The sequence below is a fragment of the Schistocerca nitens genome, chromosome 3 (assembly GCF_023898315.1).
Source record: "Schistocerca nitens isolate TAMUIC-IGC-003100 chromosome 3, iqSchNite1.1, whole genome shotgun sequence".
Lineage (NCBI taxonomy): Eukaryota > Metazoa > Arthropoda > Insecta > Orthoptera > Acrididae > Schistocerca > Schistocerca nitens.
In genome coordinates this window covers 240,762,834-240,834,922 of record NC_064616.1, presented here as the reverse complement: position 1 = coordinate 240,834,922, position 72,089 = coordinate 240,762,834, and positions in this window count along the sequence as shown.

Genomic DNA, 72,089 nt, shown 5'->3' with positions numbered 1-72,089 from the left:
TATGGCTCACCCTTCATCGGGTTCTGCTAAATCTCGAGCCCAAAAGTCAGACACCAAGACTTCGAAAAAGGAGCATACTCGTGAAGATTTTTTATGTACCCCAACTTCACAACCATCGGTTCCTCCTTCATCTAAACATCATGTTTCCAAGAAGGCTAGTAAGAAACCCAGTTCATCTCCTCCTCCGCTAAGGCGTGTCTCATCTACAGAACCACCTGGCGGTAATAGCCCTCGGCCGTCTTCTGGTCGCCGAGGTGCACTGCTGGCGGCCGATCAACCGGCCGATCGCTGGTGGCAGGAGCTGCTCCTGAACAACCTATGGATCAGGATCTTCTGCCTTGGGCTGAATGCTATTCCATGCTGTCGGTCGCAAGCTCTAAGCAGTCGCTGAGTTGACGGCAACCTTGGTCACATTCCTCCATTTTATGTTCACCCAATGTCCATTATCCACTGGAATATCCGCGGCCTTCGAGCCAATCGGGATGAATTGTCGATCCTCTTACGATCCTACTCGCTGGTCATCTTCTGTCTTCAGGAAACAAAGCTGCGTCTCCATGACCGCCTTGTTCTCCCCCATTTTCAGTCCGTCCGATTTGATCTCCCCTCTGTTGAAGGCACTCCAGCACATGGGGGACTCATGATTCTTCTCCATGATACTCTCCATTATCACCCAATCCACTTAAACACTTCCTTCCAAGCTGTCGCTGTCCGTCTTTCCCTTTCTGGATATACCTTTTCTCTTTGTACTGTATAAATTCCATCGTCCACACCAATGGCACGAGCTGATCTCCTTCATCTTCTTGGTCAGCTTCCACCCCCCTATTTGCTGGTTGGGGACTTCAATGCCCACCACCCGCTTTGGGGATCTCCACATCCTTGTCCACGTGGATCACTATTGCTAGACATCTTCCACCAAGCGGATCTAATTTGCCTCAACACTGGGGTCCCTACATTTTTGTCTGCCTCCACGACAAATTTCTCTGATTGGGACCGAACCTTTCGGTCGGTACTGTTCCGGTAGCTCGGCGCTTCGAATGGTTCGTCCTTGATGATACACACTCGAGTGACCACTTTCCATGTGTCCTTAGACTGCAGCCTCAACAGCCATATATGCACCCGCGACGCTGGAAGTTTGGCGAAGCCGATTGGACACTTTTTTCGTCTCTAGCGACATTCGAAGACCGTCACTTTCCTAGCGTCGACGATGAGGTCACACATATTACAGACGTTATTCTTACAGCTGCGGAACGTTCAATACCACGCACCTCCGCATTGCCACGGCGCCCCCCATTTCCTTGGTGGGACGAGGCATGCCGTGAAGCAATACGTGAGCGGCGACATGCTCTTCGCGTTTTCCGCCACCATCCTACTTTGGACAACTGTATCCGCTATAAACAGTTCCGAGCGCGATGCAGTCGCGTCATCCGCGATAGCAAGAAGGTAAGCTGGAAATTCTTTACTAGGTCATTTAACACCTTCACTCCCTCCTCGGAAGTTTGGAGTCGAATTTGACGTTTCTCAGGCGCGCCTAGTTTCTCCCCGGTCTCTGGGCTCACTGTCGCGCATGATACGTTAGTGGACCCCGTCACAATTTCTAACTCATTGGGTCAACACTTTGCTGAGATTTCGAGCTCTTCAAATTACCCGCCAGCGTTTCTCCCGAAGAAACGTGCAGCGGAAGTGCGACCTCTTGCTTTCTCCTCTCAAAATCGCGAAAGCTACAATACTGTTTTCTCCATTCGGGAACTCCAACATGCACTCTATTCTTCTCGCTCCTCCGCCCCAGGACCGGATGGTATCCACATCCAAATGTTGCTGCATTTATCATACCATAGTCTGCGTTACCTCCTTCGCCTTTATAATCGAATTAGGACCGGTAGTACTTTTCCCAGACGATGGCGGGAAGCTATCGTCGTTCCTGTTCCGAAACCTGGAAAGGACAAACATCTCATTTTTGGCTATCGCCCCATTTCTCTCACGAGTAGTGTATGTAAGGTTTTGGAGCGTATGGTGAATTGCCGTTTAGCTTGGTGGCTGCAGTCCCGCAGTCTTTTAACACCTGCCCAATGCGGTTTCCGAAAGCATCGTTCTGCAGTTGACCATCTTGTTGCTCTCTCCACTTGTATCATGAACAATTTTCTCCGAAAACGCCAAACAGTAGCAATATTTTTTGATCTGGAGAGAGGATACGGTACCTCTTGGAGGACAGGCATCCTCCATACACTTTTCTCTTGGGGCTTTTGAGGTCGGCTGCCCCGTTTTCTTCACGAATTTATGGCAGAGCGTACATTTTGAGTGCGGTGAACACTACTCTCTCCCGTACTTTCTCCCAAGAAAACGGGGTACCCCAGGGCTCCGTGCTAAGTGTTGTACTGTTTGCCATTGCCATAAATCCTATTATGGATTGTCTCCTTCCTGATGTCTCGGGCTCCCTCTTTGTGGACGATTTTGCGATCTACTACAGCTCTCAACGGACCAGCCTTCTTGAGCGACGTCTTCAAGGATGTCTCGATCGCCTCCACTCTTGCAGCATCGAAACCGGCTTCCGTTTTTCTCCCAGTAAGACCGTTTGTGTTAATTTTAGGCGACGTAAGGAGTTTCTTCCACCCAGTCAACCTTCCGTTTTCGGACGTCGCTAAATTCTTGGGTCTTATGTGTGACAGAAAACTGTGCTGGTCCTCTCACGTTTCCTATCTTTCGGCTCGCTGTCTGCGATCCCTCAACACCCTCCGTGTCCTGAATGGTACCTCCTGGGGAGCGGACCGAGTGGTCCTTCTCCGCCTCTATCGCGCCTTAGTGCGCTCGAAATTGGACTATGGAAGCATAGTTTACTCCTCTGCTCGGCCGTCTATTCTTCGGCAACTCGACTCTATCCACCACCGTGGATTACGTTTAGTGTCTGGAGCTATTTACACCAGCCCTGTGGAAAGCCTCTATGCTGAGACTGCTGAACCTCCGCTGTCCAATCGGCGAGCTGTCCTTCTGAGTCGTTATGCTAGCCATCTGTCTTCCATGCCTGCTAATCCGGCCCATGACATTTTTTTCGACGCCGCCTTGGATGTAGGGTATGCAGGCCGCCCTTCCTCCCTACTACCACTGGGAGTCCGCTTCCGTCACCTGCTCCATTCTCTTTCCTTCCGCTTTCCTAAAACCTTCTTCACAACTTGGGGCACAGCACCGCCTTGGCGCCGGCCGAAGTGGCCGTGCGGTTAAAGGCGCTGCAGTCTGGAACCGCAAGACCACTACGGTCGCAGGTTCGAATCCTGCCTCGGGCATGGATGTTTGTGATGTCCTTAGGTTAGTTAGGTTTAACTAGTTCTAAGTTCTAGGGGACTAATGACCTCAGCAGTTGAGTCCCATAGTGCTCAGAGCCACCGCCTTGGCTCCGTCCCCGGATCTGCCTGCTACGTGACCTTTGTCAATTCCCCAAGTATGGTAGCCCTTCACTTGTTTATCGTCGGGCATTTGCTGCTCTATGTGCACAACTGAAGGAAGCCACATTTATTTACACCGATGGCTCGAAAACATCGTTAGGTGTAGGGAGTGCCTATATAGTTGGCGACACCCGAAATCGATTTCGGCTTCCCGACCAGTGTTAGGTTTATACTGCGGAGCTTTACGCTGTTCTCCAGGCTGTCCACTACATCCGCCGCCATCAGCGGATACAGTTTGTTATCTGTTCAGATTCTCTCAGCTCTCTCCTCAGTCTCCAAGCTCTGTACCCTGTCCACCCTCTGGTCCACCGGATTCAGGACTGCCTGCGCTTGCTCTATTTGGGGGGCGTCTTCGTGGCGTTCTTCTGGCTCCCAGGACACGTTGGTACCTGTTGCAATGAGGCGGTCGATATAGCGGCCAAGGCTACAGTCTCTCTTCTTCTGCCAGCTATTCGATCGATTCCCTTCGCCGATCTACGGAGCGTTTTATGTCGTCGTGTTGTTCTTTTATGGCACGCACATTGGTCGACACTTCCCCATAATAAATTGCGGGACGTGAAAACTCTTCCCTGTGCTTGGATCTCTTCCTCCCGAACGCGTTGTCGGGAGGAGGTAATTTTAACTAGACTCCGGATAGGGCACTGTCTTTTTAGCCATCGACATCTTTTAAGCGGCGATCCTCCCCCACTCTGTCCCCACTGCTCTCAGCTATGGACGGGATGACACCTTTTAATTGAGTGCCCTTATTTTACTCCGTTACGCACCCGTCTACAGCTGTCGCCTGATATATTCGTCCATTTTAGCAGATGACACGCGCTCGGCCGATCGCGTTCTCGAGTTCATTAGTGCCAGTGAGATGACGTCAGTCATTTGAAGCTCTTTTTGGTGACAACCAACCCCTTTCTGTTGTGTCTCGCGGTTCTAGGCGCGCAGTCCGGAACCGTGCGACTGCTACGGTCGCAGGTTCGAATCCTGCCTCGGGCATGGATGTGTGTGATGTCCTTAGGTTAGTTAGGTTTAAGTAGTTCTCAGTTCTAGGGGACTGATGACCACAGCAGTTGAGTCCCATAGTGCTCAGAGCCATTTGAACCCTTTCTGTTGTGGATTTTTAAGCTTTCCTTCTGCTTTTAGTTTCTCCAATTTTGTGAGGTTCGTTCCCATTGCTGCTGCCTTCCATTTTCGTTTTTACCGTTTCCTAAGTCACAGACCGGGCGCTAATGACCATAGCAGTTTTGCGCCCTAAAACCAAAACAAAACCAAAAAATCCAAATAAGTCCTCTCTTTCTGATGTCTCACGTGGTCGATGCCTACCACACAGAGGCCGCGCAACTCTAGTTGAAACTCACTTCCTGAAAGTTTCTGATTCAAAAGTCGCGCGTTATGGGTATCCAGTCTATTTGGAGAAAAGCGTTTAAAATTAGATTAACTCTGATTTTTATACCGAAATTAGCTCACTAGTTCCTCATCTTAGAGCATTTTTAAGGAGTGATGTGACATCATGTTATCCATAGACCTGATAGCAAGCGACTCCTCTCGAGGTACTCTCCTATATGCCCACCCCGCTTTTCGCACGGGAGCAGCTTAATTCTGATTGGCTGTTGATCTAAACGACCAATCAAAACGTTTTTTCCAAATCATTCTTGTGGCAAATCTTGCCGTATCCAATCACTAATTTGATAGTAATTAATATCAGCAAAACATCAATTTCTTGTATTTTGTGTAGTAAAAAAACGAAGTGCGGAACATTCATCAAATTGATAAATAAACTTATTCCGCCTCTCACTTCCATTCTGGCCACTTTTATATACAAGCAAGCACACACCGACATACGTCACCTGAATCCTGGTTGCAACATAACTTCCCCACAGGCGTGCCTTACTGCAACGAATGTCATCTCTTAATAACTTGTTGCGTTACAGTACTTCAAAATCTAATTCAAGGGCAAGCCTTATTTGGTGCAAGGTGTCTATTATGGAATCAATCGAAATGATAATATAAAAAAGTATATAGACGGCTACAATAAAATTAAAAATATGATTGGGTCGTAGTACTGCGTATGTGGATAGGGCAAATCCATGCCCTGCGTCAAAGGTTACTGTAAACAGGGGCTGTAACAATGATGAAAATACAGTAAATGGGCTGAGTACGAGGTCCATATTTAGTATAATGGCTAAGGGATGAGACGGAATACGTTACATCTGCAACTCCTGAGGGTGTACACTGACCAAGCTTCAGATTAATGCACGAGACATTTAAATACTAAATGACTGCCAAATGAGACCTGCTAAGTGCTGGATCCAACATACAGTGTGAAGATTGCCTGTGGGACAGGTTACGTATGAGATTTGGGAGTAATGCCATGGTACACACAGACTGTTTTACTATAAGCGCCTGCATATCCGTAAACACACACTTTAGTCATAAACCAACCAATTCAGTAACATACAGTCTCTTCTACTAGCTTAGCTAAACATAATATACGATCAAAAATGCTAAAAAAATTATGGTCAGCTGACTCTAACTGGTCGTTTAGAAAGTGATCTGGATGTCTCTCTCTCTGTCTATCTATCTTTCCTTTAAGTCGTCTGGCCGTATATACTTAATGCTAACCATGAGCAGCCGACCGGTTCATCAGTTTCATAACATATAAATATTCATCCTGCGTATGTTAGTGCTCGCAAAACTCGAAAATTTTGACACAAAGTTGCATTCGAAAAAGAGCTTGTTTTCGTGTACCTATTTTTTAAATATATACTATATATAAAAAACACGTAATACATAAAATTGAAACGTCGTAACCAAAAATCTCTAAAATTCCTTGACCGATTTACTTCAAACAAATTTTGCAAAAAATTTTTTACACGATATTCTAATGAACATTCAGACGGGCACAGGCTAATGTAGGGGAAACACTGTTCCCAAAAATCTCAAAACGTTCTCGATAGCCGGCCACCGTGACCGAGCGTTTCTAGGCGCTTCAGTCTGGAACCGCGCGACTGCTACGGTCGCAGGTTCGAATCCTGCCTCGGGCATGGATGTGTTCGATGTCCTTCGGTTAGTTAGATTTCTTACTGCTGTTAACGTCAAACCTTGCAATATCCTTTACATAGAGCTATTTTTAAAAAGGGTTTTTTACTGTTGGCTTTATAATGTGTGTGTGTGTGTGTGTGTGTGTGTGTGTGTGTGTGTGTGTGTTTTAAAATCTCATTATTGGCAAGTGGCTAATATCATACCTGGTAATCTTTTCATAATGAAAACTGTCAAGCTATTTGAAATTATTTTTTTTAAACAAGTGCCAGACTTAAAATTTTATTATTGAGAAAGTTTAAAATAAACAGGTATCTTCAGCAGTGTGTGTTATTTCACCAGCACCTCCTGGTCCCTACTTCCACGATAACGTTTTGGAATAAACCGTGTACTCTAGTTGTTGTTTGTGAACCGCCCTAATTGACGGTTCATTACTGGTAGCAGAGCGTGGTTGTACGTTCACTACCTGATCCTCTTGACTTGCTGGTGGGAAGTTTTTTTAGTTAGTATTTATTACTATTTTGTTTTATTTTGTTTGTTCACATTTACTTAAAGTGTATATTCCAGGGTGTGATGGCGGTGAGGGAGTGCCCGGGCTTAGGATTGCTCCGGCGCGAGCAGATTTTGTACGAAATTAAAATTTGTGGGATTGACGAGGAGGGCACGGTTCCAGAGCTGGCCGCATGTTTACGAGATTCCTTGCAGCGGTCTGTTGTTACTAAGAAAGTCATTGGTCTGCCGGCCGGCGTAGCCGCGGCCGTCGAGGCGATGGGTGAGTTGGAAAAGTCTCTTAGTTGGTATTCTGTAGATCAGCCTAGCTAGAAACAACTTACTAGATTACGTGCACATTTGGTGCATAATTCTAACTGGATTTCTGACTTAGAGCAAATACACTCCTGGAAATGGAAAAAAGAACACATTGACACCGGTGTGTCAGACCCACCATACTTGCTCCGGACACTGCGAGAGGGCTGTACAAGCAATGATCACACGCACGGCACAGCGGACACACCAGGAACCGCGGTGTTGGCCGTCGAATGGCGCTAGCTGCGCAGCATTTGTGCACCGCCGCCGTCAGTGTCAGCCAGTTTGCCGTGGCATACGGAGCTCCATCGCAGTCTTTAACACTGGTAGCAGGCCGCGACAGCGTGGACGTGAACCGTATGTGCAGTTGACGGACTTTGAGCGAGGGCGTATAGTGGGCATGCGGGAGGCCGGGTGGACGTACCGCCGAATTGCTCAACACGTGGGGCGTGAGGTCTCCACAGTACATCGATGTTGTCGCCAGTGGTCGGCGGAAGGTGCACGTGCCCGTCGACCTGGCACCGGACCGCAGCGACGCACGGATGCACGCCAAGACCGTAGGATCCTACGCAGTGCCGTAGGGGACCGCACCGCCACTTCCCAGCAAATTAGGGACACTGTTGCTCCTGGGGTATCGGCGAGGACCATTCGCAACCGTCTCCATGAAGCTGGGCTACGGTCCCGCACACCGTTAGGCCGTCTTCCGCTCACGCCCCAACATTGTGCAGCCCGCCTCCAGTGGTGTCGCGACAGGCGTGAATGGAGGGACGAATGGAGACGTGTCGTCTTCAGCGATGAGAGTCGCTTCTGCCTTGGTGCCAATGATGGTCGTATGCGTGTTTGGCGCCGTGCAGGTGAGCGCCACAATCAGGACTGCATACGACCGAGGCACACAGGGCCAACACCCGGCATCATGGTGTGGGGAGCGATCTCCTACACTGGCCGTACACCACTGGTGATCGTCGAGGGGACACTGAATAGTGCACAGTACATCCAAACCGTCATCGAACCCATCGTTCTACCATTCCTAGACCGGCAAAAAAATGGTTGAAATGGCTCTGAGCACTATGGGACTTAACATCTGTGGTCATCAGTCCCCTAGAACTTAGAACTACCTAAACCTAACTAACCTAAGGACATCACACACATCCATGCCCGAGGCAGGATTCGAACCTGCGACCGTAGCAGTCGCGCGGTTCCGGACTGCGCGCCTAGAACCGCTAGACCACCGCGGCCGGCTCCTAGACCGGCAAGGGAACTTGCTGTTCCAACAGGACAATGCACGTCCGCATGTATCCCGTGCCACCCAACGTGCTCTACAAGGTGTAAGTCAACTACCCTGGCCAGCAAGATCTCCGGATCTGTCCTCCATTGAGCATGTTTGGGACTGGATGAAGCGTCGTCTCACGCGGTCTGCACGTCCAGTACGACCGCTGGTCCAACTGAGGCGCCAGGTGGAAATGGCATGGCAAGCCGTTCCACAGGACTACATCCAGCATCTCTACGATCGTCTCCATGGGAGAATAGCAGCCTGCATTGCTGCGAGAGGTGGATATACACTGTACTAGTGCCGACATTGTGCATGCTCTGTTGCCTGTGTCTATGTGCCTGTGGTTCTGTCAGTGTGATCATGTGATGTATCTGACCCCAGGAATGTGTCAATAAAGTTTCCCCTTCCTGGGACAATGAATTCACGGTGTTCTTATTTCAATTTCCAGGAGTGTAGTTTCGAGTGACGCTGATCGTAAGATCGTTTCGGAATTGCAGCAGAAGGTGGCTACGTTGCAGCTAAGCTTAGCTTATTTAGAGTTTGATTCTGAGGAATTCAGTGGGCAGGTCTAACCGGATCGGGCCCAGGCGGGGATCTTGCCTAGTGTTCAAAACCAGAAGATGGAAGGTAGTTTGGAACCTTCTGCTAAATTACCTAACCCGAGTGGACTTCTTTTGAAGGATATAGGAGAGTTAACTGTTGATTCTTTGAGTAAGATCAAGGAGCTACTTTGGTTGCTGGTTCACTTTGAACAGCATGCCCACTCCTCTGCGGTAGCGCACTCCACCCTTCTAGCTTTACTCTACCCTTTAGCCAAAGGGGGTCTTAGAGATCTTTCCTCCAGAGCTCTCACTGAACAGATGTCCTTGCTTCAGCTTAGGTAGAAGATTATTAGTGAGAGACTTACTGCGGGCTTAGGAAGCATTTAGTATCACTACATTTGGAGGGTACAGGGAGAGTGCGAGAGCCTACAGCAGTATGTGGAGAGGGTGAAAGTTGCCAACAAGCGCTCTTGGTCGATATGTCTGAGGACCAGTTGGTTTAAGTGATTTTGGAAGCGATGGTTGCTGAAGATAAATTGCATTTTATCTTCAAATCCCCTCCGGTTACATGGGAGAATTTGTGTGGAGGAATAGTCACTGCGTATGCGTTAAAGTTGCTAGAGGAAACACGGGGCGCTAGGGTTTCTAGGCCCGTAATAGAACTTGGGGTGGCCGAGGAGCACGGTCGGGGTATAACCACCGGGGTTGAGACAAGGCGATGTTTCCGTTGGGTGAGGGTGGTCATTTAGTTCGGGATTGTCCTGTTCCCCGTTGTAGTAGGAGTAACAAATGACATGAGGGAAAGCGGCGTACCTTGTTTGGTAAATTTACAGCTTGTTGTGGGCGTGCCGTCGTAGCAGAGTCCAGATCGCGTCTTCCCTATATTTGTGTTCAACTTAACCACGAACCCATTTGCGCCTTGTTGGCTTCTGGTAGCACGTACTCCTTACTTAGTGAGGCTTGGTTTTTGGAGTTCGGACACCTTGCTAAACTTAAACCCGAGAAGATCCCGCTTCGGAGATGTCGTGTCGCTAATAGTCATGTGTTGACTCTAGTGGGGTGGGTTAAGGGTAGTGTTTCGGTAGGGCATTTTTCTTGGCCAATCACCTTCGCTCTCGTGACGCGTTTGCAAGTGAACCTGGTACTTGGCTGTGACTTTAGTTCTAAAACGCAGCTGGTGTTGGGTTATTTTGGTAGGCTTTTCATCTTTAAGTTTGCTCCTCTGCAGAAGTTTGGTCTCTGTGAATGTTGGGAGGCGTTGTCGTCGGTGGTCCATGCCTTTCCGGTAGCTTCTGTTGATGAAGGGGATATTAGCCACCTTTCGCCCCAGCAAGGTCGGCAGGTGCGTGAGTTATTAGGAGAGCTTCCGGATTTACTGAGATATAAACTGGGGGTGACTAACATTCTGGAATATGACATTCATTTGACCGATGACGTTTGTTAGGCAGTCTCCGTACCGGTTGTCTCCTCCCAAAATGAAAATACTACGAGGGAAGGTACGTAAAATGTTAGACCAGGGGGTTATTCGTCCCTCCACATCTCCGTATGCCTCCCCGATATTTCTGGTCCCCAAAACTAAAGGGGGGGGGGGGATTTCCGGCCAGTAGTAGACTACCGACGTTATAATGAGAAAGTCATTTTGGAATCAGTACTCTTTCCCGACCTCCACAACTCCTTTACTTGGTTTGCTGGCGCGATTTGGTTTACTGTACTTGATTTGAATCAGGCCTATTATCAGATTCCTTTGACTGAAAATTTTAAGCATGTTACTGCCTTCTGTACCGATTGGAATCTGTGTGAATTCAATCGCGTTCCCTTCGGTCTTGCTACTGGGGCTGATGTTTTGACTCGTTTATTAGATAATGTGTTGGGCGATTTAGAGTTACATTGCGTCTGCAATTATTTAGGCGATCTAGTTATAGTAGGTCATTTGAAGAACATTTGCTTCAGGTCCTGGCTAGGCTCCAGACGGCCGGTCTAACAGTCAAACCATCTAAGGTTACGCAGGCGAAACCACAAATTTCCTTTTTGGGCCATATCGTTTCGGGGCAGTCAGTCCGGATCGATCAGGATCGCACGAAACCCTTGCGCGCCTTGTCTGCCTCATAGGGATAAGCGGGGAGTGGCAAAGTTCATTGGTATGGTGAACTATTTTAGGCGTTTCGTACCGAATTTTGCCTCCTTAGCCGCACCCTTGAATCAACTCCGTAAGAAAGGTATTCGTTTTGTTTGGGGTCCCACTCAGCAGGCTGCCTTTTACCAGATTAAAACGGTTATTGCCAACCGCTGGTCCTTTGGGTTCCCGACTTTGAAAAACCCTTTGTTGTGCAAACGGACGCGTCAAATGCTGGAGTTCTGGCTGTTCTTTCACAAGAGTCGGATGACTATAGACAGCGTTGGGCTTGTGCATCTCGCAGGCTAAATGACGCTGAGTCGAAGTACTCAGTGTACGAGTGCGAGGCGTTACTTCTCTTTGCTTTGGAGAAATTTCGTTTTTATCTGGAGCATAAACCTTTCCAGCTCGAGACATAAACAGGCTTTAAGTTGGGTCCTGGCCAGACCACGCAAGACGGGTGGGCTGTGAGGATCTCGGCTTTTAAGATCACGGTCAAACATATTAGGCGTACCGAGAATGTGGTGGCGGACGCCCTTAGTCGAATGTTTGACCAGCAGCACGAGGGTTCGGGTGTCGGACAAGATTACTCACAAGAAAATGGTTCAAATGGCTCTGAGCACTATGGGACTCAACATCTTAGGTCATAAGTCCCCTAGAACTTAGAACTACTTAAACCTAACTAACCTAAGGACATCACACACACCCATGCCCGAGGCAGGATTCGAACCTGCAACCGTAGCAGTCCCGCGGTTCCGGACTGCAGCGCCAGAACCGCACGGCCACCGCGGCCGGCTTCTCACAAGAAGTTCAGGCAATGGTCTTGGGCAAGGTACACCAGCTGTTCGGGGATCTTGCCGTGAATCAGGATCAGGATTCCCAGATAGCACCAATAAAGCAACGGGTGAAGTCGGGCGAGTTAGTTCGGGAATATAGTGTTGGAAAGCAATTTTATGTAAAGAAGTGGGTCGAGATCGTCATCCCAGGATCTGCTTGCCCTAAGTGTTGATTCAACCCTTGTTTCGGTATTACCATTGTTTGTTGGGAGGGGGGGGGGGGGGCGGGGGGGTGTCATTTGGGCACGTATAAAACTATTCAAAGAATTAAGCTGTATGTTACGTGGCCTCACCTTGAACGGGATGTTGAACAGCTGGTAGCTAAGTGTCACTTATGTCGGGCTGCTAAACGTAACAGTGCCGTGCGGCTGGGTCTATTGTCCTCCGTGCGTGAGAACAACCCTATGGATCGTTTATATGTTGAGTATGTGGGTCCGTTGCTCGGTCCAAGAGAGGTAATCTATATATATTAGTCATTGATGCTTTCTCTCGATTTACGTAGCTGGTTCCTAGCCGGTACGTTACTACCGAAGTCACCATCTCGCATCTCACCAACATCTTCTGTTTTCGGTCCACCATAGAGTTTGGTCAGTGATAATGCCGCCGTCTTTGTTTCGGCGACGTTTAAGGCCTTTTGTTTTGGAAATGGTGTTAAACTTATAACCACTACCCCATACTACCCTCAGGGATCTTTTGCAGAGAGGGCGAATGGGAACTTTAAATCAGCCCTCATAATTTACCATCAAGGTAGTCCGAGTAGGTGGGACTCCAATTTCCGTGGATCAACTTTTCGCACTTAATACGGCGGTACACGAGGCGTTGAAAGTTTCTTCAGCTTCTTTATTGTTCGCCTATCTGGTCAATTCCCCCTTGTCAAACTTGTGGCGGATTCAAGACATAATTCCCGAGCGGGTAACCCCATGCCTGGTTAAGAAGAATTGTAATGGGGCGCGCCGAAATATTGCTGCCGCTCATGGTAGACAAGCATTGAGATGTAATCGCAATTGGCGGCAGGTTAAGTCTGGTTAAGTTTGCTTTCGGTTACCAGTGCGTGGTCACCTATGGTGGGGCGGGGGTGGGGGGGGGGGTGGGGGGGGGTTGGGGGGGGATGTGGTTGAGGTGTACTTGTATCCGGCTCTTCGAAAAGCGCGCCAGGCAGAGTGCTTTCGCTTCGCATCTAGTGTTTGCGGTGGCGCATTCGGTTTGGCGCTTACATGGCCTGTCCATGAATTTATTCCAGATTATTTTCGTCATATTGGATACGCTATTTTGAATTTTTCAATTTTGATATAAAAATCGTTATCAGAAGGGTCAAAACCCCATCATGCCCATATTGGAGCAGATTTTAAACTTTTGCCTAAGTTTTCAGGATTCTTGCACTCTGTGCATCACGTAACTTACTCCGCGCGCTGTACGTTAGGAGTGCGGGTATTCTGGCAGCGGCCGTGCGTGAGAGTCAGCGCGACGCTGCGGAAACTAAGAGGCACGGTCGAAAGGAACGTTTTAAGTGTAACAGACATAAAAGTACGCTACAACAGTGACTCAAACTGTAAAGTGAGGCACGGAGAAGCACACGCAAATTTCAACGACAATCGCGGGCTTCTGACAGCGGTCCAGTTGGGCTCGCTCCCGGCGGGGCTTAACGGTTGGCTTCCGTCTTGCACTTACACGTGTAAAATCGCCTTACCGATAAGCAGAGTGCCATGTTAGCCCGGCGCCGTGGCCGACCCTTGCACCTGCTCTTACCGAAAGAACGCGTCTATTTCCGGCAAATGTCTAAGGGCTCCGCAGCGCCGGGAAGTCACGATCGCTGACAACATTGTTAATACGGCTGCTGGGAGTTAGCAAAGGACATAGCGGTTAGGTTTCCTTTGCGCGCTGAACAAATACGAAATTGTGGATCTTGGCAGGATGGTGTACAAACTTGCAATTTTTAATGCAAGTCTTGTCCTGTTACTCGTATATGCAGACATTGTCTACTTAAAGAATCTGAAAAAAAGGTGGCAGCTCATTGCAGGAGACAAGGAAAAGTGGTGTGCTTAGTTACTGCATTCAGGAGGCCGACGCCCCCCAGGGGGTCCACAACTCTTTTGTGGATACGTGCGTAGCGAGCACGGAACCCCGAGCTAATGTGGCCCTCCTTCCTTTCCGGGCTGCATACCATCCTTTTCCGCATCCTTCCCTATCCCCAATCTTCGCCACATCTCCCCTCACCTCTGGCTCTTTCCTTCCCTTTCTCCTCCTCTGGGAGTATGGTTTGTGCCTACGCTCAGAGATGGATGCTCGTGAATGTAACGCATTCTTCGCCTTCTCTGCTTGTATGTCTTCATCCTTCCTTTGTCCTTCTCTTTTCCTTACCTCTTCTCTTTACCCTTTTCTCCGCTGCGGCGTTTGAGACCTCTCTTCTTTCCTTTCCCTTTCTTTGTTTTTCCCTTTCTCTTTCTTCCTCCCTGTGCGTGTCTGAAGGCCGACCCCCGCATTTTCGTGCATAGCCGGTGACGGGGTAGCGCGTGATTGCCCGCCCCGGGTAGACAGGTAGGACACGTACGTACCCCCTGGTAATGGTCAGGCCCAGGGATGGGTGATTACCCGAGCTGATACCTTCCGAAAGTGCCGATTGGTCCCTCCGTCCGTTTGTCGGGAGGTGTGACCTGAGGTGCAAACAATCACGTAAGGTGTGAGTGCCCTCAGAGAGGGCCCCCACAAGGGAGGAGCGCGCTATCAGAGACGCCGGTAATCATGGGGGATTCTTCCACAATGGTTTCCTCACCTTCCACTATGTCTGCTCACAAGCGTAAGTTCACTAAGTTTCAGCCACAGACAGTTCTTCCTTCGTTGCGACAGTTCCTTGTTATTTCTCGGTCTGATGAATGTCACGACTTCTCCACGGTCAAACCCTTCATTATTCAGAAAGGTGTCGACGCAATTGCAGGTCCTGTAAAGTCTTGTTCCAGATTATGGAATGGCACCTTGTTGTTAGAAACAGTCAGTACCCTCCACGCACAAAAATTTCTGTGTACTTAACTTCTCCACACCTTCCCTGTCCGGGTGGAACCGCACCGTACTTTAAATTCCTCACGTGGAGTCGTTTATACACGCTCCCTCGATGGATTGTCTGACGATGAAATTCAGCACTACCTGTCTGACCAGGGCGTAACGGCTGTTCATAGAGTTATGAAAAGGGTTGACATGAACATCATTCCAACCTGCACCGTCTTCTTCACATTTGACAAAGTTTAACTCCCATTCAAAAGCCCTTACGTGACAAAACCTTCGCGTTGCTATCGGTGTCAGAGGTTCAACCACAACAGCCAGTCCTGTTCCAATACGGCCAAGTGTGTTATATGTGGCAAGGATGCCCATGAGGGTGCTTGTCAACCTCCATCCCCTCGCTGCATAAACTGTATGGGAGACCACGCTGCTTCCTCTCGAGATGGCCCCTTTTTTAAATACGAAAATTTCATCCAGGAAATCAGAGTGGAGGAAAAGGTGTCGACCTTTGCTGCTCGAAAATTATTCGCCAGTCGACAGCCCACCGTGCCTCAGACGGGAAAATACAGCACTGTACTTGCTTCTACTCGGCCAACAAAGGAGGCAGCCATGCAGACTTGCGACCTCACCTTTAGTGCCACGGTCGTCAGATCGGCCAGCGCGAAGATCGCCCGTTCAACCTCACCACTTTCGCCTGCCCACTCTACGGCTCACCCTTCATCGGGTTCTGCTAAATCTCGAGCCCAAAAGTCAGACACCAAAACTTCGAAAAAAGAGCATACTCGTGAAGATTTTTTACGTACCCCAACTTCACAACCATCGGTTCCTCCTTCATCTAAACATCATATTTCCAAGAAGGCTAATAAGAAACCCAGTTCATCTCCTCCTCCGCCAAGGCGTGTCTCATATACAGCACCGCCTGGCGGAAATCGCCCTCGGCCGTCTTCTGTGTCGCCGAGGCGCACTGCTGGCGGCCGATCTACCGGCCGATCGCTGGTGGCAGGAGCTGCTCCTGAACAACCTATGGATCAGAATCTTCTGCCTTCGGCTGAATGCTATTCCATACTGTCGGTCGCAAGCTCTGAGCAGTCGTTGAGTTGACGGCAACCTTGGTCACATTCCTCCATTTTATGTTCACCCTATGTCCATTATCCACTGGAATATCCGCGGCCTTCGAGCCAATCGGGATGAATTGCCGATCCTCTTACGATCCTACTCGCCGGTCATCTTCTGTCCTCAGGAAACAAAGCTGCGTCCCCATGACCACTTTGTTCTCCCCCATTTTCGGTCCATCCGATTTTATCTCCCCTCTGTTGAAGGCACTCCAGCACATTGGAGGACTCATGATTCTTCTCCATGATACTCTCCATTATCACCCCATCCACTTAAACGCTTCCTTCCAAGCTGTCGCTGTCCGTCTTTCCCTTTCTGGATATACCTTTTCTCTTTGTACTGTATAAATTCCATCGTCCACACCAATGGCACGAGCTGATCTCCTTCATCTTCTTGGTCAGCTTCCACCCCCCTATTTGCTGGTTGGGGACTTCAATGCCCACCACCCGCTTTGGGGATCTCCACATCCTTGTCCACGTGGATCACTATTGCTAGACGTCTTCCACCAAGCGGATCTAGTTTGCCTCAACACTGGGGTCCCTACATTTTTGTCTGCCTCCACGACAAATTTCTCTCATTTAGACCTTTCGGTCGGTACTGGCCCGCTAGCTCGGCGCTTCGAATGGTTCACCCTTGATGATACACACTCGAGTGATCACTTTCCATGTGTCCTTAGACTGCAGCCTCAACCTCCCTATATGCGCCCGCGACGCTGGAACTTTGCCCAAGCCGATTGGACACTTTTTTCGTCTCTAGCGGCATTCGATGACCGTCACTTTCCTAGCGTCGACGATGAGGTCACACATATTACCGACGTTATTCTTACAGCTGCGGAACGTTCCATACCACGTACCTCCGAATTGCCCCGGCGCCCCCCAGTTCCTTGGTGGAACGAGGCATGCCGTGACGCAATACGTGAGCGGAGACGTGCTCTTTGCGTTTTCCGCCACCATCCTACTTTGGACAACTGTATCCGCTATAAGCAGTTCCGAGCGCAATGCCGTCGCGTCATCCGCGATAGCAAGAAGGTAAGCTAGAAATTCTTTACTACCTCATTTAACACCTTCACTCCCTCCTCGGAAGTTGGGAGTCGGCTTCGATGGTTCTCAGGCGCGCCTAGTTTCTCCCCGGTCTCTGGGCTCACTGTCGCGCATGATACGTTAGTGGACCCCGTCGCAATTTCTAACTCATTGGGTCAACTCTTTGCTGAGATTTCGAGCTCTTCAAATTACCCGCCAGCGTTTCTCCCAAAGAAAAGTGCTGCGGAAGTGCGACCTCTTGCTTTCTTCTCTCAAAATCGCGAAAGCTATAATACTGTTTTTTCCATGCGGGAACTCCAACATGCACTCTATTCTTCTCGCTCCTCCGCCCCAGGACCGGATGGTATCCACATCCAAATGTTGCTGCATTTATCAACCCATAGTCTGCGTTACCTCCTTTCGCATTTATAATCGAATTTGGACCGACAGTACTTTTCCCAGACGATGGCGGGAAGCTATCGTCGTTCCTGTTCCGAAACCTGGAAAGGACAAACATCTCATTTTTGGCTATCGCCCCATTTCTCTCACGAGTAGTGTATGTAAGGTTTTGGAGCGTATGATGAATTGCCGTTTAGCTTGGTGGCTGGAGTCCCGCAGTCTTTTAACACCTGCCCAATGCGGCTTCCGAAAGCATCGTTCTGCAGTTGACCATCTTGTTGCTCTCTCCACTTGTATCATGAACAATTTTCTCCGGAAACGCCAAACAGTAGCAATATATTTAGATCTGGAGAGAGGATACGGTACCTGTTGGAGGACTGGCATCCTCCGCACACTGTTCTCTTGGGGCTTTCGAGGTCGACTGCCCTTTTTTCTTCGCGAATTTATAGCGGAGCGCACATTTAGAGTGCGAGTGCACACTACTCTCTCCCGTACTGTCTCCCAAGAAAACCGGGTACCCCAGGGCTCCGTGCTAAGTGTTGTACTGTTTGCTATTGCCATAAATCCTATTATGGATTGTCTCCTTCCTGATGTCTCGGGCTCCCTCTATGTGGACGATTTTGCGATCTACTACAGCTCTCAACGGACCAGCCTTCTTGAACGACGTCTTCAAGGATGTCACGATCGCCTCTACTCTTGGAGCACCGAAACCGGCTTCCGTTTTTCTCCCAGTAAGACCGTTTGTGTTAATTTTTGGCGAGTTTCTTCCACCCTCCTTACATCTAGGACCTATCAACCTTCCGTTTTCGGACGTCGCTAGATTCTTGGGTCTTATGTTTGACAGAAAACTGTGCTGGTCCTCCCACGTTTCGTATCTTTCGGCTCGCTGTCTGCGATCGCTCAACACCCTCCGTGTCCTGAATGGTACCTCCTGGGGAGCGGACCGAGTGGTCCTTCTCCGCCTCTATCGCGCCTTAGTGCGCTCGAAATTGGACTATGGAAGCATAGTTTACTCCTGCTCGGCCGTCTATTCTTCGTCGTCTCGACTCTATCCACCACCGTGGATTACGTTTAGTGTCTGGAGCTTTTTACACCAGCCCTGTGGAAAGCAATTATGCTGAGACTGCTGAACCTCCGCTGTCCAATCGGCGAGCTGTCCTTCTGAGTCGTTATGCTAGCCATCTGTCTTCCATGCCTGCTAATCCGGCCCATGACCTTTTTTTCGACGCCTCCTTTGATGTAGGGTATGCAGGCCGCCCCTCCTCCCTACTACCACTGGGAGTCCGCTTCCGTCAACTGCTCCATTCTCTTTCCTTCCGCTTTCCTAAAACCTTCTTGACAACTTGGGGTACAGCACCGCCTTGGCTCCGTCCCCGGATCTGCCTGCTCCGTGACCTTTGTCAATTTCCCAAGGATGGTAGCCCTTCACTTGTTTATCGTCGGGCATTTGCTGCTCTATGTGCACAAATGAAGGAAGCCACATTTATTGACACCGATGGCTCGAAAACATCGTTAGGTGTAGGGAGTGCCTATATTGTTGGCGACACCCCAAATCAATTTCGGCTTCCCGACCAGTGTTCGGTTTATACTGCGGAGGTTCACGCTGTTCTCCAGGCTGTCCACTACATCCGCCGCCATCAGCGGATACAGTATGTTTTCTGCTCAGATTCTCTCAGCTCTCTCCTCAGTCTGCAAGCTCTTTACCATGTGCACCCTCTGGTCCACCGGATTCAGGACTGTCTGCGCTTGCTCCACCTGGGGGCGTCTCGGTGGCGTTCTTCTGGCTCCCGGGACGCGTTGGTATCTGTGGAAATGAGGCGGCTGATACTGCGGCCAAGGCTGCAGTCTCTCCTCTTCGGCCAGCTATTCAATCGATTCCCTTCGCCGATATACGGAGCGTTTTACGTCGTCGTGTCGTTCTTTTATGGCACGCACATTGGTCGACACTTCCCCATAATAAATTGCGGGACGTGAAAGCTCTTCCTTGTGCTTGGACCTCTTCCTCCCGAACGCGTCGTCGGGAGGAGGTAATTTTAACTAGACTCCGGATAGGGCACTGTCTTTTTAGCCATCGACATCTTTTAAGCGGCGATCCTCCCCCACTCTGTCCCCACTGCTCCCAGCTGTGGACGGTAAGACACCTTTTAATTGAGTGGCCCTATTTTACTCCGTTACGCGCCCGTCTACAGTTGTCGCCTGATATATCGTCAATTTTAGCAGATGACACGCGCTCGGCCGATCGCGTTCTCGAGTTTATTAGTGCCAGTGAAATGACGTCAGTCATTTGAAGCTTTTTTTGGGGACAATCAACCCCTTTCTGTAGTGGATTTTTAAGCCTTCCTTCTGCTTTTAGTTTCTCCAATTTTTTGAGTTTCTTTCCCATTGCTGCTGGTTTCCATTTTCGGTTTTTACTGTTTCCTAAATCACTGACCGGGCGCTAATGACCATAGCAGTTTTGCGCCCTAAAATCAAAACAAAGAAAAAGGAGGCCGAAGGTTCAAATCAATGTCTGGCCATCCTGTACAGATTTTCCATGGCTTCTCTATGTTGCTCCAGGCAAATGCTGGGATGATGCCGCTACGTTAAACATTCCGTACTTGTGCTCCATCTCAAATGACCAGGATGCCGACGGATTTAAAAACACAATTTTTCTTCCTATTTGCATTTACCTACTGTAATATAGAGCAGAGCAGAAATTGTAGCGTCTTCGTTATCCACATTAGCGTGAAGCTACTAGTTGTCACCAGAGTAAATTAGATATGTGCCAGGATGGGTGAAAATATTATGGTAACTGATGCTGGTTGAAGTACCGCTGAAATCTTACGAATTGTCAGGGAATTACGGTATCGCAGGAGAGAGTTAAATTTTGTTGTTGTGACCAAAGTCCTCTTGGGGAGATGGTGATTTCACCGTTGTATAGCTGTCGTAAGCTGTTCTGTATTGTCCTGCATATCTTTGTCTATGTCGTAGTTAGCTGTGTATGGTTGTGTTGTACGTTAGTAATGGTTTAGTGGGTGGTGGAGGTCGCTAATAGTACAGGCCGCTCTTCCAGTGGCAGTTGCTTCTCTCTGTTATTCGGTGTGATTCTATGAGCCCATTCCTACAGTTATTACTTCTGATAATAGTTCTCTTTTGTTGAAATATAGTTGTAAAGTCATTTGGGCAGAATTAGATTGTTTAAGAAATAGTTGGATTTGCCTGAAACAGATATTTTTATTGTTATACACTCCTGGAAATTGAAATAAGAACACCGTGAATTCATTGTCCCAGGAAGGGGAAACTTTATTGACACATTCCTGGGGTCAGATACATCACATGATCACACTGACAGAACCACAGGCACATAGACACAGGCAACAGAGCATGCACAATGTCGGCACTAGTACAGTGTATATCCACCTTTCGCAGCAATGCAGGCTGCTATTCTCCCATGGAGACGATCGTAGAGATGCTGGATGTAGTCCTGTGGAACGGCTTGCCATGCCATTTCCACCTGGCGCCTCAGTTGGACCAGCGTTCGTGCTGGACGTGCAGACCGCGTGAGACGACGCTTCATCCAGTCCCAAACATGCTCAATGGGGGACAGATCCGGAGATCTTGCTGGCCAGGGTAGTTGACTTACACTTTCTAGAGCACGTTGGGTGGCACGGGATACATGCGGACGTGCATTGTCCTGTTGGAACAGCAAGTTCCCTTGCCGGTCTAGGAATGGTAGAACGATGGGTTCGATGACGGTTTGGATGTACCGTGCACTATTCAGTGTCCCCTCGACGATCACCAGTGGTGTACGGGCAGTGTAGGAGATCGCTCGCCACACCATGATGCCGGGTGTTGGCCCTGTGTGCCTCGGTCGTATGCAGTCCTGATTGTGGCGCTCACCTGCACGGCGCCAAACACGCATACGACCATCATTGGCACCAAGGCAGAAGCGACTCTCATCGCTGAAGACGACACGTCTCCATTCGTCCCTCCATTCACGCCTGTCGCGACACCACTGGAGGCGGGCTGCACGATGTTGGGGCGTGAGCGGAAGACTGCCTAACGGTGTGCGGGACCGTAGCCCAGCTTCTTGGAGACGGTTGCGAATGGTCCTCGCCGATACCCCAGGAGCAACAGTGTCCCTAATTTGCTGGGAAGTGGCGGTGCGGTCCCCTACGGCACTGCGTAGGATCCTACGGTCTTGGCGTGCATCCGTGCGTCGCTGCGGTCCGGTCCCAGGTCGACGGGCACGTGCACCTTCCGCCGACCACTGGCGACAACATCGATGTACTGTGGAGACCTCACGCCCCACGTGTTGAGCAATTCGGCGGTACGTCCACCCGGCCTCCCGCATGCCCACTATACGCCCTCGCTCAAAGTCCGTCAACTGCACATACGGTTCACGTCCACGCTGTCGCGGCATGCTACCAGTGTTAAAGACTGCGATGGAGCTCCGTATGCCACGGCAAACTGGCTGACACTGACGGCGGCGGTGCACAAATGCTGCGCAGCTAGCGCCATTCGACGGCCAACACCGCGTTTCCTGGTGTGTCCGCTGTGCCGTGCGTGTGATCATTGCTTGTACAGCCCTCTCGCAGTGTCCGGAGCAAGTATGGTGGGTCTGACACACCGGTGTCAATGTGTCCTTTTTTCCATTTCCAGGAGTGTATTTTATCTTATAATTTGAATAAGAACTTTTACTGTATGTGCATTTGGACGAGATATTATTTAATTCCAGCTTTTTTGTGATTCGTATGCGCCCGGCCGCCGGGAGGGGCCCGGCCGACGGAAAGATAACGATCACTACAAAAATAGCTCACCGTCGGGAAATGTCGATGTCTCGAAAAGTAAAAGGCATATTACTATATACATAACTAGGTCTAGACTGGGACTTAGCATCTATTCCACAATGCCAGGTCTTGTAACTGATGACATCTCGGTCGGTAAATGATTGCTGAGCATGGAACTCTAATTGGTGATGTTACCCTGTGTGAGTAGGCTGTTTAGGTTTTTTTATTGGTAATGCCACGTAGCGCTCTGTATGAAAATCACTGGCTGTGCTCTGTGCAGTCTGTGGTTGGTTGGATTGTTGTTCGCTATTGTAGTGTTGGGCTGTTGGCTGTTAACAGCGCGTAGCGTTGAGCAGTTGGAGGTAGGCCGCCAGCAGTGGTGGATGTGGGGAAGTGAGATGGCGGATTTTTGAGAGCGGATGACCTGGACGTGTGTCCATCAGAAACAGTACATTTGTAAGAATGGATGTCATGAACTGCTATTTACATTATCACTTTTGAACACTATTAAGGTAAATACACTGTTTGTTCTCTATCAAAATCTTTTATTTGCTAACTATGCCTATCACTAGTTAGTGCCTTCAGTAGTTCGAATCTTTTATTTAACTGGCAGCTGTGGCGCTCGCTGTATTGCAGTAGTTAGAGTAACGAAGATTTTTGTGAGGTAAGTGATTTGTGAAACGTATAGGTTAATGTTAGTCAGGGCCATCCTTTTGTAGGAATTTTTGAAAGTCAGATTGCGTTTCGCTAAATATATTGTGTGTCAGTTTAGTGTTGATCAGAACAGGTAAAGAGCGAAATGTCTGAGTACGTTCAGTTCTGCTCAGCTGTTTGAAAATCAAATAATGTAAGAGGTTTATCAGCACAGTAATTCATTAATTTTTCTAAGGGGACGTTTCAGGGCACATTTCCCCGAGGGGTCGGGCACTTTTGCCCTGGAGGTGGGGTTTGGCTCTTTGCCCCCCCCCCCCCCCCCCCCACGGGAGTGTGTGGCTCTTTTCCCCTGTTGCCCGCTCAGCGCCTTTTTTTTATTTTTCTGTAAAAAAATTCTTTATTAACCATCAATGATAATTATACAATGAAACCCACTTCCTTATATGATTAGTGCGTCTTAATTTGTAAGTTTGTTAGATATAATTTGCAGCTAATTACAATTTAGTGGATTGTGAGCTACAGCTATACTCTAATTACAATGGGCAGCAAAATTCTTACAAGTATTAGGATTTAATTCCTAAGATCTTAACTAACTCTACTACCTGCAGCGTCCCAAATGTGTCAGAGGTCAGAGATATATATAAAACTATTTTATTGACTTGCCCATCGAGCTAATCCTGATGGGCGTGCCCCTGACTCTGGGCAGGCCAGGATGTTATTCGTTTCAGGTTCCTAATACTAATTTTCTAATCTAATTCCTACTAACTAATTCTAACCTAAGTCAATTCTGGTGCCTCGTCTAGTCCGTCATATTATTCCTCACTCCACCTAGTCCCTCACGTGGCGGATTCCAGACTACTAAGGTCGGCCTATCCACGCGCAGGCGGTATAGGAGTAGGGCGCGTGTTTGGTATTAGAATTTCTTTAGTTTTATTTTAATTTATGTTAATTTATTTCCCTCAGGTATTCCTTTAGCACTTTTCGTGATACCTCATCTGCTAGTTTATTTAGAGTTTGAAAAGTGTCTTGTTGTCTTATGAGATGGTATGTGTCATGGTCAGGTAGTTGGTCACGTAGAGTGGAAGGAACATCATTGAAGAGGGGGCACTCGTAAATCACATGATCAGGAGTGCCCTCTGGTTCACCACATTCACACGCGGGTGTGGCCCTTTTCCCGAACTGACATAAGTATGTAGGGTAAGGCCCATGTCCAGTGAGAAAATGGATTAGTCCTCTGGTGGGTTCAAAGTATTCCATTTTTAATCATTCCCTAATGTTTGGAATAAGTTCATATGACCTACGCCCTGTTTCATCCGTCTCCCATGGTTCTTGCCATTGTCCCATATGTCCTACACCCTGTTTCATCCGTCTCCCATAGTTCTTGCCATTGTTATTCACCCCTTTGCCGAATCTCACCCTTGTCCCTAGCCCCAGTGCCTAAAATTTTTCTACCTTTGTAACATTTCCTTTCTTAACCCAGAACCACGCAGCCTGCTATCTAATTTTGATGTCCAAGGGGCAGAGCCCCATTATGACCAATAGTGCTCCCCCTGGTGATGTTCTATAAACCCCCACAGATCTGAGTATCATGTTCCTTTGAACCCTTCTCACTGTCATGGGGGACACAACCCTCGTGAGCCTCTGTGCCCAGACTCCCGAGCCGTAACCCACTATTGATGTTAATATGCCATTATGGTATAGTTTTATGAGATGTGGAGGGAGATGATATCTTTTATGTCCGATGGATATAAGATTTTTTAATGTTCAAAAGGCTTTCTGAGTTACGGTTTCAATGTGTTTCCCGAAGTTCCACTTCTCATCAATGATGATTCCCAGGTATCGTGTGTCACGTCGCCGAAGAACCGGCGAGTGCTCGATTCGGACAGTCGGATTTCGGATTAATTGTCTCTTTAATAGCGAGTAGGTTGACTTGCTTGGTGATATCGTCATCTTAGTGTAGTTTGTTTAGGACACTTTCTATTTTGGGTTCTATGTCTTGGCGGCTACGGCTGCCGACCAACAGAAGGAGGTCATCTGCATAGTCTATCACCTCTAGCACTTCTTCACTTTGTTGTAAGGTGTCTAGTAATGGCTACATGTGGATGTCCCAAAACAGGGGCGCTAACACGGAACCCTGGGGACAGCCCTTTGTTGCCGGCCGCGGTGGCCGTGCGGTTCTAGGCGCTCCAGTCCGGAACCGCGCTGCTGCTACGGTCGCAGGTTCAAATCCTGCCTCGGGCATGGGTGTGTGTGATGTCCTTAGGTTAGTTAGGTTTAAGTAGTTCTAAGTTCTAGGGGACTGATGACCACAGCAGTTGAGTCCCATAGTGCTCAGAGCCATTTGAACCATTTTGAACAGCCCTTTGTTATAGATTTTCCAATTCTCCCGCTAGGGGATGATAGCCAGACCTCCTGCTCCTCGCAATAGCATCAGATGCCGATAGCCCAGGCCTGAAGCCAAACTGCTTGTCGCTCATCCCACACAGCACACGGTGTGCGGCCAGTCTGTCAGCTAGTAGCTTTTCTAGTATTTTACCGAGTATGTTGAGCAAGCAAATTGGTCTATAGGGTTTTGTGTTTGTTGGGTATCTCGTCCTTTTCGGACAATAACTACGTCCGCTGTCTTCCACAGATTTGGAAATTTTCGCTGTCTAGGACACTCATTGTACAGGTGAGTGAGTGGTGCAGTTAGCTGTGGAGCTAGAAACTGCAACACCTCAGCCTCAATGCCATCTGGCCTGGGAGCTTTACCCCTTTTAAGTGACTTTGAAAGGTCTCTGTTGGATTCCTTTCATGTTAATTTTTTAAATCTGTTGTCATTTACGGCACAAATTCCTCTTATAAATTTACTGTTGCGTTTCTGACTATCTGGGAGGAGACTGAGTAGTGGAACGTGATACTTTTACACATAAATAAGAACGATCTGTCACACTACTACACTTTAAAACACAGTTTATATGTAATTCATGTCACACAGTCTCATACGGAACCTACATCCGCTTTCTTTTATATACTGTATATGATGAGATACTGTCATCCTCCTTCCCTTCTGTGTGAGAGGATGAATGAGCAAATGTATTTTTAGTTGCATGCTTGAGGGTAGCAGACAAGCCTGTCTGCTAGACAACAGTAGGACCAGCGTCGGAACAGGTAGCTAAGCTTTCTAAAAGTAGAGAGGTTTCTATTCTTAGTATGGTCCTGCCCGTCCCTTGTCATGTTGGTATAGGAAGCTGCCTCCCTGTTCACTTCCGATTGTATCTGTTAGCACGCTCGGTAGGAGCCCAGGTCAGCCTGTCAGCGGCGAGCGTCTTAAGTGGTAAGATCTCCGGCTAAGCGCGTGTCTGCTAAGTCCGTAGGACAATGGATTTCTTAAGTTCAGCCTAACTGAAAATTTAATCACCTTTATTTCAGGTTTAGCTCCAAAATATTCTAATGTTATCTTAAATTGCAACGCAGTGAATTTCGAGTGTGAAGTTCAGAATATCTTCCAGTAGTTGGTTTGTCACTACTTCGTGAGTAAAGTGGAACCACATGTTGATCAGTAACTCTTAGATCATCAATCTTGAATGCGAATGTACATGAGATTATAACATCTCGTCTTGACAATATGTTTCAATATAGCAATTTTTCTTTATGTTCAACCCACGTGGGGTGTACTTTGTGAGACCAGTACCACGTGCTTATACAATTGTTTGACCCATCAGGTTAATAGTAAGACGATAGTAACCAGTTGGAGGTTTTTCTTTTGTGAATTGAGTTTCGATGTAATTTATTTTAATTATCAAAACGATTGTGGAGTTACACTCTTTGTGTAAACCAAGTTGACCACGTGAAACATGTCGTGTAAGCATCAAAGTAGCCCTCAGCTATTATTTTCGGGAAGATTTCACAGAGAGTTAGTATGAATTTAGTATACCAGTGTGTGGTAATTTCATGACGGACAGGATTGCGCTACGAACGTAACTTCTTTGGGTGAAAATTGAATCGGTTGGTTGTGGTTAATTTCCTCTTGCATATGTTTCAAAGTTCTTCGTGTGTTATTTTATGAAAAATGGTTCAAATGGCTCTGAGCACTATGGGACTTAACATCTATGGTCATCAGTTCCCTAGAACTTAGAACTACTTAAACCTAACTAACCTAAGGACATCACACAACACCCAGCCATCACGAGGCAGAGAAAATCCCTGACCCCGCCGGGAATCGAACCCGGGAACCCGGGCGTGGGAAGCGAGAACGCTACCGCACGACCACTGAGATGCGGGCTGTTATTTTATGAATGCAGTGTTGTATGTAGTCTCCTAATCTTGGCTCCCTATTTGATGTGTTCCGTAAGATTACAAACTCACATTTACACAATCCGAAATAAGGCACCAGTTTAGTTATGAATCAAGTTTGATATGCTGAAATTTTAACGGGACAATGATCAATGTTAAAATAAATGTCCAAATATAAACTGATGTATTTCTTTTTATTTAAATTGTCTTTTCATATATATATATATATATATATATATATATATATATATATATATATATATATATATAATGAGTACTAAAAGATTATCATTAATGTTAGTCTGGTTGGGAATTTTATAAGCAAGACTGGCTACCTGGTGATACAGTTGCGCAGTAATGCATGGTTAACTTCCTCAGACAGCTCACAGCTTTTAACCCGCTTTTATTGTCTATCAGCACCGCTTTCATAGCAAATTAATGCAACAATATTACAGCTTTATGTGGGCAGCCACCTCTTCCTCTGAGAAAGGGTAGACTGCCGTGTTGTTATTGTATTCATTGAGACTATCAAGTCTTAGTTGTTGTCGTTCGGATTCCCCATCCGTGCTGTCATCAGGCAGCAGGGGCCGGAGGAGGGCCTCAGCAGTCTCCTGCCAGGATTCCGTCATCCTGTCCCCTGCCTGACTGTTGATAATTCCAGTGGAGAGCGGATCTTCTCTCTTACTAATTTATATGGTGTGCCTCAGGGGTCCAACGCCAACTGGCTCTGGACGAAGTTTTCCCAGCTTTGTGTTCTGACAGCTTGGAGTTCCTTCTGGAATCGGAGTTTAGCCTCCCGATATTGCAGCAGCCATCTTTGCCGTTCTGGCAGATGACACAGCGCTGGTACTGTCTTCTCAACCTTCTGACAGACCGGCGCATATCCTCGAGTTCAGGTGACCATGGTGATGGAGAGGCTGCCATGGCCTTCTTCCTGGTCGGTACGGCAGCTTTCACTGCGTTACTTATTGCACCGATAAGTTCCTCTGCTCTGTCATTTATGTCTATGTACAGGTCTGTGTCACCTTCTGGCAAGGCAGGAATGACGCACTCCCTCGCTAGGCGTTCCCAATCAGCCCTTTTATAATTGAATTGCGTTTCCCACCCCATGGCCCAGCAGGACACTTTCTCCTAAGATGAGAGTAATTAAATTGTGGTCGCTAGTGGTGGCGTTTTCTTCGACTTTCCATTGTTGTATTATGTTGATTGCGTTAGGAGTGGCTAAAGTTACATCGATGTTTGTGCCTGGTCCTCCTCCCCCAGCATAGGTTGGAGGGTTGCCAGGCTTGTTAGCCACCACTAGTTGTGAGGCCATGATGAAGTCATAGACTTTCTCCCCGTTTGTGTCCCTTGTGCCGCTGTACCACAGGGGGATTTTGCGTTAATATCAGCAGTAATTATGATTCTTCGTTCTTGCAATGCCGTAGTTACTACAGCTAGATGGTCAAGATGGATTTCAATGTTGTCACCATACTGGAAGTACATGTTGACTAGTATTATTGCTCCGCCGGGAGATGACAGCTCCACGACACTGCAGTGACTGTTAGTATATTGCGATAATGTGTTTACTTTCAGGGCTTTATTTGTGATTATTAACGCCGCTTTCGGATTTTCTCCTTGGCTGATGACCTGCCAGGTCGCGGCTACAAATGCTATTTTTCCAGCTTGGGAATACGGCTCTTGTAGACAGAGCACATCCAGCCTTCTCTCCTCCACTTCCTTGCACAGCTCCTGCATCACAAGTCGACCGTTATGTGTGTTGAGTTGGCCGATGGTAATTTTAGTCATTTAAGGAAAGTAAGTATGTATGCGGCCGTCTGGCCATGTCTGACTCCAGTCAAAAGTAATGCGTCCATTAGCCAAGACAGACTGTTCGTAAATGTCATCTAGGCCAAATTTTTCTCCTCGTCTCTCGAATACTTTCTTTAGTAAGTCTCGCAGGGCTCCGAAGTCGGTGGGGAGATTCACCAACTTCAGCTGTATCCTGTCCACAGCCTCCATTACCGAGAAGGTGACTTTTCTTCCATTTTCGTGTCCCACGCGAACCACATGTAAGGCTGGGGTCAGGGTAGCCGGCTCCTCCGATCTTGCCAGTTGCATCGTGAATTCTATATTTGGGTAAATCCGAACCGGGTCTACTGGCGCTAACCTTACTACCGGGGTGCCGGTAAGCTCGTTATTGTGCTTTCTCGCACAGGCCTCTGTTGTTTCTGGTTGCTTCCATCTTTAAGGACCTCAGGCACAGGATGCCCTTGCCGTTGCTGGTGTTTAATCGGCTTTGCTCCCCGGCTGAGGGAGGAGGGAGTTGTGACCACAGGGGTAAATTCCGTCTGGATACTTTTATCGATCTTCGGGGGATCAGTTTGGACACTTCTGTCAGCTGTCTCAATTTTCGGGTCTCTCGAAAGAGACTTCAGGTATTCTTTAAACTTATTTGCCCTGATGGCATCCCTCCTTTTGCTTAGGGATTTTCGCTTTGGCATCCTGTTGTGTTTGACGTACTCAGCCATAGTCAGTTCTGGAAATCAGTTTTTGTTCCAACATACGGTGCGTAGGGCAATTTCGTCCTGAAGTTCCGCAGTTTTTCTTCCCGCGTCTCTTGCAAGGTATGCAGACACTTGCAGCTTTGCATTCTTTCCGGGTGTGACCATCTTCGCCGCACTTGGAGCACGCCGACCCCCTGGTGCAATGCCTAAGAATGTGGTCCAAGTCTCAGCAGTTGTGGCAGCGAGGTACCACGAGATAATCTCTAACATTTATGGCATGGAAGCCAACATACAGTCTGCCCACTGTTATCATCTGCTTCCACATTTGTGCTGTGACCTCGGCAACGTAGTGTACGATATCACGATCCCGAGGCAAAAAAAAAAAAAAAAAAAAAAAAATGGTTCAAATGGGTCTGAGCACCATGGGACTTAACAGCTATGGTCATCAGTCCCCTAGCACTTAGAACTACTTACACCTAACTAACCTAAGGACATCACACAACACACAGTCATCACGAGGCAGAGAAAATCCCTGACCCCGCCGGGAATCGAACCCGGGAACCCGGGCGCGGGAAGCGAGAACGCTACCGCACGACCACGCACGATCACGAGGCCCCGTTTTAAATCTCAGCTTGAATGAGTCTTTGAAAACGTTGTTGTTCATTTGGTCAACGTTCTGGTCCTTGATAGTTTAATAGAATTCTTCGTTTGTCATTGTTCAAATGGCTCGGAGCACTATGGGACTCAACTGCTGTGGTCATAAGTCCCCTAGAACTTAGAACTACGTAAACCTAACTAACCTAAGGACATCACACACATCCATGCCCGAGGCACGATTCGAACCTGCGACCGTCGCGGTCGTGCGGTTCCAGACTGTAGCGCCTTTAACCGCTCGGCCACTTCGGCAGGCTTGTCATTGTTGTGGGTGTTGTTGTGGTCTTCAGTCCTGAGACTGGTTTGATGCAGGCCTCCATACTACTCTATCCTGAGCAAGCTTCTTCATCCCCCGGTACCTACAGCAGCCTACATCCTTCTGAATCTGCTTAGTGTACTCATCTCTTGGCCTCCCTTAACGATTTTTACCCTCCACGCTGCCCTCCAATACTAAATTGGTGATCCCTCGATGTCTCAGAACATGTCCCACCAACCGATCCCTTCTTTTAGTCAAGTTGTGCCACAAGCTCCTCTTCTCCCCAATTCTATCCAATACCTCCTCATTAGTTACGTGATCTACCCATCTAATCTTCAGCATTCTTCTGTAGCACCACATTTCGAAAGCTTCTATTCTCTTCTTGTCTAAGCTATTTATCGTCCACGTTTCACTTCCATACATGGCTACACTACATACAAATACTTTCAGAAATGACTTCCTGACATTTAAATCTATACTCGATGTTAACAAATTTTTCTTCTTCACAAATGCTTTCCTTGCCATTGCCAGTCTACATTTTATATCCTCTCTAATTCGACTATCATCAGTTAGTTTGCTCCCCAAATAGCAAAACTCAATTACTACTTTACGTGTCTCATTTCCTAATCTAATTCCCTCAGCATCACCCAACTTAATTCGACTACATTCCATTATCCTCGTTTTGCTTTTGTTGATGTTCATCTTATACCCTCCTTTCAAGACACTGTCCATTCCGTTCAACTGATCTTCCAAGTCCTTTGCTGTCTATGACAGAATTACAATGTCATCGGCGAACCTCAAAGTTTTTATTTCTTCTCCATGGGGTTAAATATCTACCCCGAACTTTTCTTTTGTTTCTTATGTTGCTTGCTCAATATACAGATTGAATAACATCGGGGAGAGGCTACAACCCTGTCTCACTCCCTTCTCAACCACTGCTTCCCTTTCATACCCCTCGACATTTATAACTACCATCTGGTTTCTGTACGAATTGTAAATAGCCTTTCGCTCTCTGTATTTTACACCTGCCACCCTCAGAATTTGAAAGAGAGTATTCCAATCAACATTGTCAAAAGCTTTCTCTAAGTCTACAAAAGCTAAAAACGTAGGTTTGCCTTTCCTTAATCTTTCTTCTAAGATAAGTCGTAGGGTCAGTATTGCCTCACGTGTTCCAATATTTCTACGGAATCCCAACTGATCTTCCCCGAGGTAGGCTTCTATCAGTTTTTCCATTCGTCTGTAAAGAATTCGCGTTAGTATTTTGCAGCTGTGACTTATTAAACTGATAGTTCGGTAATTTTCACATCTGTCAACACCTGCTTTCTTTGGGATTGGGATTATTATATTCTTCTTGAAGTCTGAGAGATTTTCGCCTGTCTCATACATCTTGCTCACCAGATGGTTGAGTTTTCTCAGGACTGGCTCTCCCAAGGCTGTCAGTAGTTCTAATGGAATGTTGTCTACTCCCGGGGCCTTGTTTCGACTCAGGTCTTTCAGTGCTCTGTCAAACTCTTCACGCAATATCATATCTCCCATTTCATCTTCATCCTCTTCCATTTCCGTAATATTGTCGTCAAGTACATCGCCCTTGTATAGACCCTCTTTAGACTCATTCCACCTTTCTGCTTTCCCTTCTTTGCTTAGAACTGGGTTTCCATCTGAGCCCTTGATATTCATGCAAGTGGTTCTCTTTTTTCCAAAGGTGTCTCTAATTTTCCTGAAGGCAGTTTGTCCTCTAGCCATCCCTGCTTAGACATTTTGCACTTCCTGTCGATATTTTTGAGACGTTTGTATTCCTTTTTCCCCGATTCATTTACTGTCTTTTTATATTTTCTCATTTCATCAATTAAATTCAATTTTTCTTCTGTTACCCAAGGGTTTCTACTAGCCCTCGTCTTTTTACGTGTTTGATCCTCTTCTGCCTTCACTATTTCATCCCTCAAAGTTACCCATTCTTTTTCTACTGTATTTCTTTCCCCCATTCTTGTTTCCTTACGATTTCCTTGAAACTCTGTACAACCTCTGGTTCTTTCAGTTTATCCAGGTCCCAGCTCCATAAATTCCCACCTTTTTGCAGTTTCTTCAGTTTTAATCTACAGTTCATAACCAATGGATTGTGGTCAGAGTCCACATATGCCCCTGGAAATGTCTTATAATTTAAAACCTGGTTTCTAAATCTCTGTCTTACCATTATATAATCTATCTGATACCTTTTAGCATCCCCAGGGTTCTTCCATGTATACAACCTTCTTTCATGATTCTTAAAACAAGTGTTAGCTATGATTAAGTGATGCTCTGTACAAAATTCTATCAGGCGTCTTTCTCTTTCTTTTCTTAGCCCCAATCCATATTCACCTACTGTATTTCCTTCTCTCCCTTTTCCGACTCTTGAATTCCAGTCACACATGACTATTAAATTTTCGCCTCCCTTCACTACCTGAATAATTTTTTTTATCTCATAATACATTTCATCAGTTTCTTCGTCATCTGCAGAGCTAGTTGGCATATAAACTTGTACTACTGTAGTAGGCTTGCTCTTCGTGTCCATCTTGGCCACAATAATACGTTCACTATGCTGTTTGTAGTAACTTACCCGCACTCCTATTTTTTTATTCATTGTTAATCCTACTCCTGCATTACCCCTATTTGATTTTGTATTTATAGCCCTGTATTCACCTGACCCAAAGTCTTGTTCCTCCTGTCACCGAACTTCACTAGTTCCCACTATATCTAACTTTAACCTATCCATTTCCCTTATTAAATTTTCTAACCTACCTGCCAGATTAAGGGATCTGACATTCCACACTCTGATCCGTAGAACGCCAGTTTTCCTTCTCCTGATAAGAACGTCCTCTTGAGTAGTCCCCGCCCAGAGATCCGAATGGGAGACTATATTACCCCGGAATATTTTACCCAAGAGGACACCATCATCATTTAATCATACAGTAAAGCTGCATGCCCTAGGGAAAAATGACGGCCGTTGTTTCCCCTTGCTTTCAGCTGTTCGCAGTACCAGAACAGCAAGGCCATTTTGGTTAGTGTTACAAGGGCAGATCAATCATCCAGACTGTTGCCCCTGCAACTACCGAAAAGGCTGCTGCCCCTCTTGAGGAACCACACGTTTCTCTGGCCTCTCAACACCCCTCCGTTGTGGTTGCACCTACGGTACGGCTATCTGTATCATTGAGGCACACAAGCCTCTCCACCAACGGCAAGGGCCATGGTTCATGTGGGGTTACATTGTACAAAATGACCAAAGGTTTCCTTTTTCTCGGTCGTTCACACTTGACCACCGAGTTCAGCTTAGGGTTATTTACGAGTTTTTCTTTGTCCTCCTTGGTGGCCACCTCTACGATCAGAGTTCCTGCTGGGTTTGACTTTGTTTATTCTAATTTTATCTTTTGCCGGATCAGCAGTTGTGGTCAACAGCTCTTGCATCTTTTTCACACTTGTGTTTTGGCCAGGTAGAGTTCTGAGTACGACTGCCGTGTCTGACTGCTTGGTCATCTTGGAGATCGTCTCTTTTGTGGTTTGTGGCTTGGGTGGCGCTTGCGCAATCACTCCAGCCCAGGTCTTCGTTGGTTGCCTTCTTAATCTTTCATTTTCCTTTTCTAATTCCTCCACGCGGCCTTCGAGTTTGGCGTGGGCAAAGGCCCATGCAGCCAGCTAGTTCTTGATGATGGACAGTGCTGCCTGACTAATCTTTCCATTTTTAATGTTCTACTCCAGGAGCAGCGTAACTCGTGCATGTCATTGAGTTACAGTTTCGTCTTCTGCCAGTCCCATCTCGTCCTGAGGAGAGGGATCAAGCATCGTAGATGCTCGCTTGAGCGTACTCGAATCACTCGTCTCTATTGTAGCCATGTTTAGTTAACGAGTGAAAAAAAAGGTGGGAGCCCATCTCTTACTCCAGACCGGCTAGTCTGGCATGGGGGTTGGGGGGGACAAGGAGGCAGCTCACCCACCAGCCTCGCCCCAAGGCCAAGGGAATTCTGGAACTGCAGGGTTCAGCACGCCGTTGCCAGCGCACTGGTCCCCATCGGTGGCTCCATCATCGTAGATTTCACCCGACGCTCCTTGGCAAGTGCACCCCGCACTCCAGAGAGGCGGATGCACCTCTCCCCCTTCGCCGCTTACTAGCCCGAGCTTCCACCTCTTGGCCAAGGACGCACTCCTACTCAGGTGGTGGGCCAGTCACCCAGTCGTTCAGCAGTCTGGACCCATCTAACCTAGCCCAGTCGATGTCACCACCTCCTGGGTTTGGCTGAACACGCCCCAGTTACCCAGGGGCGTGGCGAAGCACCCTTGCCGAATCGCGCTGCAATCCCACGCCGACAAACGAGGATGCCGGCACGCAGAGCACCAGCTGGTCTGTGCCCTGTGAACAGAAAGGGACTGATGTTCGGTCCCTCGACACAGCTCCCCCTTTGCCATGCACCCTTCGCTTTCGCATCGGGTTGGTTTGCAGCTCTTCCTTTTGTCGCAAGGCAAAATGCCGAGCTTAACGTCTGACACCACGGGAAGGCGGAAAGAGCCACTTGGTAAGGAGAGGCTATGAGAGACGCATCACTTCCCCTTGTGAGGACTGGCGCGGCACGCCCGACTACAATCGATATGCCCTACTGCGAGCCTCCATGCCTTACGGCGCGCAGGCAACGGGCAGCGACGCGCCGAACGCGCCTTCAAGCGACCGACCTCACGCCAGACATGCTCGGCGCCTTTACCGCATGGCCGTGGCGCGCTCGGCGCCTTTACCGCGTGGCCGTAGCACGCTCGGCGCCTTACCCCGAAAGTTTGGTTCTTTTCCCAGGCGGTCGGTACTTTCCGAGAGATGCATATTTTTGACGGATACATGTTTTTCCAGTGTTCGATATATTCTCGCGTTTGATCTTTTCTATATATTCGACTTTTTCGGTGTTTACAGGTGATTGATAATTTTCTATACGTCGTGATTTTTCTAAAGATGATTCATTATCGGGAGAAGAATACCTTGGTAAGGACGATAGTTTTTCAATGATCGATAATTCACTGGTGATCGATATTCCCAGGTGATCGATATTTTACTTGTGATCGATATTTCACTGGTAATTGATATTTCACTGGTGAACGATACTTCACTGGCGAACAATACTTCACTGGCGACCGATACTTCACTGGCGACCGATACTTCACTGGCGACCGATACTTCACTGCCAACCGGTACTTCACTGATGACTGATACTTCACTGATGACCGATACTTCACTGGCGACCGATACTTCACTGGCGACCGATACTTCACTGGCGAGCGATACTTCACTGGCGAGCGATACTTCACTGGCGACCGATACTTCACTGGCGACCGATACTTCACTGGCGACCGATACTTCACTGGCGACCGATACTTCACTGGCGACCGATACTTCACTGGCGACCGATACTTCAATGGCGATCGATACTTCACTTGCGATCGATACTTCACTGGCGATCGATACTTCAATGGCGTACGATACTTCACTGGCGATCGATACATCACTGGCGATCGATATTTCACTGGCGATCTATACTTCAATGGCGATCGAACTTCACAGGCGAGCGATACTTCGCTGGCGATCGATACTTTACTGGCGTTCGATGCTTTACTGGCGATCGATACATCACTGGCGATTGATACTTCACTGGCGATCGATACTTGAGTGGCGATCGATACTTCATTGGCTGTCGATACTTCATTGGCGATCAATACTTCATTGGCGATCGATAGTTCACTGGCGTTCTATACTTCACTGGCGTTCTATACTTCACTGGCGAGCGTTACTTCACTGGCGAGCGATACTTCACTGGCGAGCGATACTTCACTGGCGAGCGATACTTCACTGGCGAGCGATACTTCACTGGCGAGCGATACTTCACTGGCGATCGATGCTTCACTCGCTATCGATACTTCGCTGGCGATCGATACTTTACTGGTGATAGATACTTCGTTGGCGATCGATACTTCTCTGGCGATCATTACTTCATTGGCGATCGATACTTCATTGGCGATCGTTACTTCACTGGTGATCGATACTCCAGGAGCACAAGATGTTTTGAGCGGTAGAGTCATTAGGTGCAGATAGAATGGTGGGGCTTGAGAAAAGTTTCGTTCAAGAGGAAGGCGTCGACCTGGTGGCGGGAGAGGGTGTGCACGAGTAGGTATTTGTTGGAACGAGCGAATATTCTGAAAGAGGATGCAATACTCGTGGCACGCATGGAGGGAAGAGAGTGGGGAAAGAGAGGGAAGGGAAGAGTCTTAAACTAGGGTGTCGAGGCGCGTGAAGGTGAAGTGGGCTTGGTTGTGGGAGTAAGTGGCTAAGGTGTTCAGGTGAGAAACGGAGCGGGTGGCAAGGGAGATCTGTTGGAAGGTGTGGGGGCGTTGAAAAGGGTGAATTTTTTAGAGTACAACGGTAAGGAACCGGATGATGTCCTCGGCCGTGGGGGTGGACGGAGGGAATTGTTAGGTTGGACAGGGGGATCAATGGGACAGACAAGGACTGTAAGCTCAGGGTTGGCTGGAGGGGGTTTGGCTTTACACTTGTGGGAGTAGGTGGGATGGGGGCCATCGCAGGTGTTACGGGAAGGAGGAGCAGCGAGTTTGGCGCAGTTTTTAAGGAAGTGGGTGGCCTTGCAATGGGGACAGGTGGGCGGGGGGGGGGTTTGCAGTTGGGGGTCAGTTGGTCATTGTACATGAGGTATCACTGGCAGCAGTAGGACTGGGGAGGGGATTTGAAGGATTCAACAGGGTGGTGATGGTGGTAAATCAGGGCACCCTGGGTGTGGAGATGGTCAATGGAGGGGGTGGTCTGTGTGAAAGGAGGGGATAGTGACTTGATAAGGACTGAGTCCTTGTGGGGAATGAGTTGGGAGATGGGAGCACTGGGTAAATACTTTCGTATCTCCATGATGAAGGTACGGGCATCAAGGAACTTAAGATTGGGATTTGACAGGACAGAGATGTGGAGGTTGGGGGCTGGGGTATAGGTGGCTGGAGGAGGGGTGGTGTCCATGGAGACGACAGGAGGAGGGGGAGGTGGTGTTGACTTTTTGTGAGAAGTGGCGAGGGCAGAGTCGGTAATGACGTGGTTATGGGGTTTTTTGGAGACTAGAGACTGGAGACTGGTGTCTGGGAGGAGGGGAGAGGGATGGGGAGGAGAGGGAGGTGGCAGGTGGCAGATCCCTGTGGTATAGTGGAGGTGCTGGGAGAAACAGCTGGTTCAGTGGTGGTGATGGTGGCTCGGCATTGCGTGATGTGAAGCGTGCGGGGCATGCAGATAATGAAGTGACTTAGTGAGAGAGGGGAAGCTGACGATCTGAGGGGTGGCAGCAGCAGCATAGTGGGAGCTGTTGAGGGTGTGGAGGCTGGAGGAAGAGTGTATTGGTGAGGGTATACAGCAGGGGAGGAGATAGGGGAATGGTAAGTGGGGGAAGGGGAGGAGAGTTGTAAGGAGGGAGGCCAGGGCTGGCACTCCAGGAAGTGACTGTGGAAGAGGGGGAGGCTGAGGTGTAGATGACAGAGGAGGTGGGAGTGTTGATGGTGGACGAACGGCGACAGACGGACAGCAGCCGGCGGCGGCGACGATGGACGATGCCAGTCGGATGGCGATGGACGGATGGCTAGCAGCGGCGGCGATGGACGGCGACGAACAGACGGACGGACAGCAGGCAGCGGCGACGACGATGGATGGCGAGCAGGCAGGCAGGCAGGCACGCGGATGGACAGACAGCAACAGCAGCAGGCGACAGACAGACAGACACCAAACATAACAGCAGCACCAACTAGCGCTTGGAAGACGTAGACCACACCCTGAGGGTAACACAGGGTCTGGAATCTTGTGCCTTCGAAGGAGGGAATCCAATCCCCTAGATCCTGGCTGAGTTTTTTTTTTTTCTTTATTGTGATTTTACACTCTATACAAAAGGTGGGCTGGCAGCGGCAACATTACGCCGCTCTTCACTCACAGGCAGTACAAAGAGACACAGTGAGGACACAGAATAACAGAACATAATGGTGGACAAAAAACAGTAGACACAGTAATTAAAAAACACGAAGCCGTTCACAGGCGTAGAAAAACAGAAAACTGTCAGCACTGTACATGAACACTGATGATTGAGATGACACACATGAACAATGGAGTGTGGGCGGTGAAAACACTGAAGCACAAACACGACGGCACACACACAAAACCGATGGTGGTGGTCTCCGGCACGTGAATGTCCACGTGATGTGTGAGAGTCTGGGGACATGCCAAAAGGGGGAAAAGGTGGGGGAGGAGGGAGAGGAGAGAGCATGTCCAGCAAGCTGCACATGAGGGAGGTGCCCTGTAGCTAAACTTGTGCATGGTGGTCACGTACATATACGGCGCTCGGATTGGTTCATTGGCAAGACCGAGGCTCCCCGCACTCATGTGGAGGGTGAGCGTTTTGTAACGCACCTTTAACACCGTACCAGCTGTAAGAAAGTAGCCGAAGGCGACCTGGATGCTGCGTCCAATATCTGATGGCAGTTTGATGTGGACCATCTTAGACGTCATATGTTGATTGAGGTATTCGACACTTTATAATAATCGGGTTGGAGGAGGAGATTTTGTCGCATTGCCATGCCGATAAATTAAAAAGTACGCTGAAAATTAGTGGCAGTGGGGCGGCGCACCATCAGGGTGAAAATAATATGAAGGTATCGTAGGTTCTACACGCACTGGAGGTGTGCTAAGTCGTCGTGTGAGAGGCAGCGACCAATGGACATCGCTGAGGCTTTAGCGACATGCATGGTGCTGCCTGCTGCAGCTCCGTACATTGCTAACAAGGTGGGCTGGCAGCGGCAACATTACGCCGCTCTTCAGCCACAGGCAGTACAAAGAGACACAGTGAGGACACCGAATAACAGAATATAATGGTGGACAAAAAACAGTAGACACAGTGAGGACACAGAATAACAGAACATAATGGTGGACAAAACACAGTAGACACAGTAATTAAAAAACACGAAGCTGCCTGCGTTTTGGTCAGCGAGCGGACTAAAAGGAGAAGCACGTCCGCATACGCACGACAACGAAAATTCTGCTATCGCAATGTGAGACCAGAAAGGTACCCCGGCTAAAGAGAGGGGTACTCGCTCTATCCACCACTGAGAGAGTACTTGCTCTCGATAAACTGCATTATTTTCCAATCCTTATAACACATGCCGATCAAATACGGTCCTCTGTGACAGTTTAAATTTTGGGTACATTTATGACCTATTTATGACTCGTCTATTAATGGTAGTTGTGATCACTGAAGCACCAGTTTCACATTGAATCTGTGACAATGATTAATTTGCCGCCATGAGCTTCCCCACTGACGATTGCTCGTTCCTCACGTTCTGTCGCCTCTCTAGGTCGACTGCTTGTTGCTTGACGCTGTGTTCTTCTATGGTTCATTCTCTTCTGCCAACATCGTCCAGTATTGGCATAGCTCCTATTCTAATATCGAACGAATCGTCCATTACTCCAGCCATTTTCTTTGAGCCCAAATACACGCCCTCATTCAACTGCTGACATCTGCGTAAATTGTTCACGAGCCTGTCTGCGAGGCATAGTTACTGTCCAGCTGAGTACATGGAATGACCAAGAATTGGTGCCCTGGTGTCGATATGTCCCTTGTTTATCATCCTAGCCGGACGCTGTGGCCGAGCGGTTATAGGAGCTTCAGTCCGGAACCACGCTGCTGCTACGGTCACAGGTTCGAATCCTGCCTCGGGCATGGATATGTGTGATGTCCTTAGGTGAGTTAGATTTGGGAAGTAGTTATAAGTTTAGGGCACTGATGACCTCAGATGTTAAGTCCCATAGTGCTTAGAGCCATTTGAACACCTTTATCATCCTTCGCAGCTCCGCGGAGCTAGGTTGATAAACGAGGGACATATCGATAACAGGGCACCAATTATTTGCGAATTTCATTCCATGTACTCAGCTAGTAACGAGTCAGATGCCCTGCCCTTGGCTTATCTTTCTTGTGTACACGTAGTCTCTTCTAAAATCACTTTCATCTTATGCTGCGTTTTCATTATTCGGCCATTCGGACAGTACATCTTTTGATACACTCATCACAAATTTATTCACTATCTTATAATCTTGATTATTTTCTTGCATTTACGGTTTGTAGCAGACATCTGACTCTCTCAGTAAATGCTCTGTTCTCTTCAGCATGAGCTACACTGACACTCCTCGATTCTGTACGGAACCGAACACACCCCTCAAATGGTAGGAGAGAGTTGCTGGAGTGAATGTCATACGGACGCACAGCAATCAATACTTCCAGTATGGCTGATACATAGCACAGCACCTGGCCTCGGCCGGAGGGTTGAGCGTGGGTGGAGCACGTGGCTGTCTCCATGGTTACGGCCGGCGCGGACAGCTATTGAGCGGGCGGCAGCGCCGGCGGGAGGAAATGCTGTCTTTCATATAATGAGTAACTTCACGTTTACGAACTTCGCTGGCTTGCAACGTGGAGGTCCTAGACTGGAGTCCATACTTGAACATATGTTTGTGTTTTAAAATTCTCATTTCTGAGTGAATCCTTCAGACTGACAGAAATCATTCACGGAAATGATTGCAGATATATTTCAGTAACGAATATAAGATTATGCAAGTAAATAATCAAGATTATAAGATAGTGAATAAATTTGTGATGAGTGTATCAAAAGATATACTGTCCGAATGACCGAATAATGAAAACACAGCATAAGATGAAAGTGATTTTAGAAGAGACTACGTGTACACAAGAAAGATAAGCCAAGGGCATCTGACTCGTTATTGTAATTTTCTGAACAGCCAACATATAGGTACATAACTACTTGCTGGTGCTGAAATTTATATTTCGAAGTATGTCGTTTTGGAAAAAATTCAGTTCACGGTGCGAAAACTTTCAGATCTAAATTACACTGCTGGCCACCGTAAATGCAACACCAAGAAAGACAAGAGGTAGCACAACAAGATTTATTTTGTAGATAACATGTTGACCAAGTATCAAATGATTACGTTTACAGACGTCTGTGACATGTGGTTCCAGCCAGAATCAGTAGCCAGAGTAGCCGCCATTGTTGGAGATCACCGCCGCCACACGTCTCGGCATTGAGTCAAAGAGACGTTGGATGTGTTCCTGGGGTACAGCAGCCCAAGCAGCTTCCACACGTTGCCAAAGATCATCTGGTGTGGCAGCTGGGGATGTAATCTGGGTCACTCGTTGAGCAACCGTGGACCACATGTTTTCTATCGGCGAAAGATCCGGAGAGCGAGCCGGCCAGGGAAGCAATTCAATCTGGTTATTGACGAAGAACCTTTGGACAATGCGTGCCACGTGTGGTCGCGCATTATCCTGTTGAAATATGGCTGTGGCCGAGCCCTGAAGGTAAGGAAGGACAACTGGCTCCAGCACCTCGGATATGTAGCGCCGGCTATTTAAAGTACCGGCAATGCGTACTAGAGGCGTGCGAGAGTAATATCCAATACCGCCCCATACCATAATACCCGGTGCAAGACCAGTGTGGCGGTGCATAATGCAGCTGTCCAGCATTCTCTCTCCACGGTGTCTCCACACTCGAATCCGACCATCGTGGTGCTGCAGACAGAAGCGTGCCTCGTCAGTAAAGACAACGTCATTCCATTCTGCCGTTCACATCCGTCTGTCATCACACCATTGGCGACGGAGACGTCTGTGGTTCTGCGTCAATGGTAGACGAAGCAATGGACGTCTTGCGGACAGACCACTCTGCTGTAAACGGCGTCGAATGGTACGCGCAGACACTGGATGATGCGTTACAGACGCAATGTGCTGTGCTATGGTTCGGGATGTCACTGAGCGATCCGTCACTGCCATGCGCACAATTTGCCTATCAGCACGTGCAGTGGTGCACCGAGGTGAATGCGATCGACCACGTCGGTCCGTCGTACCCTCCTGCATCCAATGGTCACATATCCGCATTACAGTTGTTTGGTTTCGTCCAACACGACTAGCGATTTCTCTGTATGATAATCCACAATCGCGGTAAGCCACTATCCTTCCTATGTCGAACTCGGATACTTGATCAAAAGATGTTCGCTGTTGTCTAGGAGGCATAACTGATCGTCTTGTGAAACAACCACAAGGTAAACACACGTCCCGAACGTACACTCGTCGAAATCGCCAAGCCTTAAATGGCGCTATGAGGTGGCGCCACAGGCGCGCGTGATGTGCGTCTGCGCTGAAATTCTAATCAGTTGCCTATCTCATCGCTGCAAACCCATGGTGTAAATTTCACTTGATTCGGATGCTTCAGGGTGTTGCATTTACGGTGGCCAGCAGTGTATGTTGGCCTTCTTCCTCTTGTTTGTTCTGTGAAGCAATCCATGCAAAATGAGCTGTAAATTGCAAAATTAATCGTTTTCATTCGTAAGGTAACGTGCTGCTCACCAGATACCCAGCACGTGGAGTTTTGTTGACTCTCAGCAGCAACACTAGTACACGATAAAGGAAAATAGCGTCTTTCCTTACAAATATAACTCTCTTCTTGAAGAAATACAAGCAGGAAACGTTTAATACAATAAATTCTTGTTTTAAGTAAAATGTATTTCTGTCATCACACTCCCTTAAGAAATGCAAACAGCAAACACTTCATCTAATGAATATTCTCTATTAGAGTAAAACAAATTGTTTGTTAGTTATGGGACTCACTGCTGAATACAACGATAATGAGAAAATTTTCTTCAATTAAGAATCGCAGTTAGTGTTAAATACCGAATACAAAACACAATTATTGTTGCTCATAATCGTTCACATGCTGTTAGCTAAATTTATATTCCATGGCTGAGTGAAACAGGATGCGCTAAAAAATTTCCTGGTTACTAATAGGTTATCAGTAAAAGCAAGACTAAGTTTAGGCTACATAACATAACTGATTACAGTTGATAAGGTGTAAGATGAACTTCGAAACAAACAGGATGCAAGAAGAATTATTACTAAATTCTCAAACCCTGTAAGCTTTTGTTTGAAGATACTTTTATAGACGAAGCAGAGAACTTACGGTCAAGCGTTATAATAGGCCTTGGAATAAGAGAGAAACATAAAAAAGACATGGTGACCAGGGCCAGTATGACGGAAGAATCCAACAGCCTACGTTATTTGAAAATTAAATGGACAGCAGAAGGAAGGGAAGCTGGAACCCACGATCTTTATAAAATTACGTGTCAAATCAGTCTCGTTGATTTCTTCGTCAAAAGAGTGGTAAACTGATTCCATTTTGTTAAACTAATAAGAATACGAGAAGAAGATAAACGACTATTTCATCAAAATACTAGTGTGTGTGTGTGTTTCTGTGTGTGTTTGTGTGTGTGTGTGTGTGTGTGTGTGTGTGTGTGTGTGTGTAGAGGTTGGAGAGGGAAGGAGCACGGCGGTGGCGGAAGTGAAGCTAGGTGAGAGGCGGAAGGAGGGATCTAGAATCATGTTCAAAATTGTCAAATTAAAATGTCAAATGGATTCCTGTTGAAGAATCTACAAGGGAAGAATAAGAGAGTCGTGGATAATGCCCAAAGGATGGGATGTGAAGGCGCTAGTACGAAAGAATTATTAGCGGACATTATGGGGTGTGTCCACCCTTCACCTTTGTCGTGAAAAGACAGTTGTGAGCAGCGAGTTTCATTCTACCACACTCTTTAGTTAAGTCACAGAACGTTTACAACAAAAGAATTTACAACAAGTTGTCTGCAAAAGTGAGCGTTGCAAATTAGAGATATAAATGTGCTGAACAGCTCAATTTCCCGCATCCCACCCACCCTCGTCAACTATCAGGGTGGGATGACCAGGTGAACCAGACGTACTGTCTTCTGTCCTTTCCGCTATACACAGCTTTCTATTTTCTCTTTCCTCCACATGTGTCTCGGGCGTCCGTCCTCTTGAACCAACGCCAGATCACCCAGTCGGAAGGCAACAGATCTAGCAATGTGCCTCTAAATACGTGGGATCTCCTAAGCTCCTGGTCCACCTTTTCCAGGAGTCGTCAGCCAGTTTCTATCGTAGTTTACATCCTTTGGGCAGATTGAGGGTGACAGTAGGTTCTGACCGAGCGGGGTGGCGCAGTGGTTAGCACACTGGACTCGCATTCGGGAGGACGACGGTTCAATCCCGTCTCCGGCCATCCTGATTTAGGTTTTCCGTGATTTCCCTAAATCGTTTCAGGCAAATGCCGGGATGGTTCCTTTGAAAGGGCACGGCCGATTTCCTTCCCCATCCGTCCCTGACCCGAGCTTGCCCTCCGTCTCTAATGACCTCGTTGTCGACGGGACGTTAAACACCACTAGCCTAACCTAACCTAAGTAGGTTCTGGTCCAGTGGGCAGTTTTAACAAGCCATCACCAACCAGAAATGGTGCTGGCGTCAGAGGTTCTGTATCATCACCCAGAGAGATTGGCCTCGAGTTTGCTGCGGCTTCAGTGATGGCCAGAGTGGTCAGAGTTTTTCTGCAGTTAATCTTGATCGTCCCAACACCCTCTGTAAGCTTCGCTTGACCGCGACCTTCATCCTCTCCCACCATCTTCCCCAACAACACGCTTGTGACGCAATGAATTTCCAAGTAATTTGTTCTTGACGAAGAAGTGATGGTTCTCTCAGGCGGTCAGTGAGTTTCATAGATCCAACAATTCTTTGTTGGTAGAGTAAAAGGTCTTTGCGTTGTCGGTGTAGATACTGTGCAGCAGTGGATGTCTACTAGCAAATCTGTGTGAAACCATCTAAAATGTGTCGATGTTCATATTAGAGCAAAGTTCTAAAGGTATTGCACATGTTGCCGCGTTAGCGAAGAGAGTCGTACAGGCCGTTTCAATTGTCATGCATATGTTGATGTGGAGAGGCCCTGAAAAGTCTATACCACCGACAGTAAAGAGCTTAGATGGTCTCATTCGATCTGCAGGCGTAGGTGCTTCAATTTTTTGTCCTCTTGGATTCTTCATGATCTTGCATGGTAAGCACGTATACAGGACCCCTTTAATGGTGTGAGAACCTTTAAGTATCCAAAATTCACTCCAAAGGTTTGATAACACAATTCTGACACCAAGATGGCGATCAACGTGTTTGTTAAATGTGAGGTGTCCCGTAAAGTGATGTAACCACTCGGAGTATCGGATGTCGTTGTTCCGAGACGGATGAGTCCATCATCAATGAACAGATGAAAGCGTCCAATTTTAGATTCTTGGGGGATCGGTTAACCGTTCTGGAGTGCACGAAATTCCCACGTGAAACATTTGTGTTAGGCTGTTTTAATCCAGTAAGTGCTTGCACTTGTAAGCTCTGTTGTTGTAAACTCTTCAGCAAGATTTACTTTGTGACGAATGTTATGTGTGAATCGAAGAATCCAACCCATCGTGCGATTTAATCTTCAGCAGGAAGTGAATTAGGAAATGTTTATGATGCCAAGAGGTTTTCTACATTTTTCCTTTCTTGCGGGAGATCATGACTCATGTTTGGAGTACCAGATGGCCAACTTCTTCAGGGCGTGTAAGCCATGGTGGTCCCTTCCACCAAACATGTGAAGATTGGATTTGATTACCAATAAGGCCCCGCTTTAGGTGATCCGCTGCGTTGTCAGGTCCAGAACAATGTCTCCACTGACTAGGAGACGTGTGTTTATGAATATCTGTCACTCTATTGCAGATGAAAGTCTTCCATCGATTCGCGTAACTGCGTATCCAGCCCAAGGTCATTGTGGGTCCCGTCCACAAAGTTGCCTGAGTAATGTCGTACACTGCAGCTTAGTAATAGTCCTCCCACAAGTTCACCTAGACGTTTCAGACGTGGTAACATTATCCTTTTGGCAGGTACAAGTCTGTTCTTGTTACAGTCTCAGTGAATCATTGTGTTGTCGTGTAGAACATTGTGGATGAACAGAACTGCCCTGTACTGTCGTACCGAAGCTTCAAAAATACTTGAATTAGAACAGCGTGATCTTTAGTAGTTAATATCCATTGCGGGATACGGAGAGATAGCGGTACAATGGACACCCAAGTATTCCATCGTGTTGCCAGATCGTTGGACAGCAATTATTCCAATCAGTTCCCCTACACCATTTTTCTTGGAATAATAGTTTTGCCATGATTCATACTTGACAGAATAACCCTAGTCGTAATATTTAGTTGTAGTCTGTTTTACTTTGCTTTTTGTAGTAGGTGTATCAAATAAATTTTCTGTGACATCATCCGTGTTAATGTATAAGCTGTCGATTGCTGTGTCCCAGTACACGCCTAAAGCTTGAGTAGCTGCAATGATCTCTCACACTTCGGTTTTTCGTATGTTCTGTAACTAATTTGAAGAAGTGGCCCATTGCGCTAATACACTGAAGCGCCAAAGAAACTTGTACAGGCATGCGTATTCAAATACAGAGATATGTAAACAGGCAGAGTATGGCGCTGCGGGCGCAACGCCTATATAAAACAAGTGTCTGGCGCAGTTGTTAGATCGGCTACTGCTGCTACATTGGCAGGTTAACATGACTTACGTGAGCCTGAACGTGGTGGTATAGTCGGCGCACGAGCGATGGGACACTGCCTCTCCGAGGCAGCGATGATGTGCACCGTGAATTTCAGGAATCCCGTGAAACATCGAATTTCCGACATCGCTGCGACCGGAAAAAGATCCTGCATGAATGGGATCAACGACGACTGAAGAGAATCGTTCAAGGTGACAGAAGTGCAACGCTTACGCATACTGCTGCAGATATCAATGCTGGACCATCAACAAGTGTCAGCGGGCGAACCATTCAACGAAACATCATCGATACGGGCTTTCGTGTACTCTTGATGACTGCACGACACAAAGCTTTACGTGACGCCAGGTCCTGTCGACTGGAAACATGTTGCCTGGTCGGACGAGTCTCGTTTCCAATTGTATCGAGCCGATGGACGTGTACGGGTAAGGCCACAGCTTCACGAATCCTTGGACGCTGTATATCAGCAGGGGACTGTTCAGGCTGGTGGAGACTCTGTAATGGAGTGGGGCGTGTGCAGTTGGAGTGCTATGGACCCCTGATTCGTCCATACAGGGTGTTACAAAAAGGTACGGTCAAACTTTCAGGAAACGTTCCTCACATACAAATAAAGAAAATATGTTATGTGGACATGTGTCCGTAAACGCTTGATTTCCATGTTAGAGCTCATTTTAGTTTCTTCAGTATGTACTGTACTTCCTCGATTCACCGCCAGTTGGCCCAATTGAAGGAAGGTAATGTTGACTTCGGTGCTTGTGTTGACATGCGACTCATTGCTCTACAGTACTAGCATCAAGAACATCAGTACGTAGCATCAACAGGTTAGTGTTCATCATGAACGTGGTTTTGCAGTCGGTGAATGTTTACAAATGCGGAGTTGGCATGTATGGATTAGCACGGGGCAATAGCAGTGGTGCGGTACGTCTGTATCGAGACACATTTCCAGAAAGAAGGTGTCCCGACAGGAAGACGTTCGAAGCAATTGATCGGCGTCTTAGGGAGCACGGAACATTCCAACCTATGACTCGCGACTGGGGATGACCTAGAACGACGAGGACACCTGCAATGGACGAGGCAATTCTTCGTGCAGTTGACGATAACCCTAATGCCAGCGTCAGAGAAGTTGCTGCTGTACAAGGTAACGTTGACCACGCCACTGTATAGTGAGTGCTACGGGAGAACCAGTTGTTTCCGTACCATGTACAGCGTGTGCAGGCACTATCAGCAGCTGATCGGCCTCCACGGGTACACTTCTGCGAATGGTTCATCCAACCATGTGTCAATCCACATTTCAGTGCAACTGTTCTCTTTACGGATGAGGCTTCATTCCAACGTGATCAAATTGTAAATTTGCACAATCAACATGTGTGGGCTGATGAGAATCCGCACGCAATTGTGCAATCACGTCATCAACACAGATTTTCTGTGAACGTTTGGGCAGGCATTGTTGGTGATGTCTTGATTTTGCTCCATGTTCTTCCACGTTATCATGAATTCATACGGGATACTCTACCCGTGCTGGTAGAACATGAGCCTTTACAAGTACGACACAACATGTGGTTCATGCACGATGGAGCTCCTTCCCATTTCAGTCGAAGTGTTCGTACGCTTCTCAACAACAGATTCGGTGACCGATGGATTGGTAGAGGCGGACCAATTCCATGGCCTCCACGCTCTCCTGACGTCAACTCTCTCGACTTCCATTTATGGGGGCATTTAAAAGCTCTTCTCTACGCATCCCCGGTACCAAATGTAGAGACTCTTCGTGCTCGTATTGTGGACGGCTGTGATACAATACGCCATTCTCCAGGGCTGCATCAGCGCATCAGGGATTCCATGCGACGGAGGGTGGATGCATGTATCCTCGCTAAAGGCGTACATTTTGCACATTTCCTGTAAGAAAGTGTTTGAAGTCACGCTGGTACGTTCTGTTGCTGTGTGTTTCCATTCCATGATTAATGTGATTTGAAGAGAAGTAATAAAATGAGCTCCAACATGGAAAGCAAGCGTTTCCGGACACATGTCCACATAACATATTTTCTTTCTTTGTGTGTAAGGAATGTTTCCTGAAAGTTTGGCCGTAGCTTTTTATAACACCCTGTATACGTCTCTGACAGGTGACACCTACGTAAGCATCCTGTCTGATCACCCGCATCCATTCATGTCCATTGTGTATTCCGACGGACTTGGGCAGCTGAAACAGGACAATGCGGCACCCCACACGTCCAGATTGATACAGAGTGGCTTCAGGAACACTCTTCTGAGTTTAAACACTTCCGCTGGCCACCAAACACCCCAGACATGAACATGATTGAGCATATCTGGGATGCCTTGTAACGTGCTGTTCGGAAGAATCTCCACTCCTTCGTACTATAACTGATTTATTGACAGGCCTAAAGAGAAACAGGTTAAATGTGCAGGTGAAAAAACAGAGCAATGTGAGGTGCCCATTGGTTTGAAAGATGTACGAGCAGAATTTATTGCATATCAGAAAACATTTATTTGGGAAATACTGTACACTTGCAAAGAAGGTAAAGAAAGAATCTGATGGTTTTTTGAAATACAACATCCGCAGTACGATATTCAAATAAATAATGTGCACATATAATCTCAAACTTTGCTTGTGTTTAATTTCATATCACTGTCATTATAGTCCAAGTATTACACTTATTAATATCATTACCTCCAATGCTGCGCCTGTAATCATGTAGCAGCAGAAAATTTCCTAAGACACTAACTCACCTGTCGTAATCAAACTGAATGATAATGTTCTATTTCATGGGGATATATTTGGCTTGTCAGTACCTCACATAGTCCGTATCATGGCAGGGTGGGTGAAATATCTTCTTCAGAATGTCTTTGTTGAAGGTAATTTGTCCCGTGAAGACGCAAAAGAAAAACTGAAGAAGAAGAAGAAGAAGAAGAAGAAGAAGAAGAATGGAATACTCCTTCCTGACAATATATGAATAATTATTGTACGTCCATGCAATTCTGGCAAGAATAATGTTCTCATGACGCTGCTAACACGCATAGATGGAGTCCGATTTGAACATGTTTGTGTATTTTCGAAGACACCGTTTCAGCCCAATTATCGGCCATTTCAGGAGATACTGCGTATTGAAAAATGCGTTACGCACCTGAGAAAGTAAAGCCAAATTCTGCGTTCATATTTGACGATATTGCTGTGGAAAACCAAGACCAAATTCGAAAATATTTATGTTTTGGTTGTCATATGGGTGCTGATGTATTTCATCTAAGCCAAACATATTCCGTAATCCCAAAACTGTTAGTTAGGGAAAATGGAAACCTCATTATAACCTTCAAACGAGACAATGTGAATTTAAAACACATTTACGAAGTGAATGTAGGAACTGACATGTCATCAAATGATTCTGTAAAGATATGTGCCGACTGGTGGAATCATTCACAGTATGGGTTTATCGTCATTGATAAAACAAGAAAACTGGATGATGATAGGTATAGGCGAAACTTCCAAGAGTTTCTGTATATATAGACTGGTAAGAGAGGTGAGTGCAGCAGTATACGCTCACCATGGACAAATTCGTGCTCGTATCTGGCTCTCAACCTGAGAGAACTAGTGTGCATAGACATATCATTCGCTTGTACATCGATGCAAAAATGCAGACTATCGTGCATAAAGTTGGAGGTGTGCGCAGCGAGCTACAGGCGTATTACAAGACTCTTCTGAGAATCATCAATGCGTTAAATGAGTTAGTTAATGAAATCGGTAGGAAAGTAACCGATTTAACTCAAAAGGTTGAGGTTATTGCGGGCAAAATAGATGTAGAAGCCCTTGTTATTGAGAAGGGAGAGCAGGCACATACCAAGAGGAAGAAGAGCGGATATATAAAGCCTCACACAGTAGATAAGTCTGATTAGTACACCGAGATGTCAACAAAGCAGGAAGTTATTCAGGCTTGGAATGCTGTTCGAGAGAAATTACGGTTGCTACGGTTAGGGCATATGGATCGACAGGGAACGCTAAGAGAGACCTTTAAGCTGGTTACTGAATCTCTCAGGTGACTCTCAGCAAAAACAAAACCACACGATAACGATGGTGTTGCCATCCGTCATGCCCCAAGCCAAATAGGTAGAACATTCGGCGTCAACAGGGGAAGACCGTACATGCTGGGTATGCAGCCTATAAATGTAACTGATGGCACAATACAGATTGGTGATACGCAGTTTGAGAGAACACCAGGCTTATTGAATCTTTCTTTCCTAATATCCACAAAAAAACCATAAATGACTTAGTTACTGACAGGGGAAAGTACCGTGAAATATTGGCTCAAATGGCTCTAAGCACTATGGGACTTAACATCTGTGGTCACCAGTCCCCTAGAACTTAGAACTAGTTAAACCCAACTAACCTAAGGACATCACACACATCCATGCCCGAGGCAGGATTCGAACCTGCGACCGTAGCGGTCACGCGGTTCCAGACTGAAGCACCTAGAACCGCACGGCCACACCGGCCGGCCGTGAAATATTTCATTTGACTGATGTAAATAAGATCGCAAAGAGCTAGAGCAAAAATAAATATAAAACCATTTTAGAAACAGTACTTGGTGGTGAAAACAACTACAGCAGCAGCGGTGATGGTATTGACATTGAGCATAAAGCAGTAAACAATCGAATCCCGTAGTACATATATTTTGATGTCCTCAACATGTCGTGGGCTTTTTATAAATAAAATATTTTGAATTTAAAATCTTAAAAATTCTTACAGCTTTTAAAGAACTATAAAAGTTTAAACGATGTTTAAAAATTTTCATAATCGAGAATCATTCTAGCAAAGGCGCCAAGAAGAGGAGGTAAGGGGGACAGGGCGAATGAATCGGGCTATTCATTTAAGAAATCAAAGCTAGCCTAAATGGCTATATGCCTTAACTTTCTTAACGTACGGTTGATCTCCCGTTGTTCGAAGATGTTAAGAACTTTCCCTTTGCGCTCCGGAAGCAAAATTGTAAAACCACATCTAATACCAAAAACTGAGTAACCTGTTCCGGATAAACGTGAACTCAAGTCAGAGCTGGAATCCGAACCAGAAATACGTTTCTTAAACATAACTTCCTAGGACCTTCCAGTTTGACCCACATATTTCGACTGACAATCACTGTTGATGTTGTAAACACCTGACGACTCGTTAACCTCGCGTTTTGTCCTCGATCTGTGTTTAAACTTCAGTCCATAATTCCTAGGAATGAAATATGCTGGGTCAGTACCTTCTGTAGCCAACTGTACACCCATTCTGTTTGAAACCGTTCCATAGCACAGAATACTAGGATAAGAAAAAATCCTAGGGCCATTCTCCTCCACGGGGAGTATTGAAGATGAAACATCCTGTTGATCCTGAGCCGGAGCAGTTCTACGGCTCTTTCCATTTTCCTTTTTTAGAAGGCTCTTGTTAATACTCGGGGCAAAATCAGCGTGGTAGACATTAGAACCTGCTACGAACTGGATGGCCCGATATTAGCGTTCATAAGCTACTTTATGTAATGGGGCGTTACGTAATCCATGAAGCACTGACCGGAAACCTGCCTTTTTATACTCCAGAGGGTAGGAGGAAAAGCTGTGAATAGCCAAATCCGTGGTTGCTCTTTTCTTATAAATGTCGTTTCTCAAAACGATTCCCTGACATAGTGACTGACATGTCCAAAATTGGTAACATTCCATTTCTGGACACTACGTTAGGGGAATTGTTTAGAGAATTACATTTATAGCAACCAATAACCACTAATTTGGTTCTTCACAGCTCTTCCTATCACCCTCTAGAGTACAAAAAGGCAGCTTTCCGGTCAATGCTGTTTATAGATTACGTAATGCCTCATTACGTAAACTAGCACATGAAAGCGAATTTAGGGCCATCCACTTCATAGCACGTTCTGATCGATACCATGTATATTTTGTCCCGATGACAAGAGCCTTCTAAAAAAAGGAAATAGCCGTAGGACTTCTCTGGCACAGGATCAACAGGATATTTCATCTTCATTACTTAGCGTGGAGGAGAATGGCCCTAGGGTCTTTTCTTATCATTGTATTCAGTACTATGGAACGGTTTCAAATAGAGTGGGTATACAGTTGGCTACAAAAGATATTGTCCCCGCACATTTCATACCTAGGAATAACACGCTGAGGTTTAAACACAGGTAAAGGATGAAACGAGAACCCCAGAAGGCGTCAGGTGTTTACAACATCACAAGTGGTGATTTTCAGACGAAATATATGGGCCAAACTGGAAGGTCGTTGGAAGTTAGGTTTAAGGAACGCATTTCTGGTTCGGATTCCAGTTGTGCCTTGCGTTCACATTTATCCAGAACGTGTCACTCAGCTTCTGGTATTACATGTCGTTTTAAAATCTTGCATACGGTACGCAAGGGTAACGTTGTTAATATCTTCGACCTGTAGGAGATATGCCGTGCATTAAGATAATCTTCAAACCAAGGCATAATTAAGGTATAAAGCCATTTTGGCTAGCTTTCCTTACTTAAATGAATGGTGTGATTCATTTTCGCTGCCCTCTTACCTCCTCTTCCTTGGTGCCTTTGCTGGAACGATTCTCGACTATGAAAATTTTTAAGAATCGTTCAAATTTCTTTTTTTAGTTTTTTAAATATTGTAAGAAATTTTAAGATTTTAAATTCGAAACGTTATGTCTGTAAATGGCCCACAACAGGTTCTAGGCTTTTATCCCTATGTCTGTGAGTTATTAATATGTTTATTTTTGTACGCTCGATTCCCAACTGTTTCCTTAATGTTCATCGGATGATATTTACGCTTCCGCGCATGCGCCGCGTCTCTCGGGGCTATGTTTTCATAAACTGCTAGTTCATGTATGGCAGTTGCAGCATTCCGTTACGGCGCGGCTTCGGCTGATGTACCGTTTATTCTATACTGCGTCTTTGCCCCTCCTCCATTTCTTTTCGGTGCTTTTTATAACTTACTCTCTCGTCCCATTTGTTAATAGGTTCGAGTTTCACGCCGAATTTTTAACCCTTGACTATCGGTTTATGTGCAACTTCCCGAATTTTAAAGAAAGGGTTGGGCTCGGTCTGTAAAATAGGCTTGACTACCATAAGTCTTGGGGATACTTGTTATCACCGTGATATGGTCTTTGTGTAACACTGCCCACAGTATCTTTCTTGTTTTTTACTCAGATTTGCACCTAATGATGTAATTTAAAATAAGAAACCGCCGTGGCTTTAATAAAGGATTTAGAATAGCTGCGGCGGATTTTATTCAATACGCTTTTGTTTTTCATTATCTGAACGGCTTATCGCCACGTTTCACTCGCGTGCAAACCTGCACTAACGAAAAATGCGGTCTGCAAAGGCTTCCTAACATATTAATTTCTTGTTAGTGTAAGCAACTTCACAGTACACTTCAGAGTCGTTTGCTTAATATGGATGTAGAGGAAATGCGCTGTTCTATGTTGCGTTTCAAGAGCTGGCTGGACAGTCCTGGCGATACGTGCTGTCATATGCCCTCCGATTTCACTACGTCATGCGCGACGGTGTCAGCGTTGGCAGGCTGTAAACAGTTTCTGGTTTCCGCATGGCTGGGCGCCGCCTGGCGGGGTAACGCGTTGCTATCCGCTCACATTGGCCGTGTGCGACAATGCGTACAGGGAAGCATCAGGTGCGCGCGCCTTGTGGACGCGCATATCTGACCATCTGGACAGCTGCCTGCCTGCCCGTTGCTCGTAGCGGAGGGTCGCGGAATCGGATCCTGTTCCGTCACACGGCGCCCACGCATCGCCAGCCGGCTTTGTTCCGCCGCGACATCATCCTCATCGCAGCCTGAAGATGGAGGCAGTGAGTGTTCAACTGTTAGTGCTTTAGGCCACCGCGAGACTACTCGGCCGGAAAACGAAATAAAAAGACCCGAGAATATCTACTTTAAATTTAGTTTTATTTGCAGCTTAACAGTGTCGCGAAATGGAGCCTGGCAACTCCACTTTCATTGAAGCAGCATTTGCCAAACAATATCTACATCTACATACTTTCTCCGCAAGCCACTGTACGGTAAACATGGCGGAAGATACCTTTCACTACTGTTATTCCCTCTCCGGTACCACTCACAAATGGAGAGAGAGGGAAAGGTTACTGTCTATACACCTCTGTACAAGCCGTAATTTCTTTTATATTGTCTTCGTGGTCCTTACGGGAAATGTACGTTGGCGGCAGTACAATTGTACCGTAGTGAGCCACAAATTCCTCATCCCCAAATTTTCTCAATAGTGTTTAGCGAAAATAATGTCGTCTTCCATCCAGGGATACCCATTTGAGCCAACAAAACATCTCCGTAATGGTCGCGTATCGATCGAACCAACCGGTAACAAATTTACAACACGCCACTGAACTGCTTCCAGATCTTCCTTTAATCCGACGTGGCGGGAATCCCAAGCATTCTCTCAATAATCCGAAGACGACCATTCGCTCTCCCTCCTACCGACCTTACGCTTTGCAACGTTGCGCCTGTATATTTAATCGATGTTACTGTACCAAGCAGGAAGTCACTAATACTGTATTTGATAATTAGAGCATTGTTTTGCCACATCATCCACATCAACTTACAGTTCTCTACATTCAGAGCACACAACAAATAGATGTGTCTAAGTAATTATGTATCCCTCTGTACTTTCCAGTACAGGTATACGACAGAATCATCAGCAAACAGTCTCAGATTGCTGCCCACCGTATCCGTCAAGTCGCTTATGTATAAAGGTGAGTTTCGCACGACCTATGCTTTCTAAACCGTTGCCAATTTGAGGACTGAAGCTTCTGACTCAAGAAACTTTATTATGTTTGATCTTAGAACATGCTTAAGAATTCTGCAGTGGACAGATGTTAGGGATATTGGTCTGTAATTTTGCTGGTCCGTTCGTTTGCCATTCTTATATGCGAAAGTCACCTGTGGCCTTTTTCCGTCGCTTGGAACTTCGCGCTGGATTTGAGATTGACGATAAATGCAAGCTAAGTAAGGGTCCAATGACGAAGAGTAATTAGTATATATTGGAATTAAGAATCCATCCGAACTTGGCGACTTTCCTGTTTTCAATTGTATCAGTTGCTTCTCAACACCAGGGATTATTTCTATATCTTTCGCAACGGTTAAACGATGGTATGACTGTAGGATCCTCCGTGAATGGAGATTTAACCTTGATATTTAAAACTTCAGCTTTATTTTTGCTCTATACTGTTACCACACCATTTCTTTTCCGACGAGTCACTGGATAGAATCCTTCGACCAACATACTAATTTAACTTTGGACAGAATTTTCTCGGATTCTCGCCAAGATCTTTCGGTAAGATATGACGGGGGACGTTGTATGCTTCACACAACAGTCTTTTTATACACGTCAGATTTTCTAATATTGCCACTTCTTTGTTTTTTGGACCGGGAATGAAACAATATCTGCTTCCTCAGCATTTTCCTGATTTTGTTATTAAATCATAGCGGGTCATTTCCGCCTCGGCACATACGACTCCAGAGCGCGATTTACAGTCGGGTTAAATCTGGCCACAGTTCCTCTACGCCCGTCATATCGGAACTAAATGATGTCCATTCACTGTCTTAGTAGGATGCTAACAACTGCTAATCTGCTCTTTCTAGCATAAAAATTCTCCCAATATTCTTGATGGATCTGTTAACTTTGAAAATCATCGTCGCTGTGATATCATGATCACTGATACCTGTCTCTCTACTGACACTTCTTTGTAGCTAGAAGGTAAAGAATATTTCCATTGGGTGTGGGTTGGTTCAAATGGCTCTGAGCACTATGGGACTTACCTTCTGAGGTAATCAGTCCCTTAGAACTGAGAACTACTTAAACCTAACTAACCTAAGGACATCACACACATCCATACCCAAGGCAGGATTCTAACCTGCGACCGTTGTAGTCGCGCGGTTCCAGACTGTAGCGCCTAGAGCCGCTTGGACACCCCGGCCGGCGGTGTGGGTTGTCGAACTAGCTGTTCAAGAAAATTTTCGTAAAATCTGCTCAGATCCACAATACAAAACTGCCTGTCTGTACCACCTGCAATGAATCTACAGAGGTCCCAGACTATATTCTGTAAGTTAAAGTCGCATTTCCGCGCTGTTGAGTGCAGACTTTCTTTGAATGATTCTACCACTGTTACGGCGGAATCGCGTGGCCAGTAAAAACATACGATGATTATCTTGTTCACTTGAGCCGGTTACACACATCCACATGAATTTCGCAGTCAGACCTGTATAGGCACAATACTTTTGTCCGCTGCCGTTAACAGTCCCCCATCTATGGTGTCTAACCTGACTTTTCGATATACATTCCACGCCTCGCTTAGTATTTCACTGCTTTCTATTTTGGGTTTCATCCAGCTTTCGGTTCCGAGTGTAATTTGAACGATACAACTTTTTTGTAGAGCGCTAAATTCAGGTAATTTGTTACGAATGCTCCGATAAAACAAGCCGTTATAATTTTGATAGTCGAAGTGTCAGTATTTTGTACGCGGTCTGATTTAGCCCTACGCGGTCGGCGAAAGAGCATTCAACAGAAGACCTCAAACTATCGCATAGCCTTTTTCCTTAAAGAAAAAAGAAATGTACGCTCCGCACGTATTCTGCTATCCTAGCCGACTAGCTGCTGTCTCTATATAGTGCAGTACAACACTGACTTGTCATGGCGAGTCCTACAACTCTCCACCCCATAACGCAAGTCTACAAATCTTCTAACATTCTGCGTGGTGTCTGTTTGTTCTATATCGTGTCTCCCTACCACTTTCGCGCAACGACACTCTGAGCGTGTTTTTTAGGGAATTGACTAGTTTGAACCTGGGACCTGTTGCTGGTAAGGAGACGTCAGACCACACATAACATTTAGAGTTTAGAAGAGTTCAGTGAGACTAGCGATGATATAACCAAATACTTAATGATTTCAGTGTCAGCTCCACTGCACTCCGCCGGCCGAAGTGGCCGTGCGGTTAAAGGCGCTGCAGTCTGGAACCGCAAGACCGCTACGGTCGCAGGTTCGAATCCCGCCTCGGGCATGGATGTTTGTGGTGTCCTTAGGTTAGTTAGGTTTAACTAGTTCTAAGTTCTAGGGGACTAATGACCTCAGCAGTTGAGTCCCATAGTGCTCAGAGCCATTTGAACCATTCCACTGCACTCCCTGTAAAAGAATCTTAATACTAACAAAATTTAGTGGAAGGTGTTCAAGGCTTTCCTACTTTTAGTTAGCTGGTAAAATAACGTCGAAAAAGCAGTTAAATTTACCATTGGAAATTTTATTCTACTCACAAAACATTGTTTATAAATTGTACTATTGATAAAAGGAAGTGTTTTAATACAGGATGATAGAAACCAACTGCGTTCAACAAAAATGTGAACGAATATTCCCTGAGTGGGTTTTCAAGTTCTACAATGGATCGAAGGATGACCTATGCCATATCACATCTATAATCTAGGTTTAAATTAAGTTTCACAAGAGAGAAAACTATCAATGGTCAACAGTGACCCTCAATTATCTTTAATTACTTAACTAACTTGTCGTAAATTACAGTGGCTGATGTGGCTTCTTGTTAACTATATAACAGAAAAATCATCGCGTTTTAGATTTTTACTTCAAGTGGCAAATGTGAACACCATGAGCTTTAATTGACGATCGACACTAGTATTACGCAAAAAGGGGGTGTAACAGATGAGACTTCTGCAGTTCTGAGTGAAGCTTTATGCGCTGTTATGCGGCATCGCGTGCGGTCATTACCTTGTCGGTGTTCGTCAGGGGGCAGCGGGCAGCACAGCTCCGCTCACCTCGCCGTCTCTGAAGCAACTCTCGTCCTAACTTCTCCTTACTACAATTTACCGACGCTGGTTTAAAAAAAACTATCCGGCTGTGTTTTCATCTGACCAGTCAGGGTCTCAATGTTAACCTTAAGCTCCGCCTACAAAAATTCTGTCAATCCAATGAGAAACATTATACTTTTCGTGGTGGGGCAATGTTTCTAAAGTTTGCAACGTAACAGAGACGCGAAAAAGTCTCACGCTAAAACTTGCAGCTGGTGTGGTCCTTTTAGTGTTATCGTAAGATCTATACTGTTCTTCTGGAGGGCTCTATCTTTTTACATGTGCTGGGGGGTGGTCCTGAGGTAACAGAGACGCGAAAAAGTCTCACGCTAAAACTTGCGGCTGGGCTAGCCCTTTTTGTGTTATCGTAAGATCTATACTGTTATTCTGGAGGGCACTAGCTTTTAACATGGGCTGGGGGGTGGTCCTAGCGGTTAGCTGGCGACGTGGGTGTCAGTCCCTTATCGTAGGGCCTTCCAGCTTAACATGGTTCTGCTCTCGGCTTCTGTTCTCGCTTCTCCCCTGGGAACTGCGTCTGTCTCAAGGTGGGAAGGTATAACATGCATTTAGGCATTCTTGAGTTAGTCTGTGGTATTCCATTTGCTCACTCGTTACTCGTGTTACTTTGGTTAATTTAATGTCATGATTTATTCGGAGCTATGTGACATACTACTGGATTTGCTTATCATGTCAGGGTTTTCATGGAAGGTGTTGGATTTGCCTGACACCTTACAGTGGTTAGGAGCTTCCCTTGAAGTAACCAATTTGCAACAGTTCGCTGTGTCACAATGGTGCCAACTGCTGCGCAGATTGCTGCTGCTGATGCAGTACAATGTGCCAGAGCCATACAGCGTACACGGTGGTCTTCCCTCTCGGCTATGCGACGTGGACCTCCGGAGCCCGGTCATCTCGCCACCGTGCACTCTCGTGACCACAGCTACCAGCAATCGTGTACAGTGGTTATATTCCTGCCAAATCTTTCTGCAGTATCGCAGAAGAAACATCCAGCTTCTTGTAGTCCTATTGCACTACCTCGTTCAAACTCAATGAGATGCTGATAATGGTGTCTTTGTCGCCTTAAAGGCATTCTTGGCTAACATCAACTCACCCCGTCCAGCGTCATAGGTAAATAACGCTCACGACCCTTACAGCGTGTATTTAAAGCAAACCTAATTTTCATCCTCATAGTGGCTCTACTAGCGACATTCCTACGCGACTGGGGCAAAATTTAAATAACCATCTTTCAAATGTAGAACACGCCTAGCAACTTTCATTTGTGTCGCTCAACTCGTTCTTGGTGTTGTGACTTTTTTTACCATCAGTGTATTTGTTGCAAATAGTCAGTAGCTAAGAAGAAATAAATTAAAATGTCATCCATGATGTGAAAGTTTTTCACGCATCTCAATTTTTGTGAAGTCATATCTTCTGGACTGTGTGTTGTACAATGAGACATGTTTGCATGTACAGTCGTGCTCAAAAGTATCTGAACGACCTGAATTGCATTTCGCCTGATTCGCATGGAACCCAAATAACGCAGCTGTCTAGCAGGTCCTCTAATCGCTCCTTGGTACAGTCGTTTGACTATTGAAAATGGTTCCAACAAGTCACCACTAGAAAACTCTGCTCTGTATCGCAATAACTCAAGATGTCAAGTAATACCACGATACTAGAAATATCAGGGAACACCTTATCACAGATAAGGCTGTCCTTAAGGCCTGTAGGCTCACATTTATTGCAATAAATGACATACCTGAAATGTTACCACTCTCATTATTACGTCAGATAGGTAATGCACGTAGTAAGTTCGTCGTATTCATGATTTCCTCTTCAAAGTAACATACCGAACTTGTTATTTAACACAAAATGGCATTAAATATTTAAGTTATTCACGAGTACCTAGTTGAGAATATGCATGAACTTCAAATGACACGAGGAACCGCCTCGTTCTGCACATTGATTCAAACCCAGGTCATGCAGACTAAGATTTCGTGACTAACGAAAACTAACAGTCATTCCTGACTAGGCATACAGAGAGTGATATACCTCGATTTTAGACTGTATAAGGTAGCAAATATCAACTTTAAATTACATAACGTAAACATTCTTAACGGACGCGAATTCCTACACAGCACCTACTGTCCCCGTTAACGAACTACGAGAGATGTTAAATATTGCTTCTTCACAAGTAACTTACTTGAAATGCCGTGAGGTAAAGCTTTGTGTTGGACGTGGATTCGAACCCGGAACCTAATAGGATTGATATCGAAGCACAATCAACTGTGACATATCGGATTTTTTCGGCAGTAGGTAGACGTTTTAACTGAAATGACGTGACGAGACAATTTTTTTCCTTCCCACGGCTCCAACCCGGCACCTATCGCTGTTATATTGTAGAGAAAACGAACGTTAAATATGGGTTTGCTACACCAGCAGCGGCGTGTGAGCATTTTTGAACTAGAAATAATACGAAGAAGAGTTCAGTGTTAACTGGAAATCGAACCCCACAAATATCGTTGTTGACTACACACCAAGAGACGTCGGCTACCAAAGCTACCACCAGCAGCTCGGAATAACACCTTGAACTTATTGTGATCTCTCAAATAGTTCTGTGTCTCATTGGGAGTCAAAATCGTCGGATATCGTTAGTGTTGACAAAGAATGAAAATGCATTAAAAATCCAAACTATTATCTACCGACCTTGCCGTTGGTGGGGAGGCTTGCGGGCCTCAGCGATACAGATGGCCGTATCGTAGGTGCAACCACAACGGAGGGCTATCTGTTGAGAGGCCAGACAATCGTGTGGTTCCTGAAGAGGGGCAGCAGCCTTTTCAGTAGTTGCAGGGGCAACAGTCTGGATGATTGACTGATCTGGCCTTGTAACACTAACCAAAACAGCCTTGCTGTGCTGGTACTGAAAGAAAGGGGAAACTACAGCAGTAATTTTTCCCGAGGGCATGCAGCCTTACTGTATGGTTAAATGATGATGGAGTCCTCTTGGGTAAAATATTCCGGAGGTAAAATAGTCCCCCATTCGGATCTCCGGGCGGGGACTACTCAAGAGGACATCGTTATCAGGAGAAAGAAAACTGGCGTTCTGCGGATCGGAGCGTGGAATGTCAGGTCCCTTAATCGGGCAGGTAGGTTAGAAAACTTAAAAGGAAATGGATAGGTTAAAGTTAGATATAGTGAGAATTTGTGAAGTTCGGTGGCAGGAGGAACAAGATTTTTGGTCAGGTGAATACACGGTTATAAATACAAAATCAAATAGGGGTAATGCAGGAGTAGGTTTAATAATGAATAAAAAAATAGGAGTGCGGGTAAGCTACTACAAACAGCATAGTGAACGCATTATTGTGGCCAAGATAGACCCGAAGCCCACACCTACTACAATAGTACAAGTCTATATGCCAACTAGCTCTGCAGATGATGAAGAAATGGATGAAATGTACGGTGAGATAAAAGAAATTATTCCGGTAGTGATGGGAGACGAAAATGTAATAGTCATGGGTGACTGGAATTCGAGAGTAGGAAAAGGGAGGGAAGGAAACATAGTAGGTGAATATGGATTGGGGGAAAGAAATGAAAGAGGAAGCCGTCTGGTAGAATTTTGCACAGTGCATAACTGAAACATATCTAACACTTGGTTCAAGACTGATAAAAGAAGGTTGTACGCGTGGAAGAATCCTGGAAATACTAGAAGGTATCAGATAGATTATATAATGGTAAGACAGAGATTTAGGAACCAGGTATTAAATTGTAAGACATTTCCAGGGGCAGATGTGGACTCTGACCACAATCTATTGGTTATGAGCTGTAGATTAAAACTGAAGAAACTGCAAAAAGATGGGAATTTAAGGAGATGGGATCTGGACAAACTGATTAATCCAGAGGTTGTACAGAGTTTCAGGGAGAGCATAAGGGAACAATTGTCACAAATGGGGAAAGAAATACAGTGGAAGAAGAATGGGTAGCTCTGAGGGATGAAGTGGTGAAGGCAGCAGAGGATCAAATAGGTAAAAAGACGAGGGCTAGTAGAAATCCTTGGGTAACAGAAGAAATATTGAATTTAATTGATGAAAGGAGAAGATATACAAATGCAGTAAATGAAGCAGACAAAAAGAAATACAAACGTCTCAAAAATGGGATCGACAGGAAGTTCAACATGGCTAAGAAGGGATGGCTAGAGGACAAATGTAAGGATGTAGAGGCTTAGATGGATGCTGCCTACAGGAAAATTAAAGAGACCTTTGGAGAAAAGAGAACCACTTGTAGGAATATCAAGAGCTCAGATGGGAACCCAGTTCTAAGCAAAGAAGGGAAAGCAGAAAGGTGGAAGGAGTATATAGAGGGTCTATACAAGGGCGACGTGCTTGAGGACAATATTCTGGAAATGGAAGAGGATGTAGATGAAGATGAAATGGTATATACGATACTGCGTGAAGAGTTTGACAGAGCACTGAAAGACGTAAGTCGAAACAAGGCCCCGGGAGTAAACAACATTCCATTAGAACTACTGACGGCCTCGGGAGAGCCAGTCATGACAAAACTCTACCATTTGGTGAGCAAGATGTATGAGACAGGCGAAATACCCTCAGACTTCAAGAAGAATATGATAATTCCAATCCCAAAGAAAGCAGGTGTTGATAGATGTGAAAATTACCGAATAATCAGTTTAATAAGCCGCAGCTGCAAAATACTAACGCGAATTCTTTACAGACGAATGGAAAAACTTGTAGAAGCCCACCTTGGGGAATACCAGTCTGGATTCCATAGAAATATTGGAACACGTGAGGCAACACTGACCTTACGACATCCCTTAGAAGAAAGATTAAGGAAAGGCAAACCTACGTTTCTAGCCTTTGTCGGCTTAGAGAAAACGTTTGACAATGTTGACTGGAATACTCTCTTCCAAATTCTAAAGGTGGCAGGGATAAAGTACAGGGAGCGAAAGGCTATTTACAATTTGTACAGAAACCAGATGGCAGTTATAAGAGTCGAGGGACATGAAAGGGAAGCAGCGGTTGGGAAGGGAGTGAGACAGGGTAGTAGCCGCTCCCCGATGTTACTTAATCTGTATATTGAGCAACTAGTAAAGGAAACAAAAGAAAAATTCGGAGTAGGTATTAAAATCCATGGAGAAGGAATAAAAACTTTGAGGTTCGCCGATGAAATTGTATTTCTGTCAGAGACAGCAAAGGAATTGGAAGGGCAGTTGAACAGAATGGACAGTGTCGTGAAGGGAGGGTATAAGATGAACATCAACAAAAGCAAACAAGGATAATGGAATGTAGTCGAATTAAGTAGGGTGATGCTGAGGGAATTAGATTAGGAAATGAGACACTTAAAGAAGTAAACGAGTTTTGCTATTTGGGGAGCAAAGTAACTGATGATGGTCGAAGTAGAGAGAATATAAAATGTAGACTGGCAGTGGCAAGGAAAGCATTTCTTAAGAAGAGAAATTTGTTAACATCGAGTATAAATTTAAGTGTCTGGAAGTCGTTTCTGAAAGTATTTCTATGGAGTGTAGCCATGTATGGAAGTGAAACATGGACGATAAATAGTTTGGACAAGAGGAGAATAGAAGCTTTCGAAATGTGGTGCTACAGAAGAATGCTGAAGATCAGATGGGTAGATCACATAACTAATGAGGAGTTATTGAATAGAATTGGGGAGGAGAGGAGTTTGTGGTACAACTTGACAAGAAGAAGGGACCGGTTGGTAGGACATGTTCTGAGGCATCAAGGGATCACAAATTTAGCATTGGAGGGCAGTGTGGAGGGTAAAAATCATAAGACTTGAATACACTAAGGAGATTCAGAAGCATGTAAGTTTCAGTAAGTACTGGGAGATGAAGAAGCTTGCTCAGGATAGAGTAGCATGGAGAGCTGCATCAAACCAGTGTCAGGACTGAAGACCACAACAACAACAACAACAACATGTGATTCTTGAGTTTATCCCGGCGTATTTGATAATCAAAATATCCACGGGTGTACTGCCGGTCTACAGTGTCCAACGGGCACAATATTTCGGCGATCATACATGTCGCCATCATCAGGTGAACTGACGGACTGAGCTCCTGTGAACGTGCCGGCACGGAGATCCGTACACTATGGCTGCTCAGGTGGAACTGGGTTAGGTCGCGGCGGCGGCGGATTTAAATACCCTCCGCCCGCGGCGCGCTCACTCCGCAGTCCGCGCCCCGCGCCACGGTCGCGCGGTGGAACAGATTGCGACGGCGTCTGAGATGACGTCGGTGTGATGGCTCCGTCCGCCGTGGTCGTCACAACTATACATTTGCTCGATTTACTCTTGATTAACCCAGTCGCTGGTTCCCAAGCCTTGCTAAGATTATAGCCACAGTCACGATTTATGAGGTCGTCATTGGTGCGAATTTCGATGGCCTCTCTAACAACGCTGTCCCAGTATCTCGACGTCTGTACCAGAATCCTCGTGCGTTCATACTCCATAGCGTGATTTTCCGACAAACAATGTTCAGCGACCGCCGACTTGCTCGGATACATCAGTCGAGTGTGCCTCTGGTGTTCACGGCATCGATCCTCGACGGTACGCATCGTCTGACCAATATACGACTTGCCACATTGACACGGAATCTGGTACACGCCGGCCTTCCTCAAACCGAGGTCATCTCTGGCGCTCCCCACCAGTACACGAGTTTTATTCGGAGGACAAAACACCGTTCCGACCCGGTGTTTCTTCAAAATGCGCGCGATCTTTCCCGAGAGTGCGCCTGTATATGGGATAAACGCAGTGCCTACCTCCTCCCTCGTGATTTCATCCATATCCACAGGTTGTCCTGTAGTGGTTGGGCGGAGAGCACGTTGAATCTGCCACTCTGAGTACCCATTTTTTCGAAATACAGTTCTCAGATGTTCCAATTCCTGGGGTAGACTCTCTGCGTCAGAGATAGTGCGCGCCCTATGTACTAGAGTTTTAAGTACCCCATTCCTCTGTGAAGGGTGGTGGCAGCTGTCTGCGTGCAAATACAGATGAGTGTGCGTTGTCTTCCGATACACCCCATGACCTAGGGTGCCGTCAGGCCTTCTCTTGACCAAGACGTCAAGAAAAGGTAGTTTACCCTCCGTTTCAGTCTCCATAGTGAATTTGATGTTGGGGTGTATGGAGTTTAGATGTGTAAGGAAGTCAAGGTGTTTATCCATACCATGTGGCCAGATGAAGAAAGTGTCGTCCACGTAACGGAAAAAGCAAGTAGGTTTCCATTCGGATGACGACAGGGCTTCCTCCTCGAAGTTCTCCATGTACAAATTCGCTACCACCGGTGAGAGTGGGCTACCCATGGCGACTCCCTCCGTCTGTTCGTAGTATTATCCATTAAAAAGAAAATACGTGGAAGTCAAGACATGCCTAAAAAGTTCAGTGGTCTTCTCGTCAAACTTCTGACTAATCAATTCTAGTGACTCTCGCAGGGGTACCCTCGTGAACAAGGAAACGACGTCAAAACTCACCATGATATCTGACTCACCCAACGTGAAGCTATCAAGGCGTTTAACAAAATCCACGGATTTACGGATGTGATGAGGGCATTTATCCTTGTAAGGACTTAATATTCCCGTCAGGTATTTGGCCAACAAATATGTAGGTGCCCTGATGTTGCTGACAATGGGGCGTAATGGTACCCCCTCTTTGTGAACCTTCGGGAGTCCATATAGTCTAGGCGGTACCGGACCTTGGGGTAACAATTTCTTAGCGTCACCCTCCGGTAAATCTGCGTCCTTGAGAAGCGACCTCGTCTTGTTGTCCACCTTCATTGTCGGGTCAACGCTGATCTTCCGGTAGGAATCGTCATTTAGCAGGCTCTGCATCTTATCAGTGTAGTCCTTATGGGAGACAACAACTGTAGCATTGCCTTTGTCGGCCGGTAAGACAACAATTTCAGAGCGCTCCCTCAGATCACGAATGGCCGCCCTCTCTTTACTAGTGATATTTGAATTCATCGGCTTGGATTTCGTCAACGCACGACAAGTTTCACGACGTATTTCCTCAGCTGATTCAGGCGGAAGTCGAGCTGCAACCTGTTCAACAGCACTAACAATTTCTGCGACCGGAGTGAACTTGGGGGTGGGAGCGAAGTTGAGACCTTTCTGCAAAACCGAGACCGCATCATCACTCAACACCATGCCACTCAAATTGATGACAGTCTTGCCCGGAACCTGCAGTGATGGTATGTCAAGGAGACGTGAGAACTTAGGTGTTTGACGTCCCGTTGCCTTCTTATGGGCGGAATCAGCTGCAACCCAGGTGACACCATCAATCCAATCCCAGGAAAAGGAAGTGAAATTACTAGCCAGTTGCAAATGTAGTTTGAGTAATTCCTGTGAGATAAACTCAAGGCTCCGGCGGGTGAATTGCACTCTCTCACGTACCAATGCGAGGCTGGCTCGTTTCTTGATTCTCTTAGCTGCTGCAGAATCGATGTGATGCATAACCTTAGCAAAATTTGGAACAACGTTCTCGGAACGACATCTCTTTAGAAAGGCAAGAGTACTTAGCAAACGACATCTACGGTGGCGCAACTTTTCAAATTTCTTCATGCTGCGATACATCTCCTCCCCGTAAAGGTGTATGATGTGATTCTTGAGTTTCTCCCGGCGTATTTGATAATCAAAATATCCACGGGTGTACTGTCGGTCTACAGTGTCCAACGGGCACAATATTTCGGCGATCATACATGTCGCCATCATCAGGTGAACTGACGGACTGAGCTCCTGTTGAAACGTCCCCTTTTAATAATTTTACACAACTGTGCTTATACTGACACACAATATTTTGTTAGCGCAACGCAATCTGACTTTCAAAATTCCCTACAAAAGAATGGCCCTGACTAACATTAAACTATACCTTTCACAAATCACTTACCTCACAAAAATCTTCGCTACTCAAGCTACTGGAATACAGCGAGCGCCACTACTGCCAGCTAAATAAAAGATTCAAACTATGGAAGGCACTAACTACTGATAGGGATAGTTAGCAAATGAAAGATATTAATAGAGAACAAAGAATGTATTTACCTTGATATCATCATATATATAGCAGTTCATGACAAATTACAAAACTCCGCCATCTCTCTCCCCACATCCACCACTGCTGGCGGCTCACCTCCAACTGCCCAACGCTATGCGCTGTTCACAGCCAGCTGCCTAACACTACAATGGCGAGTATTACAACAATGCAAAGCAGCCACAGACTGCACACAGCACAGCCAGTGATTTTCATACAGAGGTGGCGTTACCAATTAAAAAAACCTAAACAGCCTACTTACATAGCCCCCATGCTCCCCACAAAAAATTTTACAAATTTTGTTGGGCACTGGCCAATACATATTTGTTAAAATTTTTCATAATCGTAATTACAATAACAAAGAAATCAAATGCACACACTTATTGATACAATGTTGGTCAAAAGCTCAAATTTTCTCACAGTCCATAAAGACAGTCCTGATCATTCATCACATTGCAGTGTTTTTCTCAAAGTCTGAGCAGTAAAAGAAAATGCACACGGAAGTAGTGGATTTCCATGCAGTCTTGAGGAAGTAGCGTTGTCCTTCCAACGGAAAGACAGTGCTGACTCTTGACATGCTGACAGGTAATGGGCCACAACAGAGCAAACCCACAGCGGAGTCAGTCGAGGTTTTGAAGAAGATTGGTAGGTAGGTCATCACAGAGCAGACCCACTGCAGTCATTCTAGAGATTACGGTATTGGTGGGCCACCAAAGATGCAGACCCACTATAGTCCTTGTAGAGATGGCCAGCAGCCATCTGTTGTGACTATGCAGGTGCACAATCACCATTGAAGAGTCTTGCGGATAATAGAGCTAGTCCATAACCACCACTTGTGCACTCACAAAGTTTTTGAATTGTCCTGAGAACCAGCAATGCTGTTAACCAGTCCCTTGCTGAATTATTAACAGACGTGCAAACACTAACAGTCCCTACTTCTCACATATTGTCCATATAGTATGACCAACAGAAACGTGTGCAGTGAAATGGAACTTACAAGTTACTGAATTTGATGAACTGCTGTCAATTACAATTTTATAACATGAGAGTACAATTACAAAGGCACAAAATACATCATTAAAGAACATAACAATACAGATAACATTTGTAGTACAGGCTTTACAACACAATAGAAATAAACATATACATCAATGTTACAGGAATTATGACATAAGTAAAAACATAAAAGATCAGAATAATTATTGAAACATCAACTTCACACATGAGCATTAAAACAAAACAGAATAAATAATGTCTAAACATCTTTACAAAGAAAATAACATATTATTAATGCAAATTATATTTGAGGATAACAGTATTCCTCATCATAGTGAATAGTATTAGAAAAAAAAATCTATGAAACTACACAGAGACAGGAAGAAAACAAATACACAAGGGTACACAAACATATAGTGGGAAAACACAATGGAAAGGACAGGGTTCGTTTTCAGTGTAACTTTTGGTACTGCAGTATTTTGCGAACAAAACCTATTTTGTTCTTGGAGATCTCCCTTCGTTCATCATTATTCCCAAAAAGTCCTATCTATACCTGCTTTCTGTATTCGATTCATATTTCTTTCAAAATAATTATTTCTCAGTGCACAATACTCATTTTTGCCAAATCTGTTTCATATTTTGATATTTTGATGTGTGGATTTATGACATGTTGTTAAACATATAGACTGTAAATATGATTCGTTGGGTATAAAAAGTTGTATGATACACGGTTACATGAAGCAAGGAATATGGATGATAATAATAATATGCTTCACGTGCAGACTGTTGTATTACTATACAGTGTTGACGAAGAACAATGAAGCAGTTGTAAGTAACGCCAGTGTGAATGTTTACCACAGTATTGGAGATCTGCATGTTTATGATGAAATTAAACAGAAAAGACGTCAAGATAAGGAGATACATTTAACTCTTAATGCTATAGCAGTCGGTTGGAATTACAGATTGAAGAGCTTTGGGAGAAAGGAGGATCATAGCAAGGAATATGAAAGTAAAGTACAATTAACAGAACTTTAAAATTCATTTTGTTATGTGTGCATTACAACATGTGAAGGGTGACTCAAAAGAAATAAAATTTTAGATAGTAGAAAGTTTGCATACTTGCTTACTTAGAGCAAATCACTTGTTTTTAATTGCCAATTGTCATGATTTATTGAAGAATTCCTTCGCTCAATCTCCGACATGTAATTAGGCCACACACATTCTCATATTAATGTGCCAAATCAGCATTTTTGTAGCAGAAATGTGAATTAGGAGGTATTTGACATAACTTGTTGTCAAGTTGCAAGAATGTCTTATTTTTTTAGTCAAGTACTCTTCCTGTCAGGACACAAGTGGAAAAGTTCTCAATGTTCTTTCTGTTAACAAGCTGTCTGTAGCATATATTAGGCATGGAACTACTGGAAAAAAAAGTTTAAGATTCGGTAGATTTATAAAGGTTGTACACTCAATGAAAATTATGCAGTCTTCAAAATTAATGGTCATATGAAGAACCTAAGCTTTTGACACTGATGACAAGAACACAGATTTAAAATTCTGAAGCTATGGGGATAAAATACAGGGAGCAAAAGGCAGTGTACAGGTTGTGCACAAAGGACATTGCCATTACAAGAGTCAAAGGACATGAAAGGGAAGTGGTAACTGAGAAGGTGGAGAGACAGGGCTGCAGCCTATCCCAAATGTTATACAGTCTCTACACTGAGCAGGCATTAAACGAAACCAAAGACAAATTTGGAGAGGAACTTACAGGTCAGGAAAAAGAAATAAAAGAAAAAAAGTATTATGACAGTGAAGGGCAGCTGAATGGGATTAGTAATACCTTGGAAAGAGTTTATAAGAAAAGCATCAATTAATGTTGTTCTAAAATGTAGTAGGTTAGGAAATGAGACACAAAAAGTAGTAAATGAGCAGTAAAGCAGCTGACAATGGCTGAAGTAAAGAGTATATAGGGGGTGTCCCATAAGGATTGCAGTTTTTAAATTGAGCACCTTTTTCAGTTTGTTAGGTTGCCAGACATGAAATTTAAGCTACTGTTATCTGACGATATTGTGATTACTGACTGTCATTGTCAACTCGCATTTGTGTGTATTGCTATCTGCTAAATAGAGTGATACATGATGGATCAACAATCCAGATTTTGAAAGGGCATTTCAAGTACATTGAATGCCATGCAGAGACCATTTGAAGACATGTAATTTTTGGTATCCGAAATGTGCCTAATGTGTCAACAGTGCAGAGACTGGTAAGGAAATCACATGGATGTCCTCACTCTTGTCAACTGGTAGGGAATGTCTCGGTCATCAGTGTCCCACTGCTACAAGTGCAGTGAAGTGAATTCACCGCCATTCTCAATGGTGAGTCCTTCTGAGAAGGTATTTGCATTGAATTTTAACAAAAGATCTGCATTTGCATTCCTTTATGATCCAAACAACACATCAGCTGAGGTCAATGGACAAGTATTTGTTGATTGGGTATTCACAAAACTAGAATTTCATAAAAAAAATAATAATCTTCTGTCACAAGGCACCTTTCTGGCTTAAGGTTATGTGAATAAACAAAATTGCGGGGTATGGGGCACGGAGAATCCTTACAAAGTCAGTGAGAAGTGTCTTTATCCAGAACAATTCACTGTTTTGTGCAGGTTGTGGGCTGGCTAGCTAAATGGGCCATACTTTTTTGGAGGCAAGACTGTAAATGCAGTGACATTGACTGGTGACTGCTATTGCCAGATGATAACACAGTTTTTATGGGTGCAATTGTAAGGGCAAGAATTGAATGTGAATGTGAAAGACATCCAACAGGATGAGGGCAACCTGCCACAATGCTTGTTGAAACAACTAGGTTGCTAACAGAAAGATTTCCTGCTTGTCTCATCTTTGAAATGGTGATCTGAACTGGCCACTGGTGTCATGTGATATGACACCATATGACTGTTTTGTGGAGGCATATCAGATCTTGCATTTAGTTGAAACATACCACACCTCAAGGTAGAAATTAGATATGTCATGGGTCAAAGTCATGTGGAACTTTGCTCTAGAGCAATCAAA